The following is a 72089-nucleotide window of genomic DNA, read 5'->3' as shown; positions in this document are numbered from 1 at the left end:
ATGAAAATACAAAAACCCCAACAAAGAAATTTATGTGGAAAGATGGAAAGTCACCCGAGAGCCCCTGCCCAGATGAGAAGTCAGTTGTTGATTGAGTGTTCCCCCTGCTCTGGCATCTGGAGGAGGGAGCTGGGCATCTATATGTCCCTGGAGACAAGTGTCCAGTGTCCAGACCCCTCAGTTGTTGATTGAGTGTTCCCCCTGCTCTGGCATCTGGAGGAGGGAGCTGGGCATCTATATGTCCCTGGAGACAAGTGTCCAGTGTCCAGACCCCTCAGTTGTTGATTGAGTGTTCCCCCTGCTCTGGCATCTGGAGGAGGGATCTGGGCATCTATATGTCCCTGGAGACCAGTGTCCAGTGTCCAGACCCCATGTGGGCTGGTTTTGCAGGGACCCTGGGCTACCTGGCCTGTGGACGTGGCTGTGAACTGGAAGCTGCCCAGCATCATGCGCAGGAGTGACAGAAACTCTTTGTCCTCATAGTCAAATCGGTCCCCAAAGACAATGGAGCTGATGACATTGGAGACAGTGCGGCTCAGGTAGAAGGTGGGATCGATGAATGCACCTGTGGATGGATAAGGGAAGGGGTGTCGGGGGGGTCTCACCTGGGTGATGGGAGGCTGCTCAGAGTACTCAGAGGGGGCCCTGGGGGCGGGGAGCAGAGACCCAGGGCTGGAGATCCCCAGGGCTACCCCAACCTAGACCCTTTCTAGTACCAGCCCTCCCCCACCTTTCCCCTTACTCCCCTCCTTCCCTCTTTATCTTCCCCCTTCTCCACTCTCCTCCCTCTCTCACCTCTCCTCCCTCACTTCTTCCCCTCCTTGACCTCCCTCCATCTCTTCTTCCTTAGAGTTCCTACTTCTCCCTCTCCCCTGCTCTCCCCTTCCTCCCTTTAACTCTCTGCTCTCTCCTCCCCTTCCCCTCTGCTCCTTCTCTCTCCATGGCTTCCCTCTCTCCCCTCCTTTACCTCTCCTTTCTCTTCCTCCTCTCTCCTCTCTGTCCTCTTTCCCCTTTTTTCCTCCTCCCCTCCTTCTCTTCTCCTTCCCCTATTTTTAAATTCATTTTTTAAAATTTATTTTATTAAAAAGTTTTTTTAATAGTGAGACATCATGAGGTACAGTTGCGGACTTACACATTTTTGTGCTTGGGTTTCAATTATATAATGATCAAATACCATCCCTCCACCAGTGCCCACTTCCCACCACCACGCATCCCAGTATCCCTCACAACCTCATCCCCCCCATCCCACCCTGACTCTGTGGCAGGGCATTCCCCTCTGTTCTCTCTCTCCTTTTGGGTGTTGTGGTTTGCAAAAGAAACATTGAGTGGCAATCATGTTTGGTCTATAGTCTACTTTCAGCATGCTTCTGCCATCCTGGGAGGGTCCTCCCAACACCTTTATTTGGTGTTCCCTTCTCTATCTGAGCTCCCTTTTCCCTAATATGTGTGGTTGGCCTCCAAGTCATGGAGTAGTCCTTCCCCTATTTCCTCTCCCACCAGCTCCACTTCCTCCGTCTGCCTTCCCTCTTTGCTCTCTTCTTCCTTCATCTTCCTCCATCCTCCACTCCATCCTCCCCTCTTCTCTGCCATCTTTTCTTCCTTCCCTCCCTTCGCCTCCTCTCCTTCTCTCCCTCTTTTTCTGCCTTCCATCTCTCTACTCTCCTCTCCCTGCTGTTCTCAGCTCACCACGTGTACTGCGGAAGGCTTCGATGAGAAAGCCTGCCTCCTCCTGGATGCGTTCCTCAATGCCACGCTTGCCCACGCCGAAGTCCCGCAGTGTGGTGATGGAGAAGCGTCGCAGCTGTTTGGCACGCTCCCCATTGCTGAAGGCCACACCTGCGGGGAGGCAAGAGCCTGGGTGTGGGGGCACAGAGGGTGCGGTGGTGGGAGGCAGGGGGCAGGGTAGCAGGAAGATGGATCTGGGCTGGAGCCTGGCAGTGAGAGAGGCCTGCACACATCAGCGCACAGAGGCATACAGGGCAAAGTGGGCACTGGAGTGAGAGAAATGCTGGGGCGGGCAGGGGTGGGCAGCAGAGACTAAGCTGGACAAGTTCTAACACAGAGGGGGCCAAACACAGGCACAGAGATGGTGGGAAGGAGAAAAAAGACAGAGACAGGGAGTGAGGGATCCGGGTTCCAAAGCAGAAACTCTAGAGAGAGGGAGAGAGATGGAACAGTGGACATAGGCGAGGCCACTTGGAATAGAGGGGGATTCCAGGGGGAAACTGAGGCTCAGGGGTCTTCCTGGCTGCTGCCCCTTACCATAGCCTTTGAAGAGCCAGTCAAAGGTGGCCTGCTCTCCTCGGCCGCTGAACTCCTCCGCCTGGTCCACCAGCGCTTCCTTCACCGCGTCTTGACCACACAGCACCACCACGCGCCGGGCACCCAGGTACACGGTGAACACGGGCCCATAGCGGTCCCTGAGCTGGTGGACGGGAGCATGAGCGGGGTGGGGCTCAGAGGGAACAGGTCCACCCAGTACAGAGCTGACCTATCCTAAGACCCGAGCTGGCCTGCCCTCCCCACCCCACCCCACCCCCCCATTCCTCCGCGGTCTGCACCTTCATGAGAGAATTGTACATCTGCTCAGTGTTCAGCTGTAGGTAGTTCCCGATGAAGGGTAAAGGGGTAGGCCCTGGGGGCAGCTTGCCGGCCAGCTTCCTCTGGTGCCACACTGACATCAGCACCATGATCGTCAGGCAGGCCAGCAGGGCCACCAGGAGCAGCCCTGAGGCCAGCATGGTGGCGCTGAGAGTAACGGTCAGCAGGGGTTGGCCAGTGTGGGGTCCTGATGCCTTTATACTTTTTGGGCGTGCAGAGTGGACGCCTGTCCCGGTTATATAACTGTTCCACCTCCCAGCTCCATCTTTCACCAGCCTACCCACCTCTCTTGGCTCCCAGCCCAAAGGGGTGGAGGAGGGAGCCAGAGCCAGTGTGCAGGATTTAGGGTGCCTTCATGGCAGTGGACTTGCCGGATGGGGAGTCACGGGAGCTGTAGAGGAATCCCAGAATAGAAGATCTTGGAATGTTTGCATGCAGGTTCCACCCTCTACCCAACCCTGCCAGGATTTTGAATTTTGCGGGGTATGTCAGTGTGAGAGGGAACTCCAGAGTGATTGGGGTCTCAGGAGAGAAGAACCCAGAGATCTGGATTTGAAGGTGTTGGAACGAGACAGGTTGTGTTGGGGAGATGTGGGGTGTTTTGTGGGGTCTGAGAAGAGATGTAGGTTTGAAAGTTACCAGTGGCCGCAGAGATGCTCAGTGGACTGAGTGCAGGCCAGGCTCATTCATTTGTGGTGGTGATAGTGTCAGGGTTCCACCCTCGGGATCACCTCTGAACTCCAACTTCTCCCTATCCAAAAATGATTCTCAAGCGATGATATTCCAGGGAATGAGGGTTTTGAGGTGCCAGAGGCTCTCAGTGGGTAGATGTGAAGATCTTGGAAATAGTATGTATGGGCAGTCTAGCTGGATTAAAGAGCTGACCTCTGATCCCTTACCCTTGACCTCCTTTTGATTTGGACGCAGGTTCAGAATCCTCTTCACATCCTCAAAGTGAGCGGGTACCATAGAAATGCTCATCTAGGATTGGGAAAGGGCTAAAGTCCAGGACCAGAATTGGCTGGAATTTTCCATTCCTTTCCTTGAAAGGAGAAGACTCACGGGTGGTGTTGGTTAGTCGGGCTGGCCAGGCCTTGGGAAATGAGAAGTCCCCACTCCTACTCCCCTGACCCCCAAAATAGTCTGAACAGTACAAGTGTCTCTATGGGAAAGGTCCATCTTCTCACTGATGTTCTGGAAATGCCTGCTGGACTCTCCACAGCTGCGCTTAGTGTCACTCTCACATTCTCTGCTTTATCTCAGGTATACTAAGACCAGATGGCAGAGGGTGGGTGTGACATGAGATGCCTCTATTTTCCTTCCTCTGTTTCTCTTCTCTGGGCTTGGTTTCCTCCCCCACCCTCACCCCTATTGTGGGCAGAGAATTTTCTGGGGGAGAAAAGGTCCTGCTTGAGTGTGAAGGCTGTTTTGAGGTGCTCTTTTAAAATTTTTTAAAAAATTTATTTTATTTATAAAAAATTTTATTTTAATGAATCACCATGAGATACAGTTGCAGACTTACAAACTTTCATGATTACGTTTCAGTCATACAATGATCAAGTACCCATCCTTCCACCAGTGCCCATTCTCCACCAACAACGTTCCCAGTGTCCTTCCTACCACCCCCACCCTTTCTGAACCCCTTCCTCTGTGGCAGGCACATTCCCTCTTACTCTCTCCTTTTCGGTGTTATGGTTTGCAATATAGGTACTAAGCAGCTATCATGTTTGGTCCATAGTCTACTTTCAACACACATCTATCATCCCGAGCAAGCCCTTCAACCATCATTTACTTGGTGGTGCCTTCTGTTTTGAGGTACTCTTAACAGGCGGAGAAAGAGCAATGACTGGAGAACTCTGGGTAAATGTCAAAGTCTGGGAGATATGGTGCAAAGGGTTGGGGACCTAAGGGATGCTGGGGGTTGTGGTCTGGTCGTTCTTTCATTATTGCCTGATGGGCCCCTTAACTACCTCTGCCTTGTCTTCCTCATTTTGCAGCCTAGACTCTTAGTATATCCCCTTAGGATACCTCAAGGGGACCACAGGTGAAGAAATGGGTTCACAGCATGAGACTAGAAGGCTAACGGGCAGCACAGGGGACCCCAGGAAGGAAGTGAGTTCAGAGGAACCTGTTAGAAATAAGTGGAGGGGCCAGAGTGATAGTATAGTGGGGAGGGCACTTGCTTCCCATGCAACCAACAGGGTTCAGTCCCCAACAACTCATAGGGTTCCCCAAGCCAACTATGAGAGATCCCTGAGCATAGAGCCAGGAGTAAGCCGTGAGCACTGTTGGGTGTGTTCCCCAACCAATAAATAAATAAAATAAAAGAGAAAAAAGAAAAAGAAAAAAGGATCACGGAACATTGATTTCAAGGACAAGGACCAGAACCCAGAAAACCACACTCTGAGTCACACAGGCATTACCTGGGGGAAGCTGGGCCTGCGCCTTTTCCCCTCCTCTGTTGACTGGTCTCGGCCATGCTCAGGCTGGGGCTAAGCGGGGGTTCCTGCAGCAAGGGGGTGCTGTGTGGGCATCAGACTTGACCACACAGAGAATTCGGGCAGGCTCTGCCGCTGCCATTGGCAGGGCCCAGGGAACTTGGGCCATCACATGGGCATCGATCTGGGCCCCTGGTGGACATTAGTTGGCAAGGGACATGACACAAGAGAATTGTGGGTCCACGCATGTGCCAAGAGGCTCTAGAGGAGCACCAGGCAACCAGTGCTTGAGGCTGGCTGCAGGAGGGAACCAGAGCGGCACCAGAGACCCTCTGAGGCTGGTACCAATAGCACCTGGAGGAAGGTGGATTGGCTCTGGGTCGGTCCAGGAGAGCCCCCAGTGGGGCCCCCAGGCAGCATCTGACCTCTCTACCCTTGGGCAGGTGTCCAGAGGGGTTGACCTTCCCCAGGCCTGGCAGGTTGCAAATGTGGTATGTGCGTCCAGCTGCCCTATTTGCAGGGAACAAAGGACCTGAACAAAACAGCGCAGGAGAGGCAAGTTGAGTTGTTTGTTGGTTTTGGATGGGGAAGAGGAGGGAAGGAGGATTAGCTAGAGTTAGGTCTCAGTCGCCCTAATCCCCACTAGTGGCCTGCACCTGGGCTGGCCACTGGCCCACTCCCTTCCCTCCTCCCTCTTGGCCTAGGAGGGAGGTAGAAATGGGGGTGGGGTGGTGTGTGTGTGTGTGTGTGTGTGTGTGTGTGTGTGTGTGTGTGTCTGCCTCTTTCTCAATGAGCTTGGCACCAGGAAGGGGACTGTGTGTTCTTACCTGCCCTGTGGCTGGGCTGAGGGAGGGGGGCAGGGAGAGGGAGGGGAAGAGCCAGGAACAGGAGACCCGGTGCATGATTAGAGGGGAGCTTCCAAGTGTGACCTCATGCTCCTGGCTGGCTAAAGGACATGGGCCTGGGCTTGACGGCCCACGGGAGTTGATGGGGAACCTGGGAAAATCCTTTCCCCTTGCCGGACCTCAGTGTCCCTTTCTTGGATAACAGGAACGCAGTTCAGAGCAAGATTAAGACATGGATTGGAACCCTAATCTTTCCTTTCTTTGCCGTGTGATCTTGAGCAGGTAACCGCCCGGTGTGAGTCTCTGACGGGGACAGCCCTAAACTGGTAGCCTCTAAGGGTGGAATCAGTGGGTTTATGGTTGTGAAGTGAATGGGGTTAAGGGCTTAGTCCCTCTGCACTGTTCTTTCCTGTAGGGTGAAGGAGTGGGAATGATCTACTCTACACACACACCCCTGCTCCAGCTTCCTGTCTCTGGTTCAGGGTCAGAGAAGAACTTCCTGCCTGGTTCCTTCCTTCCTCCACAGCTGAGCCTGAGCCTCTGGATCCAGGGCTGCTTCCTCAGGTTCATCTTCCTCAAATCCCTCTCATGGATCTTTCTGGCAGCCTCCTGGAGGGCAGGGGGAAGTCGGGGACCAGGGTCAGACATATGGTTTTACTTTTTTTTCCTCCTGCCTTGGTTTTGAATGGGTTTACAGCCTCTTTCTGTCTCTCCCTCTTTGCCTCTGACCCTCTTGCTCCCCCACCACCTGCCTGCCCCTCTTGTGTGCTACTGGACCTCGCTATGAGTATGTCCTTCTGCCCAGTGGTGTTTCCTTCATGCCTCTGCCTTTCTTCTCCTTATCGAGACCTTTATGTTTGTGGCTTCTTCTGGGTGCATGCCCTTCTCGGGAATGGGTTGGGCTGGAGGGGTGGGGGTTGCCCCATGCACACACATGCCAACCCATCCACATTGATGGAGGGAATTTGAGCAATTGAGCATGTGTGTTTTGGGAGTGTGTTTTGGGGATGCTGGGCCTGTTGATATCCATAGCTGCTGCTCTGGTGGAACGTAAATTCAGGCTGCATGCTGTGCTTGTGTGACTTTGGAGTGGTTATGGGTGATAGGGGTACAGGTGTTCGGGATACACCCATCGGGGGTGTGCACTTGTGCATGTCTGTTTCTGACCAGCTGTCAGCTGTGTGCTCCTGTTGGTGCATGGTGCAGCTGATGAGCCGGGCTGGGCCCATGGGCCTCCTGCATGCTATCCCCAGGGTTTGTGACCCGCAAGCAGTCACATACATGCACGCATGCACGCACGCACACACTGGAGCAACTGAGAGAAGCGTGAGCCTGTCTTTGATGACACCCAGCCCTGGTTCTGCTTCCTTTCTTTTTGTCAAGCACAGGCAGGTCCCTGAGTCTTTCTCCCCCTCTGGCTGTTTCACTCCCTCTGTTCTCAAGGGTCACAGAAACAGGGAAAGCCTTCACGAGGCTGGTGTGTGGCGGTTTGCTGCTTACCGCACCCTGGAGAGTCTCTTTCCCACACTCCCTGTACCTCCTGAGCCCTTCTGCCAAGTCCAGGGTCATTCAGCCAGTGCTCAGCAAAGCCCAGGATGCAGGGCATACAGGTGAGCCCAGGCCCACCCTCCAGACCTCTCAGTTCACTGGGCCCAGCAGTGAGAGCTCAGGGGAATAGTGAAAGTGAGGGCTCAGGAGTGTGTAGGGCGGGGGTTCTGCTCTGGGACAGGGGGTCGGTGCCTCATCAGCTGGACTATCTCTCCACCCCTCATCTTCTCTTAGAAAAAAAGATTTTAACTATTGTTTAGGTAACATGGTTACAATAGTATTAACATGTTCCTTTTGGGAGCCAGAGAGGTAGTACCATGGGTAGGGCGCTTGCCTTGCACGTCCTGGGTTCGAACCCTGGCATTTCGTATGGTCCCTTGAGCCTGCCAGGAGTAGCCCCTGAGCACCTCTGGTGTGGTCCCCAAGCCAAACCAACCAACAAAAATGGACCCCCTCCCCCAAAAAAAGCCCTCACGATTTGTTTTTACCCCCTGAAATTTTATTTAGGCATTACAAAGGGTAAGCCTGTTAATAATAAAAATTTTCAGGCATATAAGGCTCTAGTTCCAGAACCACTGCTAGGGACTCAAGTCCCCCTGCCCAGGCAAACTTATTAAAAAATTTAAAATTATAATAATTTGAGTCTCATCTTTACAATAGTGTTAATGTTTATTCACCCCCTTCCTCCCCGCCCCCTTTTAGGAAACTTCCGAGAACTCCCTGAGATCTTGTGGCTCGTATAAAACTTCTCAGTAAGCCTGAAACCAGACATTCCAAATGCTAAAAATAAAAACTGGTGTTTTTGGAGGAAGGTTTATCGCAACTGTTCTGTGTTCTTTGAAATATTAACCAAAGACTGGGTCTGCCACCCTGAGACTACCCAGGCCTTTGGCAGTGAGATGGTGAGTATGAATATGAACAACAAGTGCTTTTGGCCAGAGATAGAAATGTTTACTTTTCAAATTTCAGAGTGATGATAAGGATTAGGGTGGAGTAGTGCAAGTGTTGGCTGAAATGGAGTGAAGGGGAAGGTCAAAGAATTGAATAACGTCAAGGTTCTTTGTGTCTGATAATTTGGAGAGTTTTGTCCACAGCCACTGAAGTATTTTCTTCTGGGGCAAACAGCAAGACTGCAGAACTTACAGATGAGGGCTGTGTGTGTGTGTATGTGTGTGTGTGTGTGTGTGTGTGTGTGTGTGTGTGTGTGTGTGTGCGGTTTGATAGATGACAAAAATAAAAGAGGAAAAATGATTGTACTCTTATATGATCAGGGATCACTCCTGGTGGGGATCAGAGAGCCATATGGGGTGCCAGAGATTGAACCTGGATCGACCATGTGCAAGGCCAGTGCCTTGACTGCTGTACTATCTCTTTGGCCCCAGAAAAAAAGAATCTTTTTGTTTTGGCTGTGCTCAGGGCTTACTCCTGGCTCTGCACTCAGGGATAACTCCTGGTGGACTCCGGGGAACATATGGGGTGCTGAGGATCAAATCTGGATCCCTCAAACTGAGATTTATCAAATCCAGAAAAATCTAAAGGTATCTAGTAAAAGCCTTGCTCATGGCTGACCTGGGTTCAATCTCTGGCATCTCATATGGTGCCCTGAACACCCTCAGGAGTAATTTCTGAGGGTAGAGCTAGGAGTAACCCCTGAACATCACTGAGTGTGACCCAAAAAGGGGAAAAAAAACAACAACAATGACAAATGTGGTGGGGCTTGAGAATCACTCTAGCACTTTGGGCCATCTGCCAGGGTCAATAATCTCCCTTCTAAATCTACAGTTCCTGAAAATACTTGTGCAAACATTGACATGACAAGGTTATGAAAATGACTTGAAATGATACCCCCTCACCCTGCGCCCATCAACCATAAAATGGATAAGTATACTGGGGTATTTTCACGAAGTGGGGACATGCCAGTGACATATTCGTTCAAGAATAAAAAGGAACTCTCCACCTGGATTCATATCATGGACAAAATGCAAAACATAATGTTGAATGGGGGTAAAAATCACTGAAGTACCTGGTCCCATTCATAGAAAGAGTCAAAACAGGCCATACCCATATGCTATGATGATGGAGCGTGAAGTTGAACTTCCATTTGGTAAAGTCAAAAGAAAGGCAAGTGCATGTCTCTTCAGATCATTCTTATCGATTTATTTTACATTTTCTCCCTGCTCATGCCACCTTGTTGTTGATGATGTTCTGATGATGGTCCTTGCATGTTTTAGCTGTGGTGCTTGCCAGGGGTCACTCATCAGCGTTCCATGCTTACTGATTTGCTGATTCCATGCTTACTGATTCTCTCAGGAGTGTTACATGCACATGTAATTGCTAAGGGTCTCAACTTTCTGGTCGTGGTGTTCACACATCATTTTAGCTGCATTGCTTGCCAAGGGATGCCCTGCCTATGGTGTTGCCAGAAATTGCTGATGGTGGCAAGAATCACAGACAACAGAGGCCCCAGGATCCCATGTGGCATGTGGCAACTCCAGAGAATCTGAAGTTGTGAAGGTACTTCCAAGGCAGGTGTTCTAAGCCCCTGTGTTATTCCTTCATGCCTCAGGTAAGTGAATGTTAAACAGAAAATTCAGAATGGAAATGGTTTCTTGGGCGGGGGGGACAAGGGTATATTGGGAAGAGGCACGCAGTGGGCTTCCAAAATATTAATGTTTCATTCCCTAGGATCAATGATGAGTCTTCCTTTCCCTTCTCCTTCCCTTCCCCTTCCATCCCTTCCCTTTCCCTCTCCTCCCCTTCCCTCCTTTCCCCTTCCCTTACCTCACTTTCCATTCCCCTCCCCTTCCATGCAGTGGGCTTCTAAAATATTAGTATTTCATTCCCTAGGATCAATGATGAGTCTTTCCTTCCCTTCCCCTTCCCTTCCCTTCTCTTCCCCTTCCCTACCTTCCCTTTCCCTCCCTTCCCCTTCCCTTCTTTCCCCTTCCCTTCCCTTCCCTTCCTTTCCTTTCCTTTCCTTTCCTTTCCTTTCCTTTCCTTTCCTTTCCTTTCCTTTCCTTTCCTTTCCTTTCCTTTCCTTTCCTTTCCTTTCCTTTCCTTTCCTTTCCCCTCCCTTTCCCTTTCCCTCTTCTTCCCTCCCTCCCTTCTTATCCTCTTCCCTTTCCTTCCTCTTCCTTCCTCTTCCTCTTCCCCTTCCCCTCCCCTCCCCTTCCCTCCCCTCCTCTTCCCTCCCCTCCCCTTCCCTTCCCTCCCCTCCCCTCCCCTCCCCTCCATTTCCCCCCTTCCCTTCCCTTCCCTTCCCTTCCCTTCCCTTCCCTTCCCTTCCCTTCCCTTCCCTTCCCTTCCCTTCCCTTCCCTTCCCTTCCCTCCTCTCCATTTCTCTTCTCCCCTCCCTCTTCTCCCCTCCATTCCCCTCTTATTCCTCTTTTACCCCTCCTCTTCCTTCCCTTCATTTCCTTCTTTTCTTATCTCCCCATTTTTCTTTTTTGGGGTGGGAATGGGCTACATCCAGTTGTATTTGGGACTTACTCCTGGCTCTGTACTCAGGGATCACTTCTGGAAGTGTTTGGGGGATCATATGTGGTGCTGAAGATCAAACTGGATAGACCATGTGCAAAGTAAGTGCTTACATGTTTTATCCAGCCCTCAGTTTCTTTATCAATTTTTTTTGCTTTTGCTTTTTGAGTCACTGCCATCAGTGTGGTAGGTGACTTTCTGGGGGTATAAAATCACTCCTAGTGGGGTTTAGGGAACCATGTGATGACAAGGATAAAACCTGGGGATCTTTGGTGCATGTTGAACTATCTCCCATACCTGTTTTCTTTTTATTACTTCTTTGTTTTGAGTTACACCTGGTGACACTCAGGAGTTACTCCTGACTCTGCACTCAGAGATCACTCCTGGTGGTGCTCTGGGGATCATATGGAATGCCAGATCGAACCCAGGTTGGCTGCTTGCAATGCAAATGCCCTGCCTACTGAATTATTGCTTTGGCCTCCCATACTTGTTTCTTTAAATAGTTCACATGTGTGTTTTACACTCATTTCTGTTGGAATGGTGGTTCCCAAGGGATATGCTGTGCTCTGATTTCCAGATCTTATCCCAGTTACCTTGTTTGGACAAAAAAGATCTTAGAGGTGAAACTAAAAGATGAGATGAGATCATTTTGGATATTCTTAGCGGCTGTCAATCCAACAGCAAGTTTCCTTATAAGAGCAATGGGGAGAGAGGAACAAACAGACACAAAGACAAACAGATAAAGAGATACACAGAGGAAGGGACAAAGAGAAGACTAGGAGACTAGAGAAGTACAGCCTATAGCCATGGAATGCCAGGGATTGCACACAACTAGCAGAAAATCAGAGTGAGCCTCCAAATAGCTACCCTCACCCCCTGGACCCTCCTGCTCAGCTTGGAAGAGGCAAGTCCTGCCATCACCCTATTTCAGACCCCTGGCCTTTGGAATTCTTGGATAATACTTTTCTATTCTCAGAAACCCAAGTATGTGATGATTTACTTTGGCAGCCCCAGGAAGCTGATGCTATAAGTTTCATTTCCTCTGCCAATTAACCATTGGAAAACTGGATAGCAATAAATATACACATGTAGCTGGGAAACTCTGTCCTCTTCAATTGTAAGTCAAAAATGTCTCCCCCACCCAATGGCATTATTAGTTTTTTTCTAATGCTGAAGGATGTATACTAGTTGTTCAAATAATTTAAGAGGAGTCAGGAGATAACCCTGACTTATTGTTGAATATTAACCCTAAGTACTTAAGACTTCATCAGGGGATTTCCCATTTTCGTCCTCCCAGGTTTTCATTTGGTGGCTTGGCAGAGAGCCACTTCCCCAGACCTTTCCAGAAGAGGAACAAAGAGACTGGGGAGAACAGACTGATGGTCAAAATGGCTCATTTAATGCTATCAGCATACTTATAGAACATCTAAGGGGGTTTGAGGCTTAGGGCTGCATCTTAGGTGTGATTGATCGTTTGTGAGGTAAAGCATATGATAGAGGCAATTCTCTTGAGGGCATTCACTCTAGGAGACACTCTGTCTTCCAGGGACATCTATATTGCTTTTCTCTTTCCCTATAGTTGTACATATTAAATAATTAAGTTTACTTCTTATTAATACTTGCAGTTATTTGGATAAACACAGTAAGTCAAATTCCAAACTTAGTTCTCTGGACTCCGAGGGCATGCAAGGCTTTTACCATAAATCCCAGACTAAGTCCTCAGACTGGTTCAGTTTTCCTTCCCCTTGGGGGTCCTATCTCTTAAGTTATAATGGCTTGCATCAAGACCGTGCTTTTATGCTTTCTAGACTGTACAATTTCGGTGCCAGTGTAGCTTTGCTGCTTGCCCCGGGTCGATCCAAGGCCCACAGTGGGATCCCCCAATTCCTTTTGTGGGTGTTAAGAACTATGGTAACTGAAGCCTGAGTCAAACAATTTTGATGGATGCCCAGGAGTAGATATAATTGAGTCAGTCAACCCCCAAATATTAGGAACATAGCATTAATGGTCTTTCTGTGTTTAAGCAAAGAACATTGCACTATAGTAAATATGAAAAGGTATACCGGAAACGGAAAGCAAACAACTGACTTCAAATACAAAGTAAAGAACCACCAGAAGTTTTGACTTATAAGTAACCAAGATTGACTTGGGGAATGTAACAGTGATAGGTAAAGCACAAAGGAAAGATAAATTTGGGGGATTAGGGTCACTCCTAAAAGCAACTGTAAGCTTCTGTGTGGGGGGAGGGGAGGAAAAGGGGTAATTTATCGATGAAGACTAAAGCACTTAGGGTTAATATCCAACACTTTATAATATTTAAGGCTCATCTAAAGTTGAGGTTTATTTTTTTCTCCCCCAGCTTTCTTGAGATACAATGGCCCTATACTGTTTAAGTTTAAGATGGACAACATGATGAATTGAAAAAGGAGTTTTGTTTTCTATTTTCTTTGGTGGTAAGATCACTCCAAGCCTATTCTTAGCACCTCTCAAGTATGTTAGAGGCTGGCCACATCAGATTACTGTGTTATACATTAGCTCTCCATAGCTTGTCTTGGAACTTGAATCTTGATCTCTCTGAGTGACATCTCTCCATTTGAAGTATAATCCTTCTATCGTATTTTGTTGATTTTTTAAAATTTTATTTTACTTTTTTTGGTTTTGGGAGTCATAGCCAGCGATGCTTTGGAGGTTACTTCTGGCTCTGTACTCAGGAATTATTTCTAGTGGTGCTTGTGAGACAATATGGGATTCTGAGGATCAAACCAGGCTCAACCACATGAAAGGCAAATGCCCTACCTGCTTTATTATCGCTTCAATCCTTGTTGAGGTTTTAAATCTATCACGAATGGATGTTGATCCTGTCAAGTCTCTGGATCACAGGGATCTATGATCAGATCTATTTACTCTTGTTAATATAGTGCATTATATTTATTGATTTGCATATATCAAACCATCCTTACATTCCTGAAATAAATTCTACTTGATAATGGTATATAATTCTTTTGGTATATTGTTGGATTCTGTTCCATAAGATCTTTTTCTTTTGGCTAGAAGGATAGTATAATGGGTAAAGGGCACTTGCCTTGCACATGGTAGACCTGGGTCCAATCTCCAGCACCGTATATGATCCCCCAAGCCCACCATGAGTGATCCTTGAGTGCAGAGCCAGGAGTAAGCAATGAGCATTACTAGGTGTGGTCCAAAACAAAAAACAATAGAAGAAAAATAAAAATATTTTGTTGAGGGGATTTTCATCAGGGATATTAACCTGAGAAAACAATTATTTTTGAGTAGTATCTTTTAGCTCTGTCTGCTTTTGGTATTGCGATAATGTCTTCATAAATGCTATTAGGAAGAATTCCCATTTCTTTAATATTTTGCAAGAGCTTGAAGAGTACTTTGAAGTTTTGTCAGAACTCACTAAGTGAGCCCGTTTGAATCTGAAATTTTGTTCTTGGGAAAATTTTTAATTGCTCTTTAACATGGTCGATCTGTTTCTACTTAGTCTAGGGAGCTTATATCATTATAAAACTGCATCCATTTTTTATTCTCAGCTCTTCAGTTTTGTGGCATAAAGTTGCTCAGAGAAACCTACAATGATTTTTTTGCATTTCTGTGGTGTTGATTGTGAATTTTCTGGTTTCATCCCAGATCTGATTCATATGACTTTCTTTCTCTTCTGAGTCTAGCTAAGGGTTTGTCAGTTTTGTTCATTCTTTTAAAAAAACAGCTCCCAGTTTCAGTTACTCATTGAATCATTTCTAAATTTCACTTGATCTCTTGATCACTTGACTTCCCGCTAATCGTCGATTTGCTTGAGTGGGCGCCAGTAATGTCTCCATTTGTTCCTGTTGCGTGCTAGTGTAGCCCAATGGCGTCTGTTCGTTCTAGGAACACGAAGAGCCTCAAACCGATCATTCATGATCTTGATGAAGAAGTATGACCATCTGGTAGGTGGGTGGCCACGCGGTCTTTTGACATCCTGTGGAATCCAGTCAGTAACAGCTCTAGTCCAGTGGTCGGTCATCTCTAAATCTCATTACGTGACCAGTCCATCTGATTTTTGATGCCTTGGCAAACGAGACAGCGTCCCTGATTCTTGATTGTCGATGGAGGTCGGAACTCTGGATTCTTTCTCTCATTTGAGTGAAACGTGATATTCCAAGCATAGCTCTTTCAATTCCTCTTTGGGAGACCTGAATAGCGCTCTCATCCTGTTTGCATAGGGCCCAGGTCTCTGAGGCGTATGTTAATGCAGGAAGAACAGTGGAATCAAAGAGATGTGCCCGGAGCCGGAGGTTCTTTGTCCTCTTAGCTATTTCTTCGACGTTCTTGAAGGCGTTCCAAGCCGCTCTCTTCCTCCTGCGCAGCTCGGGTGCCAGGTCATTTGTCATGTTGACTTCTCGACCTAGGTACACATAACTGTTGCATTTGAAGATGGTCGTTCCATTGAGAGTGAATGGAGGGTCAGGAACGAGGCTGTTTCTCATAAACATTGTCTTCATAAGATTCAGCTGTAGTCCGACCTTTCCATAATCACGGTTGAAGTTGGCCAGCATTTGTGCAGCTTGGCTAATGTTTGGTGTTATTAAAACAATGTCATCAGCAAAGCGGAGGTGGTGTAGTTGCCGACCATCTATCTTCACTCCCATTCCTTCCCATTCCAGTTGTCACATGATGTTCAAGGGTGGCACTGAAGAGTTTCGATGAAATGGTATCATATCACCCTGCCAAACCCCTCTCTTGACATCAATGATTACTTCTTTGTAGAATGGTGAGATCCTGGTAGTGAATCTGTAATACAGCTCATGGAGGATCCTGATGAGTTTGAATGTCCTGATTGGCTAGGGCTTCAATGACCGCTTCCATCTCAACAGAATCAAAGGCCTTCTTTAAATCAATGAACGTTAGACAGAGCGGCATCTTGAACTCCCGAGAAATCTCAATGAGCTTGGTTACAGTGTGGATATGGTCGATGGTGCTGAATCCTTTGCGGAATCCAGCTTGCTCGCATGGTTGTTCTTCATCTAGTGTTCTGCCAATCCTATTCAGGATGACTCGAGTGAACAACTTGTAGATAACAGACAATAGGCAGATCGGGCGATAGTTGCCAATGTCGTGGATGTTTCCCTTTTTGTACAGTAGTACAGTCCTGCTGGTTTTCCATTGGGACGGAACCTTGCATTCAGACAGGTAGCATGTGAAGAGCCGAGCCAGTGTATTGATGAGTACTGACGGCAGGTTCTTCAGGTGTTCAGGCCTGACCTTGTCTGGGCCAGGTGCTGTTCGTTTCTTTACTGACAAAATGGTGTGTCAGATTTCGGAAAGGAGAACATTGGGAACGACATATCCATCCTGTGGAATTTGGTATGTCAGCAGGTGGATATGGCTATCGAAGAGATTTGAGTAGAAGTCATGGATAATCTTCTCCATTGCCCTTCTGAAAGATGTGATAGATCCATCAGGACGTCGGAGGGCAGTCATCTTGGTCTTGTTGATGATGAAGGACAGGTGGGTGTTACGAATACTTTTCCCAGCTTCTGCTGCATCTACCACCACTTCTGCTCTTCTCTCTTTGAGGTCTTCCTTGATCGCATCTCTGCACTGCTTTGCGAGCTCAGACATTTGCTTGCAGTTGCCTGAGGCATACGCCAAACCATGTTGGCGAATAAGCTCAAGAGTTTTCGAAGACAGGCGTTTTTTTTGTGGCTATCTCTCTCTTGGCATTCCTTGCACAATCATGGAGGTGCTGAACCAGTCGATCGTATTCTTCGTCAATGTTGTCAACAATGGCATCTTCCCATGTTGCTGCAGTAGTGCCAAAGAGCTCCCAGTTGGTGGTCGTTCTGGGAGTTCTCTTCTTAAACTTTGCAGCCCTCTCTCCCTGCTCTGTGAAGTAGAATTTTGTTTGAAGGAGACAGTGGTTCGATCCTGTTTGGAATTTTGGAACAACAGTGACATCGGTCAGGCAAAACCGTTGATTGAATGTGATGTGGTCTATTTCGTTGTGGAACCATCCACCGGGAGACTCCCATGTCCAACGTTTAGATTCGGCCTTCTGGAACCTTGAGTTACCATGGATGGTCTTAGTTGACATGATGAACTCAAACAGTTTCTCACCCTGTTCGTTCCATTCTAGACCATGGGTCCCGATGTGAAGTTCTTCGGCTGATCTTCTCGGTCCTATCTTTGCATTAAAATCACCCACAATGATCTTGTAGAAGGTGTGGTCTTTATAGAACTTCTCCAGCTCCATGTAGAACTTCTTAATTTCTCCTTCATCATAATTGGATGTTGGTGCATAGACAACGAAGATAGAAACTACTGACAGTGAGCCACATCTATTCAAATGTAAACGTCCGTCCGATTTGGGTTGTTAGGCATTCGAATGAATCAATGCTCAAGTCCAAGTCTGTATTGAGAAGGGCATGACTGAAGCCCCACAGAACAAGATAAGCGGAACTCTGAGACCTTGGACTCCAGGCTCAATGGACCCGGGGACATAGATTCTCTGCTTGCTCCCACCAGCCACAGGTGACGAAGGGATTAAAATCAGGAGCCCCACCCTACCCTGCCTTGTCTGCTTCCACCAACCACCAGAGACCCAGGGATTGGATTGCGCACAGAAGACCCACCCTACCCCTACTGGTACCAGATAAATACCTCACTGGCAGACCTCCACTACCTCCACTACCTCCACTACCAAGCCGCCGCCACACTCCAGGACGCTTTCTGGACCGACACATTATAAGACACTAAATACCGATCTTCCAGAATTGCCGTACCATATTTGATAGGGTTCAAATGTGGTTTGAACCATGGAAACACCTACAAGGGTGATTAGAGGCCGCCCCAAAAGCCTCTCTTCCTCTCGGAGAGCCTGGCAAGCTACCGAGAGTATTTTGCCTGCACGGCAGAGTCTCGCAAGCTATCCGTTGTGTATTCGATATGCCAAAACTGGTAATTACAATAGGTCTCATTCCCCTGACCCTGAAGGTGTCACCAATATGGCAGCATTGAGAAGAATGAGAAAGGAGAGGCCAATAAAATCTCAAGGCCGAACTAGGCTGCCACAATGAAGGAAGACAAAAATGATCATCTGTACTTTCAATGCACGTACGCTAGCATCAGATGCATCCATCGAAGACCTGATGGTACAAGCGCGAAAGATCAAGTACGACATCATTGGTCTGACCGAGACAAAAAGGCACCAATCTCATCACGTCGTTTTCGACACTGGAGAAGAATTGTTCCTGGGAACATGGGATAAAAGAGGTGTCGGAGGTGTCGGTGTCCTTGTCTAAATTTCACTATCATTAATTTCTGCTCCCAATTTTTTAAAAAAAATTTTTATTAGTGAATATTCGTGGGGTACAGTTACAGACTTACAAACTTTTGTGCTTGAGTTTTAGTCATACAATGGTCGAGTACCCATCTCTCCACCAGTGCCCATTTTCTACCACCATTGGTCCCAGCATCCCTCCCACCACCCCTGCCCCATCTCCTCCACCCCAGCCTGCCTCTGTTGCAGGGCATTCCCTTTTGCGCTCTCTCTCTCTCTCTCTCTCTCTCTCTCTCTCTCTCTCTCCTTTTGGGTGTTGTGGTTTGCAGTAGAGGTATTAAGTGGCCATCATGTTTGGTCTAAAATCTACTTTCAATCTGTATCTCCCATTCTGAGTGGGCCCTTCTAGCACCCTTTACTTAATGGTTCCTTCTCTATCTGAGCTGCCTTTTCCCCCAGCATGCAAAGCCGGCTTCTAAGCTGTGGAGTAGTAATCCTCCTGTACTTATCTCCACTGTTTTGGGTGTTAGTCTCCCATCTGTTACTTTATATTCCACAAATGTGCTCTCTATATTGCTCTATATATTATCCTTTTCTTTCTACTTTGGCGTTAATTTGTTATTCTTTTACTAGTTTCTCAACTTCTAAGGCTAGTTCACTTGAGATTTTTTTCTTTCCTAATATAAACTTGTATTGCTTTAAACTTCCTTTTTAATACTACTTTTGCTGTGTTCTATATTGATTTTAATAGTTTTTGTCTTTGTTCTTGACCATATAGTGGAATATTTGATTTTTTTCTTTGGTTTCCTCTTTGACCCACTGGTTATTGAACAGAATGTTGTTCAATTTCCAATTGTTGTAATTTTCTTAGATTTCTTTCTATAGTTAATTTCTTTTTAGCTTTGTAGTCTGAAGACATCTGAAATGATTTCAATTTTTCTGATCTATGGACACTGGAATTTGTCTCAGTAAGTGACCTCCCCTGAAGAATGTTTCATGTGCACGAGAGAAGAATATATACGTAATTGGCTTTTTTGGATGTGGAAGATTTGCGTATCATATATGTCTATTATTCTTTTTTCTTTGTTGTTTTCTGCCTGGATAATCTCAAATGACCTTCTTCATTTGTTTGGTTTTAGGCCACATCTGTCAGTGCTCAGAGCTTACTGGATCTGTACTCAAGGATCACTTCTGGCAGTGTTCAAGGCACCACATAAGGTGCAGGGAATTAAGCTTGGGTTGGGTGAGAGAAAGGCAAATATTCTACCTGCTGTACTATTAAGGACCTGGTTTTTTGGTTGTTGTTGTTCACTAATTCTTCTGCTTGCATAGTGAAGTTCTACATTAAATTCTTTGGTTCAGTTACTGTATTTTCAACGTGCGTGCGTGCGTGTGTATGTGTGTTTAATGGAGTATTTCTTGAAATTCTTGTTTTGGTCACATATTGTTTTTCTAGTTTTGTTTGGTAGTTAATCTGTGTTTTCTCATACTTCACTGAATTTCTTTAAGAGGATTATTTAAATGTATAGTTATATAGCTCATATATCTTGATCTCTTTGGGGACAGTCATTGGAGCTTTATTAGTTCCCTTTGGTGGTTTCATATTTCCCTTATTATTTATGATCCTTGTGGATTTGCATTGGTAGGCTGCACATTTGTTTGCTTGGTTTTTGGCTTTTAGTCCACTTCCGGTGATACTCAGGGGTCACTTCTGACTGTGCAGTCAGGAATTACTCTTGTGGTGCGTGGGGGACCATATGGGTTGCCAGGGATTGAATCAGGTATTCTGTGCATGCAAGAAAAGAGCCCAACCCACTGTACTTTTGCTCCAGCCCCAGTGATCCACACATTTGAAGGTAGAGGTACATCTTCTAATCTTTACAGATGTTTTTGGGAAATCCCTTTACCTGAGTTGAGATTCTGTGTGGTGTTTGTGTACGGATTGTCTTCTATGTATGGACCTTGAGCAGGAAGTACATAGTTTGGTTTCACCAGATTCTTAAATTCAGCAGGGTGAATCTAGATCCTAGGTTCACTGGGCTCAAACTTAGTGCTCACTTTTTGTGGTGGTCCAACCAGATCTGTGTCCATGAAGGTGCCCTCAATAGCCTCCTTGGATATCTTGAAGCCTAGACTCATGTTCTTGTGAGTTTTTCCTTGCTGGTTTCTCCTTGCAAACAGAATCTTCTTCTTTTTATCCCCGGCACTTTATTTAAACACAGTGGCTTACAAAGTTGTTCATGTGATGGGTTTCAGGCATTCAATATTCCAATCCCAATCCCAGTACAACTGTGACCTTTCCTCCACTATTGTCTCCATTTCCCCAAGAATCTCTCAAGCCTTCCCCCATAGCAGGCCCCAAATAATTTATTTTATATTACTTGTTGACAATAAATGGCTAATAGGACCTTCTGGTTTTGAATAATGGTTGGGAGTTCTCAATTTGTACACCTTGTATCTTTCTAACCACCTGGGAAAGGCTACATGATCTTTTCGTTTGTTTTGGTTTGGTTGTTTAGGGGTCATACGTGATGGTGCTCAGTGTTGGGAGAAAAACTCCTTTTGGTCTGCTTTGAAGTATAACACTAATCCTTGGACTCAGTGGGCAGATGTGTTGGGAGAGAAACACCTTTTGGTCTGCTTTGAATGGAAGCCTGTTGCAATGCATATCACAGTTCAGTGTTACCTGGGGACAGGATGTTTTGGCAAATATGCAGTGAAGGTGTGACCCTATCTATAGGAAACACATTTGCTCTGATCACTCTGTGTATGTGACCAGTTGCACTCTCCCACCACCATCCTCTACCTATATAAAGGCTTGATGTCTCTCAATAAAGTGGAACTGCTTTACAGGAACCCCACTGTGCTCGTGTTCTTATTTCTTATTTCTTGGAGGAGGTGATGGCAAGGTTTGCTCTTTTCCCCAGACCCTCCCCTTAGCTGGAGGGAAGCTCAGCCCTGTCCTCGGACCCCGAGTGGCAACCCATTGCTGGACGAGGGAGCATGCTGAACAGAGGCCCGGAGAAGACCTCAACATTCAGGGGTTCCTGGTAGTGCTTCGGGGACCAAGTGGTGTTGAGGGGTTCTCCTGCATGTAAAACATGTGCCATCTTTGAGCTATCTCCTCAGTCCTACTAAAGGTTTAATGGTGTGTGTGGGCTAGAGTTACACACACACACACACACACACACACACAATACCAGGTGGTGTGACAGTGACAGTTCAGGGATTACTTCTGGCTCTGTGCTAATGGATGACTCCTGGTAGTGCTTGGGGAAACATGTGTGATTCTAGAGGTGGAACTAGAATTGGGGTCATCTGTGTGTAAGGCTAGCAGCCTTATCTATAATCCCTGAAGATTTATTTATTTTTTTGGCCACACCCAGCTGTACTCAGGATTTATTTCTGGCTGTGTATTCAGGTATCACTCTTGGAGGGCTCAGGGTATCATATGGGATTCCAGAGAACAAACGTGGTTTGGCTGCATGCAAGACAAGAGCCTTACCCACTGTACTATCTCTCTGGTCCCTGAAGGTTTAAATCCATTCATTAACAAAAACAAAACAAATGAAAAAGAGGGCCAGGGATATAATACAGTGGGTGGGGTGCTTGCCTTGCAAGCATCCGACCTGGGTTTGGTCTCTGGCACCCCATATGGTTCTCTGAGCCCTGCCTGGAATGATCTTTGAGCATCATCTGGTGTGCCCCAAAACAAAACAAAACAAATAAAAATCCTACCCCACATTTACTACCCATGTCTCACTTGGATTTTTAAACATATTCTATTATTTACTTACTGTGTTTATTCTTCATTGTCTACCCTCCCATGAGTATTCCCTCCTCTATAATTACAGGAGTTATATCCTGTTTTTATTTTATTTAGTTTTATTTTTTTCTTCTTATATTTATTTATTGAATCACTGTGGGAAAAGTTACAAAGCTTTCAGGTTTAAGTCTCAGTCATACAATGATCAAACACCTTTCCCTTCCCCAATACTCATTTTTCACCACCAAGAACCCCAATATACCCCCCTCCCACTCCTCCCAATGCCTATGAGGCAGATGATTTCTACTTAACTCTTCTCTACATTGATTACATTCATTATTTCGACAAAAGATGCACCATTATTGTTTAGAATTTCCCTCCCAACAATCAGAATTGCTGAAAAGGCATTGTGAAATACTTTGTTTTCTATAGCTGGTTATGAGTATCATATTATGTCATGTGGCCGCAATAGTGGCCTTGTGATTTTGGATTTCTGCAAAGAGCCAGATAATTACGAGATTGGTTTCTGTGTGTCTGGTGTTATGGCTGTGCCAGAGAGCCGCTCATGGGGGGCAACTCGTGACCTTGGTAGGGCATGAAGGATGAGCTGGTACCGGCCCCCTTCCCATGAGACTGCAATTGCCCCATCACCGCCGGCTCATACCTGGCTTTCCTATAAGCTCTGAGACAGCGGCCACCTTGTATGCAGTCCAGATGCATTTCTGCCAAAAGCTGAGATTTTTTTCCGAGTCTCTGGGATCATGGCCATTAATCAGCTTGATCAGGAGCCAGAGAGGCTGTTTGTAGGCGGCGACTTGGGGTCTTGTTGGGATGGGGAGGAAAGGGACGGTTCCACCCCCATTTGGTGAGGCCCCGCATGTCTTTCATCACTGCAGGCCCATACCTGACTGTCCAGTGGCCTCTGGAGGATGGTGGTCACCAGGCCGCCAGGGGGAACAGGCCAAGGCATGAAATCTATTCCCACCTGGAGTGGACCAGCGCCAGTAACCTGCTGCAGGAAAAGGACGCATTTCTACCAAAAGCCTTTGGGTTCCGAGATTCGTTTCTGAGTCTCTGGGATCATGGCCGTTAAGCAGTTTGATCAGGAACCAGAGAGGCCATGCCTCCAATTATAGGTGGTTTTTGGGTGTGTCTCCCACATACCTAACTTTTGGCCGTTTACTTTCTTGGTAAACTGCCCCAAGTTTCTGGGGTCTGGCCAAAGGCACAGCAGCAATTTTGGGGTATCTGAAAGTCTGATGGTGCCATCAGGCTGCTGATGCACTCGCCTCACAGGTACAGATTGACCTGCTGGCGGTACCATAACCCCATATACCCCATATCCTTTTTAAAAATCATTATAGAAGGATGTTTAAATCACTGAACTGTGATGAACTTCTGGGTAGATAATAGTTGGATAAGTTAAAATATAACAGAGATATTTCATCGGTTAGGCAAGTTGATGGAGGTTGTAAATAAAAAAATTGAGCTGTACGTGATTGAACCTTTCTACAGCATGCATTTAGGAACATTTGGAATGGGAAATGTGATAGAGTATCCAAGAGTGTAGAAATAGAAACATTTCCAGGGAGCTGGAGAAAAAGTGGCAGAGGCGATTTCCTTGCATGTGGCTACAGGGAGTCAGTTCTCGACACCTGATATCATCCCTTGAGCACTGTCAGGACTGAGTGATCCCTGAGCAGAATCAGGAGTAATCTCTGAATATTGTTGGGACTGGCCCAATATTCTCCAGGCCCCCGGCTGGTCCAACCCTTTTGGAAAACAGTATGGACGACTCTCAAAAAATTAGAATTTGATCTGCCATTTGACCCAGCTATAGCACTCCTGGGAATATATCCCAGAGAGGCAAAAAGGTATAGTCGAAGTGACATCTGCACTTCTTTGTTCATTGCAGCATTCTTTACAATAGCCAGAATCTGGAAAAAACCTGAGTGCCCAAGAACAGATGACTGGTTAAAGAAACTTTGGTACATTTACACAATGGAGTACTATGTAGCTGTTAGAAAAGATGAAGTTATGAAATTTACATACAAGTGGTACTACATGGAAAGTATCATGTTAAGCGAAATGAGTCAGAAAGAGCGGGATAGACACAGAAAGATTGCATTCATCTGGGGAACATAAAGCAACAAAAAGGGAGATTAACACCCAGGAATGGCTGAGATTAGTACCAGGAATTTTGCTCCATGAATGGAAGGCCAGCCACAGGCTCTAGGTGAAAAGGAAGCTCAGATAGAGAAGAGAGTACCAAATGAAGGGTGTTGTGAGGGCCCTCCCAGGGTGGGAGAAGCATGCTAAAAGTAGTCGATAGACCAAACATGATTGCCACTCAAAGCCTCTCTTGCAAAACACAGTACCCAAAAGAAGAGAGAGAGAACAAGGGGGAATACCCTGCCACAGAGGCAGGATGGGACGGGGGGGGGGGGATGAGGGTTGGGGGGAGGATGCTGGGACCCGTGGGGATGGATGACGGGCACTGGTGGAGGGATGGGCACTTGATCATTGTATAACTGAAACCCAAGCACAAAATTTGTAAGCCTATAACTGTACCTCATGGTTTTTCACTAATAAAAAAAGAAAAAAAATTAAAAAAAATAAAATAAAATTAGAAATCATAAAAAAAATATTCTCCAGGCCCCACTCCCCCAAAAAGAAAATAACAGGTAAAAAGAAGCAATATGAGTGGGGCTGGCTATTGACATGGGTTGTCTCTGATAGGAGTAGGCATAAAGGGATAATTGAACAGAGAAGTCAATAAGGTCATTAAATTTGATTGCTGTTTCATTTATCAACATTACATAATATGATCAATATATTAAAAAGTTTAAACTTAGTCTCTTGTTGCCATTTATGGATATGAAAAATCAAGAATATGAAATCAGGGGTTGGAAAGATAGTATAGTGGGTAGGGCATTTGTCTTGCACGTGGCTCACCCAGATTTGATCCCTGGTACTCCATATGGCCCCTGAGCACCTCCAGGAATAATTCCTGAGTGCAGATGCAGGAATAATCACAGGATGTGACCCAAAAACAAAACAAACAAAAAGAATATGAAATCAAGGAAAAGAATATCACCTATATGTTCTCATTGTCAGGGTGACATCAATGGAAGAATATACATAGAATCTACAAGAAGAAAAGCTAGAGGTGATCACAATCAAGTGAACACAATATATAAGTTGTTGCAGAAATCTAGGACAGATATAGCTTTACACCAAACATAGATAATCCACAGGTCCACTCTTTTCAATGACCACCAGCCACTTGTTCAAGGCCACCATCCACTGAGAGCAGCAATAGTGCCTTCTTATGGCTACTATGAGAATTAAGACAAAGTTAGGTGGCCACACTTATATATGTGCCAATCACGCTGTACTATAGCTCCAACCCCAGGGATTGAAGTTTTATGGGTATGAATGTAATCTAAAGAAATTCACATAGGTCATTCCCTTTTCTTAGTTTTCCCAGTACCCCCACATTTCCCCAGTTCCTCCCCCTCAACTGCAGCCCTCATCTGCCATATCTTAAGGCACTTGAACATTCCTTTTAGGCAATTGCATTTAGGAATAAGATGTCCTGGGTTCAAATTTTAGTTCCATCTTTTCTTGACTAGGCAACTCACTTAGTCCCTTGACCAGTTTTCTCATTCTTCATATAGGTTAGATACACTCTTTTAGAGAGTCTTGATAGAGAACAGTAATTACATCTCTTTGGATTCTAGTAATAATAAATTTTTAAAATTAGGAGAGTCAGGTGAAGATTAAGAAAATATAGAGAAACAGGGCTAGAGAGATAGTACAGTGGGCTGGGCGCTTGCATGCAACTGATCTGAGTTCGAGTCCCAGCATTCCATATGCCACCCCCCGCCCCCCCTTGCACTATCAGGAGTAACTCCTAGGTGCAGAGTCAGGAGTAACCCCTGAGCACAGCTGTGTGAATCAAAGACCTGGAGATCAGACCAGAATCCATAAAGTACACTGAGGAAAACATTTGCAGAATGGGCCAGGATCTGAACTTCAAAACTGTCTTCAGTGATGCAACACCATTGGCAAAGGCAACAGAATAACAGAATTAAAAATAAACAAACGGAATGACATCAGATCAAAGAGTTTCTTTGCATGGCAAAAGAAACACGGGGCAAAATTAAAAGTCAACTAACTGAATGAGAGAAAATATTTGTATTCAACACATCAGAGAAAGGGTTGATAGTCAAGACATACAAAGTATTCACAAAGATCAACAAAAAATATATAAAAACCTGATCAAAAATGGGAAAAGGATATAAATAGGGGCATCTCTGAGAAAGACCAGTGGATAGCTAACAGGCATATACAAAACTGCTCAGCATCACTTATTATTAGAGAAATCCAAATCAAGACAACAATTAGATACCATCTCACACCAGTAAGAATGACACATATCAAAAATACAGGGAACAATTTGTGTGGGCGGGGATGTGGTGAAAAAGGAACTCTCATCCACTACTGGTGGGAATGTTGTCTGGCTCAAACTTTATGGAAAACAGTATCTCAGCAAACTAAGAATTGAGCTGCCATATGACCCAGCAATTACTTTCCTGGGTATCTACCCTCAAGACACAAAATCATTCATTCAAAAAACCATGCACACCATTATTAATTGCAGCACTTAGTATAATAGCCAAGATATGGAATCAACCTAGGTGTCCAACAACAGACTAGTGTTTTATGAAGATGTGGTATATATACACAATGGAATACGACACAGATGTAAGAAATGATGAAATCATGCAATTCTCTGCAACATGGATGATGAAACTGGAAAACAGTATGTTAAATAAAGTAAGCCAGAAAAACAAAAACAGATTGATCTCACTTATATGTAGTATCTAGAACAAGTGGATGAGGTAGTGCAATGTTTGAAAGGGGAAATCACTGACAGTATTTTAAAATTTTAAATCACAGTGACAAAATAAAAAAAATAATTTAAGTAGAAAAGGCAGAAACTCGCTAGTTTTTATAGGCTATAGAACAAAGGAGGAGGAAGTGCACCAGAGTGCTTGTTAGTTTTCTGAGGATGCTGGATCCAGGAGGGAAACAGAAGGGAGGCATATTCAGGGCAGAAAGGAAGGTAAGAAATCTCCTGGCAGCCAGCCTTATGAGCAGGGGTAGAAGGCAGCTAGGATAGGGAAGGGATCACTAAGTCGATGGCAGTTGAAGGGATAGTTCAGGGTGGGAGATGTGTGTTGAAACTAGATAAAGGACCAAGTGTGATGGTCTCTTAGTATCTGTATTACAAACCATAATGCCCCAAAGTAGAGAATGAGTGAGAAGAAAATTGTCTGCCACAGAGGCAGGGGTAGGGTGGGATGGCGGGGGTGGGGGGAATACTGGGGACATTGGTGGTGGAAAATATACACCGGTGTAGGGATGGATGTCCGATCATTGTATGACTGAAACTCAAACATGAAAATTTTGTAGGTGTAGCTCACAGTGATTCTATTTTAAAAATACATAAATTAAAATAAAACCCTCCCAGGCGCTGAAGCGATAGCACAGTGGGTAGGGCGTTTGCTTTGCACGCAGCCGACACAGGTTTGATTCCTCCGCCCCTCTTGGGAGCCCAGCAAGCTACCAAGATTATCCCGCCCAGATGGCAGAGCCTGACAAGCTCCCCATGGCATATTTGATATGCCAAAAACAGTAACAACAAGTCTCATAATGGAGACATTACCGGTGCCCACTCGAGCAAATCGATGAACAATGGGAGGACAATGCTGCAGTGCTACATAAGCACATAAGGCTCAAACCTTTAATAGCATGCTATTAATGTTTTATACAAGGGCGAATAGCCCCTGGGTAAAATACAACAATCTTTACACACTTTTCTCTTAAGAAACTGTTTTGAATCATTTTCAGCGGTTTATTCATAACAAACAATACAAAATAAATTATTTCGGTTCTGCTTTAGGGCAGGGGTTGGAGTTTGGGATGGAAACATCCGAAATATGGTGGTGGGAAGGTGTAATGGTGGTGGGATTGGTGTTTGAGTATTAAATGTAATTAAATATTGTGATCTACTTTCTAAAAAAAAAAAAAGAAAGAAAGAAAAGAAATGTCCTGGCTTCTTCGTGCTTCCAGCTTTCCAATTGACTCCACTGGCTAACCCACTGGCCAATGGTGTCTAAGAATCCTTGTAGGATAAGGCATCAAGTCCCAAGGAAGAGAGAATGTGGTGATGAGAGGGGAAAGGGGAGTAATCCCAGGCAAACAGACCAGAGGAAGCTCTCTCTGTCCTTCTCCCTGGAAACTGATCTCATCACAAATCTTTGTTAATCAAATTTATCTCAAAGTAAAGCAAATTGACCTTGCTCCATCCTGTCCTTCAGAAGTACTTAATTACTCAACCCAGAAAAGCTTACAGAGTTCCAAAGATTGAGAGCTGAGGTCATTCATGATCATGATCCACAATGACCAAGATTCATGATGAAAGAATTAGCATGGAATCATGTGGTTTTTTTTTTTTTCTGGCTAAAGTATTTTATTTAATTGTGTAATTTGCAAATGGTTTCATAAGAAATTTTAAAAGCAAAGTTATAATATATTTTCAATAAAAAGTGCAGAGTTAACAGCAAAATTACATTTCTTTATAGTACAAATACAAGCATTTTGTTTCTATATACTGTCTGAAAATGTTATAATATATTCACCAACAACTTTCCTTGAAGTTGAGCATTTGACTTTTATAGTCCAAATGATGAACCTGTTATTAACAAATGATTGAATTACTGTAATATTTCTCATTCAAGTACAAACATTTCATCTGTTGTTGGTGGAATCATGTTTTTATTGGAACATTTAATCAGTGTTATTTTTCCTTGTTTATAAAGGTAGGGAAATATTTGTAGCTCAGGGGTTACTCCTGGCTCAGCACTCAGGGATCATACCTGGTGGTGCTCAGTAAACCATCTGGGATGCCAGGCATTTGATCAGCTGTGTGCAAGGCAAATGCCCTATCTGCTATACTATTACTCTGACCCCCTTTCTTCAATTCTTAAAACTGATGTACTAAGAACTAGGTAGATAGACAGGGAAAGGCCCTCGACAATGAAACTTAGGTCAACAAAACTTCTGGGAGGAAAAATTTAAGACTGATCCACCCTGTGGGTACGGAAAACAAAGACCTGGTAAGACCTTCAGCAGAGCCGGAGGAGACTGGACTCCTCCCCATGAAGTTCCTCTCCTCAAACTTTCAGACCTCTCCCTTAATCCGATTAATTTTAGCCATTCAGCCCCAAGAAGACTCCAGAATGTTCCGGATCAAGGATCAAGACAACCCGAGAAAAGCCTGTAAAAGCCACCTTGAACAAAGGAAGGGTGTGCATATGCTTGTCTGAGCCCACGTGCTGCTTGCGTCCATGTGGGCAAGCACATGTGGTGCCTTTGCACATGTGTCACCTGCATCTCCCCTCTTGAGATATGTGCTTTCATGCTTTTGTGTCTAATGCTGGGATGTGTCTAGGGGCTCTCTCCACCCTTGGAGAAGCCTGCATTCTCTCTTGAGTGTGTTTCTCTCTCTCTCTCTCTCTCTCTCTCTCTCTCTCTCTCTCTCTCTCTCCCGCCACACCTTAAAAAACCCTCCAAATAAAATATATTTATTTCACTGCTTGTCTACTCCTGAAATTCCTTTTTGCAAGGCGAGACAAGGACCAGTAACCGTGGGTCCTGGATGGCAGAGGTGGATGGGGAGAAAGTGACAGTTTTTCTCCTCCCCTGCTTTAAATAAATCACCTGTGCAGCCCACCGACATCAAAACCATTCTACTACAGTTAAATAATCAAATACTTGTGTTTGGTAGCTGTTATATAAGCACATCACGCAACAACAGACTTTTTCAGTTCATTAGAATCCCATTCCTATTTTCAGTTCAGAAATGGTCTCTAAACACAACCAACTGCTTCTTTGATGAGGATGCTGGAAAATATACAGGGACCTCACAGGAATTAAAGAAAATTTTTCTGTAAAGTCAGATGCTAAACATTTTCTCCTTTATTAAGTAAATATTAGTGTAAGACCTAGAATTGGCTATTTCTAACTATGTTAAACACTCGCTAATTGTAAAAAAGAGTAGTTTACACCTTAGTGGTCATCCTAGAGATTTATTCATTGCTCACTTTAGCATTCTTTCTGCAAAATATATTTCCACAATATATTTGCCCAGTTAACCCACTTCAGGCATCAACAGGCCTATTTCCCCAGCTGCATCATTATCTCCTGTAGAACTTTTGATTGTTTCCTGTAAAACTGATAATGTGTTCTAGAGAGAAATACTCAATTTCCTTTTCCTAATCAATAAATCTCTTGACTATTCAATAGCTAGGGTACTCCTAACTTACCTCCCTTAGACTTGACTGTTATCCTAAAGACAATCCTACATCATAGTTCATGATAATGGCGATATATGAAATGATCAAGATACACTTCATACATATAAGTTATTCTTTTACAAATACTGTGTTACCTATAGGTCATCCTCCATAGAGATTAAAATTCCAGAGTTTTCCCTTATAGGAATAGTAGAATAAACAGTAAGGTTGTTCAGGATTTGTATCTATTATGAATTAAAGATTTTCTTTCCTTCCTTTTTTGGGGGGGTGGGGAGTAATATCTGGCGATGTTCAGGGGTTACTCCTGGCTCTGCACTCAGAAATTACTCCTGGTGGTACCGAGTATATGGGATGCCGGGGATCAAATCCCAGTTGGCTGCATGCAAGGCACATTCCCTACATACTGTACAATCACTATGGCCTGGAAATTAAAGACTTTTCCTTTCAAAATCCTAAAATAAATTAGTGACAAATTATTTGAAAGAAACTGGAAGGAATCATGTTTAGTGATATAAGGAGAAGCAAAAATATTAGGTGATCTGTAGGAAGATGAAATTGATGTAGGCAGGCAGGCAGATAGGGAAGGCCCCCTCCCCAGGTGATGGCAGTAAATTTCCTGGAAAGTAATAGCTCTGAAGTTGCAAAGGCCAACCTTGCAGTAAACAGGAACTAAGGCCTGATAAGACCCTCATCTGGCTCCAGCAAAGGACTCTGAGGAGGCTGGACCCCTCTCTGACAGAAGCTCCAGCAGAAACAAAAAGGCCAGGAAAGGAATTTCAAAGAAGACCATCACCACTCCCAACCCCCTTGGTAACCTCCTTAACAAAGGACTTTGACCTAAATAGAAGGCTCACGTGAAGTGGAGGCAGGTTGAAGAAACCCTATAAAGGCCACCTTGAACAAAGGAAGGGCACGTATATGCTGCCAGAGCCCATGTGCTGTTTGTGCCCACGTGGTGCCTGAGCACATGTGTTGTTTGAGCACATGTGTCGCCCGCCTCTCCCCTCTTGAGATGTGTACTTTTATGCTTTCATGTCTAATGATGGGATGTGTGTAGGGGCTCTCTCTGCCCTTGGAGAAGCCCAGGTTTTCTCTTGAGTATGTTACTCTCTATTCTCTCCCACTTTTTCTTCCTCCTTCCCTTCAAAACCTCCAAATAAAATCTGTTTTACTTCACTCCTTGTCTACTCCTGGACTTCTTTTCTGCGAGGCGAGACAAGAACCTAGTACCCTGGGTCCCGGGTGGCAGAGGCTGATGGGGAGAAAGTAACCATATTTCTCCTCCCCATTTCATATAAGTCACCAGTGGGGCCCATCAACATCAAAATAAGGGAATAGACAGTATAAAAGATGACAAAGCCTTTGATTACAAAACAATATTGAGAGTAGGAGAAGGGAGTAGGGTAGAAGGAAGAAGAGAACTAGAAGCGACAAAAGAAGAGCAGCGAGGGCTGGAAAAATAGCACAGTGGGTAAGGTGCTTGCCTTGCATGCAGCAGACCGGAGTTGGATTCCCAGCATTCCATAGGGTCCCCTGAGCACCGCCAGGGGTAATTCCTGAGTGCAGAGCCAGGAGTAACCTCTGTGCAATGCCAGTGTGACCCCCACCCCCCCAAAAAGGGTAGTGAACAGTCTTGGACACTTTGGTGGTGGTGATGAGAAAAATAGACCCCTGTTCACATTTCAAACAGGCTAGCACCAGAGAATGGGAGCTGCGGGTGAGTCTGGGTGACCCAACATAATCATAATCATGGAATGCATTTGGGATCTCCTTAAGACTGTCATGGTCTCACTTTGTAACCTTGGTAACCTGATATTGCCAGTGGAAGTTCTGGGGTGACTTATGTGAAATGGGGAGGAGAGAGGCACCATTCTCATGCAGAAAATTCTCCTCTTTCTCTCTATCCACCTCTGTCAACCCAGGAAGTGCTGGAAAAAATCTAGGACTGATAAAGTCTGCGATTTTATTGGTCTCAGAGTTCCTCCTGAGCATGGACTTCTCAGCAGCGACTTCTTGTCCTGCCAGCCCCACGAAGCAGCTGTCAATCTCCAGTTTTTCTGTGCGGTTTGGGACTTGATAACTATCACTCGACTTCTGGGACACCCTGGACTCAGGCAGGAGCAAAAAATTGCTCTTTGCAGGAAAGGAGTGTCAGTGTAAGAACTTACTCAGGTCTTTTGGGTTAGTCACCTTTCTGCAGAAAAGAATTTTAGGAAGAGATGAACAGTGAAATAAAAACATCTTTTTAAAAATTTTTTTAAATTAAATTTTTAAAAACATTTAATAAGGTAGTTCACAATCTGGAGACCAAACTCAGGTTGGCCAAGTACAAGTCAAGTGCTCTATCTACTGTACTATTGATTCAGCCTCAAAGTTCCTATTGTTTGTTAAACCATAAATGTCTCCCTTTATTAGTTTTTTTGTGCACATCTGGCAGTATTCAGGGGGTACTCCCAACTAAGTGCTAGGGGCCAGAGCACAGAGTACAGTGGGTAGGGTGTTTTTCTTGTAGATGGCCAACCTAGGTTTGATCCTGGCACCCCCTGTGATCCCCCAAGTACTGCCAGGAGTGAGTGCAGAGCAGAAGTAACTTTGAGCACCATGAAGTGATAGCGCACCAGGTAGGGCATTTGTCTTGCATGTGGCCAACCTGGCAGACCCAGGTTTGATTTTGTTAGGGCACGGCTCAGGATCTCTGATGCAGACAAGGACCACGCAGGAATGCAATCAGCAAGCAGGTAGTTTATTGAGCTGACTAGCCAGGGTCAAGTCATCCCACCGACACGCAGGTCCAGTAGGTTAGTTAGGCAAGACCCTGAGCTTCTTCAAAGGAGATCTTATATAGGTCTTCACTGGCCGTTACAGCAGAGCCCGCACATTTCATGGCCAATAGATTCGTAACAACATATACTTTTTTAACCAACCTATTTGGTTAAAAAAGTATATCACTCCTTAGCCTATAGATTCAAAGATCAGCATTTACATACATGAGCATTGTGGTTAGCGGGTATCTCATAACTCAGACATCTGGTTATCTTCTATGACTACCTGGCTCCCCATGATTTACAGCTCAGGGCACCTGCATTTCGGGTAGAGGGGGATGAGGGAAGAGTTTCTAGCCGAGGGGCAGATAAGGAAGAGTCAACAGTGGAGGCAGGATTTACATCTCAATTAAGAAGAGTCAATAATGGAGGCAGGATTTACAGTTCAGTGCCCTACTGGGGTGGGGTGGGGGCAGGTAAGGAAGAGTTACAAATTAGCAGAGTTTAGCTCTGGAATTTCCCTCAGGGTCCCACGGGACCTTACAGATTCCTCCACCCCTCTCAGAGAACCATGCAAGCTACCGAAAGTATCTCACCTGCACGGCAGAGCTTGGCAAGCTACCTGTGGCATATTCGATATGCCAAACACAATAACAAGTGTCACAATGGAGACATTACTGGGCCCGCTCGAGCAAATCAATGAACAATGGGAGGACAGTGGCTGGGACAGTTCACAATATTTGATTACATTTAATATTCAAACACCAATCCTACTACTGTTACACCTTCCCAACATCATATTACGGATGTTTCCATCCTGAACCCCAATTCCTGCCTCAAAGCAGAACCAAAATAATTTATTTTGTATTGTTTGTTATGAAAAACTGCTAAAAATGCTACAAAAAAAGTTTTCTTAGAGAAAAGAGTGTGAAGATTGTTGTATTTTACCCAGGGGCTATTCAGCCCTTCTATAAGAGATCAACATTAACATGTTGTTAAAGTTTAAAAACAGCTTTTATTTGGAAATTTTGATGAAGGGAAAGGAGAGAGGACAGGAGGGAGGGAAGGAAAGAGGCAGTGTGTGTGTGTGTGTGTGTGTGTGTGTGTGTGTGTGTGTGTTGTTAGAACCGAAGACTACCCCTCAATATCCAGAGAGACAAAGAGTCCAGCGGGAATGCAAACCGCACATCGGGATTTTATTTTGCCAGCTAGCTGGGGCTGAGGTGTCCTGACTTCGCAGTCAGGTCAGAGCTTGAAGAAAGACAATTCCAAAGGCAAGAGTAACTTACAGAGTCCAAAGTGAACAAAGGCAAACAAAAGCAAATTATCAAGAAAACAAACATTACCAATTAAGAAGACTTTCCAGTTGCTATACATCAAGAAAGCTTCTTATCAGCTAGACACGAAAGCATGAAAGTACACATCTCAAGAGGGGAGATGCGGGCAACACATGTACTCAGGCACAGGTGCTCAGCCATGTGGGCACAAGCAGAACATGGGCTCAGACAGCATATGCGCACCTTTCCTTTGTTCAAGGTGGCCTTTATAGGGTTCTCTAACCTGCTCCCACATGGGCTTTTACCAGATAAAAGTCTGTTGCTAAGGCAGTTACCAGGGGGGTTGAGAATGGTGATGGTCTTCTTTGGAATTTCTTTCCTGACCTTATGTTCCTGCAGGAGCTTCTCTGGGTTGTCTGTTGCTGTAAACTAGTTAACTCCGTTAAATCATTTATCCCTCTTGGCCAGAGCTGCCCCCTACAACTTTCACAATGAGGGTGAGAAGAAGTGAGCTAGCTGCTTCTCATATTCCCCTTTTCCTAGCATCTCACTGAGTAATCTTCTGCTTCCCACATTCCCCCCTTTTCTATGAGAATATTGAGGAATCTTCTGCTTCTCACAGTGTGTGTGTGTGTGTGTGTGTGTGTGTGTGTGAGAGAGAGAGAGAGAGAGAGAGAGAGATTCTCAAGAGAGAATTCAGGCTTCTCCAAAGTTGGAGAGAGCCCAGAGTACACATCTCAAGAGGGAAGTTGTACTTGAACACCATGTACCGCAACAACATGTGCTCTTGGGCAACATGTGTTTGTTTCATGGCACATATATGCCATTCCTTTGTTTGAGTTGACCTTTTATACACTTCTCCAAGAATACTGCTGCACCCCCACCTACCACCCCAGCCCCTTGCTAGGGTGGTTGTTGAGGGGGAGTCTGGGGTGGTTGATGGTCTTTTGCTATTCTTTTGTTTTGCTTTTTGGGTCACACCCAGCGATGCACAGGAGTTACTCCTGGCTCATGCACTCAGTAATTACTCCTGGCAGTGCTTGGGGGACCATATGGGATGCTACAAATCGAACCGAACCCGGGTCGGCCGTGTGCAAGGTAAAAGCCCTACCTTCTGTGCTATCACACCAGTCCCTGTCTTTTGCTATTCTTTTTGCTATTCTCCACTTGGCCTTTGCTGCACTGCTGCAGCCTCTCCTCCCAGGGGGTTCCTGTGTTCTCAGGAAGCCTTGTGCACTGGACCTGGAGTTCTGCATCTCATTGGCTTTCTGGGCTCCTGAGATGAGTCCTTTGTGTCAAAGGCTTCCATGCCTTTGGGCTGATTGCATTTCAAACTGTTTTTCCTCAATATGCAATACTAGGCCTGCTCTTTATCCCCATCTGCCCTCAGCACTGGGAATGGTACTCCAAATGTCCTCATGTCCTTCAAGGTAGCCCAAACACTGCTTTACAAAATAACTGTAAACACTGCTTTACAAAATAACTGTAACTTTGCTTAGGATCAGAACCAAATCGGGACAAGATAGTGACATTTTTGAAATCAGAGATCACTCTGCCTTCTTGACACTGAAGACAGGGCTTATGGCCCATTCCAAGCCTGGCAACCCCTAGGCTGCATTCCATGGTTCCATACCAGTCGTACCACTCCCAGTGGTCTCTGTTCCGTTTCCCACCCAAGACAACTTAAAATCCCACTTAGTCTCTTCCAGGGCACACTTCTACCCCAACCTCACTGGAATGTAGTAGGGTCCAGTCCTCCTGGGAGCAAACCCCAACAAACTTCTATTTCTTTACATTACTTCTCTCTGTTCCTCTGTCAGCACTGAGTGAGGTCTCAGACTATCAATAATATGCTTGGAAATTTCACAAGGTTGAAAAGTAAAAGGAAAGTTGCTCATCTTCTTTTTTCTCTTTGACCACCCATGTGAAAATTCAGTCCCAAAATCACTATTCGTTTTCCCACACTCTTTTTTGAACCATATTACATGGATTATATGGATTGAATTTTCCTATCACATTTTGATGTCGGTGGGCCCCAAAGGTGACTTATATGAAGCAGGGAGGAGAAAGACGGTCACTTTCTCCCCATCTGCCTCTGCCACCCGGAACCCAAGATTACTGGGTTCTTGTCTCGCCTCGCAGAAAGGAATTTCAGGAGTAGAAGAGTAGTGAAATTACACAGTTTTCATTTGGAAGTTTTGAAGGGAAGGAGGAAGATAAAGTGGGAGAGAGTGGAGAATAACCTACTCAAAAGGGAGCCCGAGCTTCTCCAAGGGCGGAGAGAGAGCCCCTACACACATCCCAGCATTAGACATGAAAACATGAAAGTACACATCTCAAGAGGGGAGATGCGGGTGACACATGTGCTCAGGCAGCATATGCATATGCATATCTAAAGCATATGCATATGCATATCTCAAGAGGGAAGATGCGGGCGACAGGACACATGTGCTCAGGCAGCATATTTGTTCAAGGTGGCCTTCATAGGGTTTCTTCCAACCTGCCCCCATGTGGGACTTCTACCTAGGTAAAAGTTCGTTGCTGGGGAGGTTACCTAGGGGGTTGATAGTGGTGATGGTCTTCTTTGAAATTCCTTTCCTGACTTCTGTTTCTGCAGGAGCTTCTGTTGGAGGGGGTTGGTCAGGTGTCAAAGGAACAGCTTTGGAGTTTCTGGTTAATCTCTCTCTGGTCCTTAACTGTTCACTGTTTCTTACACTGTCATCCCTGTAGATGTCCAGCCTCCACAGGGTCTGTCACAGACTGGTGGACTAATGCCGGTTAGTTCTCCATTAGTTCAGGGCTATTGCTATCCAGGAGATTTGCTGCCATTGCCTTGGGAAGGGGCCTACCTTATCTGCCTACCTACATCAGTTTCATATTCATTTATTCTTCATTGCTTGCCTTCCCCATGACAACATAAGCTCCATGAGAGCAAGTCATGGCTTCCTGCTCACCAATGGGCCCCAATTACCTGAAGAGTCTAATGGGGGTTCAGTGGAAACTATATAAATATAAGTGGAACAAAATGTAATATGAGGGAGAATTTTCACCAGTTGAGCAAGTTGACAGAGTTTAGAACTAAAAAAAGAGTTCAGGTGAATTTAACACTCTTTAGAAAATATCTGGGGAGTATGAGGCAGACAGGTAGAGAAGAAAGGGCCCCCATGGCAATGGAATTCCTGGGACATAACCAATTAGTCTTAAAGTTGTCAGGAACCACTTTGTGGACATAGGAACTAAGGTCTGATAAGACCTTTATCTGGCACCAGCAGCTGACCCCCAGGAGGCTGGACTCCTCCTTCCTACAGAAAGGATAAAACTTCAGCAGAGACTTGGACTGTGATTAGGACATTTTCCCCAAATTTCCGCCAAAGCTAGAAATTTCTTCTTTTATGATAGCATCTGACCAGCCTCATGTGCCTGCACGTTCAGAAAACTCCAGGCTAAGTCAACCTAAAGAAAATCCGTTATTCATATTGTAGGATAACATTGGTTTATCCTTTCTCTTCAACCTTAAGGAACTTAGGTTTACTGAGTAACACCCATCACAATGCTCCTGAACACTCCCATTTCTTCAGTATTCATCTTTAACTTCTCCTTTGTGCTCTGCTTCCCATACCTGTTAATCACTTATTTTCTCTAACCAGAACATGTAACTTTTAAAGTCAAATTCTTCAGAGATCCCTGGATTTGTATTTGTAAGTGAAATATGGGTTTCCTCCTTCCTTTATGTGCTTTGCAATTTACTTTAAAGAAATGTCCATTTTGTATATATAGGAAGACAACTTGGGAGTTGCTTTTATAACTTGGAAGTTAATTGACACTGGATAATAATTGGGTGTCTGTCATATTTATTTGACTTAAGCCTCAGTTGCCCTTAGTTCCTAGCAAGGTCCCTAAGAAGGGTCCCTAAGAAGATGCTAGATGGATCCAGGGCAAGCTGTAAGCCACCCTTACATCAATACGGGACAGGCCAAGTGCCATAAAAATTATAATTAAGTTTAAGAGCATGGTCGTGTTCATGGACAAATTCTGTCATGAAATGAAGTGACTGTACAAGGACCCTACTAGGGTTAGGAAGGAATAATCTGGCCTGAGGACTGTGGTTTGGGATCTATAGCGAGATATTCCCAGGAGAGTCACCCTTTAAACTTTAAACTTAATATATCTCTTACTGTGTCCATTGGGCTAGAGCGATAGCACAGCAGTAGGGCGTTTGCCTTGCACGCAGCCAACATGGCCGACCAGAGTTCGATTCCTCCGCCCCTCTCGGAGAGCCCGGCAAGCTACTGAGAGTATCTCGCCCGCATGGCAGAGCCTGGCAAGCTCCCCGTGACATATTCGATATGCCAAACACAGTAACAACAAAGCCTCCAATGGAGACGTTACTGGGCCCGCTCGAGCAAATCGATGATCAACAGGAGGGCCTTTACCTTTTTACCTTTACTGTGTCCATACAGAATGACTAGAAACATTATTAAGAAGTAAATCTAAGATGACTATGGGCTCCTAGCAGGATGAGATCTTTACCTTAGTAGAGCTTCCCTAGAAGAGGGCTTTCATATGTTGATTGTGCTATCTCACCTAGGTGTAGTGGCTATCCCCAACCTTGGTTGTTGGGCTCTTGACTAAGGCAGAAAGATGGGATGTGGGGAGACCAGCATAGGGAAAGGAGGAGGAAGAATATAGGCAGTGAGTGAGACTGGAAGGAGGCAGAGGAAGACTAGATTGAAATAAATGGCTATTGATCACCAACCAGCCTGGACCCTGTTTCCTCCTTCTTTCTTCCATTCTGTCACCCATCCGGGGTGGAAATGCAGCATGGACACTGAATGGCAAGAGAGCCCACACACACTTTTTTTGAACGCACACATATAAAAGTCAGTCTTAAAGGCTATGCAGAGCTGGCTCCACCTCTGGAGAAGTTCATGTTCTCTCCTGAGCACACTATTCTCTTTGTCTCCCTCCTCCTTCCTCAAACACCTCCAAATAAAAAAATCTGTTTTTACTTCTCTGCTCATCTATTCCTAAAATTCTTTTCTGTGAGAATGCAAAGAAACCCAGGGTAAGGCCTAGGACTGGCTTTCCTTTCCTGCAAAGAGCAATTCTTCGCTTCAGCCTGAGTCCAGGGCCTCCCTGAGAAATCAGGTGGTGGGGATTAACTCCTGTGCTGTGCAGAACAAGTGGATGTCAGGTGTGGCTTGATGGCTTCTTAGTGGGGCTTGGTCTTGAGGTCCATTCTATGCAGGGGCTCATTGCAGACTTTATTAGTCCTAGCCTTCCCAGCCAGTCCCAGGATAGCAGAAATGGATCAGGAGAAAGTGGCCATCATAAATCACTTGAAGTCCACTGACATCATTTGGGATGGAAGGTTATAATAAGAACAACCAGAAAGGTGGTTAAAAGAAATGGGGCCAGGGGCTGGAGTACAGTGGGGAGGGCGTTTGCCTTGCCAGTTGACCCGGGTTTGATTCCCAGCATCCCATTTGGTTCCCGAGCACCACCAGGAGTGATTCCTGAGTACAGAGCCAGGAGTAACCCCTGTGCATCTGTGGTATGACCCAAAAAGGATAAAAAAAGGAGAGAGAGGAGAGAGAGAGATGGGGCTAGAAAGATAGTGCAGGGCTTAATGTGCTTGACTTGCACACTAAGTCTTTGCATGCTTTCATGAACCCTGGTACAATCCCCTGCAGCATTATCAGTCACTGAATACTCCTAGGAGTGATTCCTGAGCACAGAGCCAGGAGTAAGCTCTTAGTATCTTTGGATCATGATCATGACCATCCTGTTATTCGTCGATTGCCTCGAGCAGGCCCCAGTAACGTCTCCTTCATTCTAGCCCTGAGATTTTTAAAAAAAGTGCCATATTCAAGACTCTTTCAGAGTTAGGAGAATGAGACCCATCATTGTTACTGGTATTTGGCATATTGGGTACACCACGGGGAGTTTGCCAGACTCTGCCGTGTGGGCAGGTTACATTCAGTAGCCTGCCAGTTTGTCCAAAGTAGCAATGAGATAATAAGATGTCGCACGGCTGTGAATGTGGCTGCGCGCTTCCAGGAGCTGGATTTTATAGTCTCTATCTTTGGATATGATATAAAAATAAGAAAGAAAGAAAGAAAGATAGAAAGAAAGAGGGGTGAGGTAGAGAGGGAGGAAGGAAGGAAGGAAGGAAGGAAAGAAAAGAGGAAGGAACGGAGGGAGAGAAAGAAGGAGGGCTCGATGGGGGAAGGAAAGAAGGAAAAAAGAGAGGGAGGGAGAGAGAAAGAAAAAAAAAGAGAATGGGAAGGGAGAGGAAACAAACAAGATGTCTGAGGCTGGTCTATTACAAGGATGACCCCAAAACATTTTGGAAGTCTAGAGGAAACTAGCAGAAAGCAAAATTAAAACAGGGAAGTTATAAGGCTCTTTTAATTGAGTGCCATGTTGGATTCACATACACTAAGAAATTTATTACACTCAATAATCTTTAGTTTGAGTTTGGTCCTGTTGGCATTTGGTGGTGTTGGCTATGAAAATCAGAAGAATGGCTAGTGACCCTCATTTTGGTCATGATTAAGACAAAGATAAAGGAACAAGATATGAACATGAACTCTACAAGAATAAGCGGAGGTGATCATGATTAAGGGAACATAGAATCTGCGGGCTGTTGTAGGTATCTAGGATAGACATTGCTTTCCTCCTGCATAGAGACAACACAGAGCTTCCTATTTTCAGTGACCCTCTCAGATTGGTGGTTCCACGAAAGTAGAAATAGTGCCTTCTCTTGGGGCTGTGAGACGATGCAGGGAGAGATGGGTGGGTGCTCTGCTACAGGGAAACTGAAATTTGTTCTCCACTGCTTCCCACAGCTCCCAGGAGAGGGTGCTTAGCGGGCCAGGAGGCAGAGCTCATAGGTGGGAGGTATGTTGCCAAAGCCTGAGAGCTTTGGTGTGATATTAATTTCAGCAGGTGGCACCAGAGAGCGCAGGGAGAAGTTCTGAAGGATGGAGGTGAAGTAGATAAAGAGTTCCATTCTGGCCATGGCCTCCCCAAGGCAGACACGCTTTCCTGTGACACAAGGGGAGAACAGGTCACATTTGCATTGGAATATGGATGCACAGGGGTGGTCTCAACCACCCACCGAGCTTCCTCTATCCCATCAGCATCTCTGAGGTCAGGATTTCTCTACTTATAGAGTTATTGTAAAATCTCAAAGGGTTGCTATATACAGTGCTCAGCTAAGACATGCCATTTAGTCACCAGGCAGGTTCCTGCTCAATGTCTTGGGCATCAGATTCCAAGATGAAACGGTCCTAAAGATTCTCAGATTTGAGGTTTTTCCCCTCCACTTCAGTTTCCGAAAGACTGATCTGACAGAGATGCTTACAGTTAGATGCATCAGTTCCTGTTCCAATGGTTTTGAGAGATTACTCTGCATTTTATAGGCAGGGAGCCGAAGTAACTCATCCCTCAGCACTCCACTTGGAAATGGTAGGATTGTGCCTATTTTCCTAGCCACTGCACTGACCAAAGGTTCAAATGGTTTGTGCCTAAAATGTTATTGTTACAGAGGCCTGGGATGTGGCTCGGCAGTAGAGCACTTGCCTGGCACATGTGAGACTCTATATTTGGTTATCAGCACCACTAAACAAATAAACAAATAAATCATTGCTCGAGGACATTATGTCATTGATCAAGCTTCTCTGATAGGACAAATCCATGGTGTTTTTTATTTTTCTACCTGAAAACTAAGAATTCTTTATTTTACTTTTTTTTTCCGGGGGGGGGGTGGAGCACTGCTGGTGGTGCTCAGGGATTACTATTATTCCTGGTTATGCAGAGATCACTCCTCTTGTGGTTTGGAGGGCCACATGAGAGTGCTGGGGATTAAACCTTGGTCAGCCGCATGGAGGCAAGCACCTACCTGCTGTATTGTTTGTTCCAGTCCTTGTTTTCTATATCTTTAGTTTAAAAGCTTAAAAAAAATATTGTGGTAGTGGATAGCACAGCAGGTAGGGCGTTTGCCTTGCACACGGCCAACCTGGGTTCTATTCCTCTGTCCCTCTCCGAGAGCCCGGCAAGCTACCGAGAGTATCCCCCCACATGGAAGAGCCTAGCAAGCTCCCCATGGCGTATTTGATATGCCAAAAATGGTAACAACAAATCTCATAATGGAGAGGTTACTGGTGTCCACTCGAACAAATCAGTGAACAATGGGAGGGCAGTGCTACAGTGCTACAGCTACATAAAAATTAAGTGAGGGGGTTGGGAATTGTGGGGTGATAGGAGGGAACCTGGGGACACTGGTGCTGGGAAATATACACTCTTGGAGGGATGGGTGTTGAAATACTGTATGACTGAAATCCAATCATGAATGGCTTTGTAATGCTCTAAAAAATGAATTAAAAAATGAGAAAAAAAATTAAATGAGGGGGTTGGGAGATAGAACAACAGATGAGATGCTTGCCTTGCACAGAGTCAACCCAGATTCAACCCCTGACACCACACATTGTTTCCTAAGCCCCGTCAGGAGTTATCACTGAGCATAGCTGGGAATGGCCCCCAGACAAAACTACACACAATTCACAATGACAATCATTCTGTTGTTTGTTTATTGCTTCGAGCAGGCACCAGTAACGTCTCCTTTGCCCTAGCCCCCCTGAGATTTTAAAAAGTGCCATATTGAAGTCTCTTTCAGGGTTAGGAGTATAAGACCCATCATTGTTACTGGTATTTGGCATATTGGGTACACCACGGGGAGTTTGCCAGACTCTGCTGTCTGGGCAGGTTACATGTGGTAGCCTGCAGGGTTGTCCAAAGTAAGAATGAGATAATGAGATGTTGTGTGGCCTCATTTGTGGCTGCGCTCTTCTGAGAGCTGGGTTTTATAGTCTCTGGGTCTTGGCCGTTGATGGGATTAATTGTGTACACACAATTAATGATTATAATTTCAGTGTCCTTAAATAAGCACCAGAATAGGAATCATTTATTTATGTATAACCTATAGTTCCTTTTGTACATGAGTGGTGGTAAGAGTTCTGATTGCAATGTCCACACAGAGGCACCATGGACAGCAAAATCTAAAGTGGTTTCTATCTGGTTCTCACTAGACATCTTCTCTGACCCTTGCTGAATGATATTACCTTCTTATTATGGCTGTCATGGCTCTATGACTCCCAGATTTTGGGATTCTAGGGTTTCATGATCAAATGAAATTAGGATTTTTCTTCCCCTTCAGACCCCAACAATGGTTGGGGACACATCTAGAATGTTCCAAGAGAGAATCTTACCACAGTAACCTACCAGAGGCAAAGGGTACAAAGGCTTCATTCTTCTTGAAATGGCCCTTCTCATCCAGGAAATGCTCAGGATAGAAGGCATCTGGGTAACGGAAATACTTGGGATCTTTGAGGGCTGAGCCAAGCAGGGGGAACACGTCTGTACCCTGGGAGAAAATGGGATTAATTAGGAGAATCTGTGTTGTGATGTGGGTGCAGCAAACCAGGACGAGGGAAAGGTACAGTGATTGGAGAAGGGATGGCAATGAAGATGTAGACGCACCTTGGGCAGAAGGTAGCCTCGAAATTCGGTATCTCGAATGACGTTGTGAGGGACACCCATGGGCACAATATCTGTTAGCCTCTGTATCTCGTGAATCACAGCATCCGTGTAGGGCATCTTGACCCGGTCCTCCACACTTGGGATCCGGTGTGGCCCAATCACTTGGTCAATCTCTTCATGGATCTTGGCTGGAAAATGTTAGAAAGCATCATAGGCAGGGACACAGAGACACGGGAGATTTAACAAGAGGCTAGAGTTTGGACATGGATTTGTATTTATCAACCATGGGACACTGAAGGAACCAACCATGTGTTTGTGGGCTGTCTCTTTATTTCTGACATATTGCTGGTCAGGAAACATCCATTCAACTGTTGGGAGACACACAGAATGGAACTTTGTCTGCTACGGCATTTGTTCTTTACTTGAAAGCCATGAAGTTGGGCTTTCATATACAGATTTTTGATGGGATAAAACCAGTTCCAGGGTTAACTAGGACAGAACTCAAACCAAATGATGTTCATCATGTGACAGTCACTATGAACATTTTTGGTATAGCTTTCACTTAGAACACTATTGGTGTATATTGGTAAGTCATTCTTACTAGGAGAGTGTTCTTGAAATGAAGAGCCTGTCCTCTGACTCTTCATCTTGAAATGAATGCGATGGTCTAACAAGCTCATGTACTGATAACGTTTACCAAAAATACAGTATGCAAGTAACCAGGACAATGCATAATAGAGAACGTGCACCCCCATGTTTGATTATTCATATTAATTCCAATAATGAAGGAGAGGTTAGACGAACTTGAGTGGAAACACAGATGAGTCTTGTCCATTTTCTGTAGTGGGAAAAGCCATTGACTTGTGGGAAACTACATAAGATGGAAGAGGAACCAAAATGGGAGACTTTACTGAATCGAGTAACAAACACTATTTATTCCTATAGCTTTATTATTAGAGCTGACCCACCAGACTAGACTGGCTTATTAAAGATGGGTGCTACTGGATTCAGCCACTAGAATTGGTGAGGTAATTGTCCGCAAAGATATCACTTCCTTAGTTTTGCTAAGTGACATAAACATGAAAGTGCAAGAAATGCTGACTGGATTCACTCATATGTGGAACATGAATAACTAAAGCAAAAAAATAAAACCAAATTTACTCTCAAAAATGGTAGTAGTTTCCCAAGAGGAAGAGAATGGGTTGGGAAGAATGAGGAATCTCTGGATGGTGAGATGAAAGTGGAAATTTTGTGATGGGAATGATAAGAATGAACACATACAAAAGCATGAAACTAAACCCCTGAAATTCCATAATATTATAATCAATGATAATTTAATACTAATAAAAACAAATCCTCTAAAGATATACCCAGCTCCTAGTCTCTGGAATTGTGAATGATTTCTTACATGACAAATATTGTAGATATAATTAAGAATCGTGAGATGGGAAACATCCAGTTGGCCCTAAATATAATCGCAGGCCTATGTTGAGAAATAGCAGAGTCAAAGTCAGAGGAGATGTAACAATGTGAACAAAAAGCTCTGTTGAAGGTGTTATGTGGCAGTGTTTGAAAAGTAATGAAAGGAAATACTAGTATAAGCTGGAAAAGGCCAGGAATCAGATTCTGCCCTATATCTGCATGATGAAGTGCAATTTTGGGAGCTGTTTAAGGGAATTGATGTAACCCACCTTCCACCTCTGGATGCTTCATCAGCAGTAGCATTCCATAGCGCAGTGTAGAACTCACAGTCTCCGTGCCAGCAAAGAAGAGGTTGAGAGTGGTGAGAACCAAGTTCTTGAGATTGAATTCTGTCTGGGGATTATTTTTGTCCTGAAAATGAAAAGCATAGAAACAGAATCACCCTCTTCTGTCCCCACCTTCTTAAACTCTCCTGTGTAAAGTTAAAATGAATGCAGAAACCAAGTGGATAGATGTCTGGGAGAGGGGTCATCTAGCAGAGTTTCTGAGACAAGTGTGTTAGAGAAACAGTAGGCGGAAGACCTGTGTATAGGACTGTAATGAACAGAGGGGAGAATAGGAAGCGAGGACACAGATTACTTTACAGGATATAAAAGTTCTAGATCATTAGGGTATATTATATTGCACTTTCAAGTAGACAGCTTCTATACTATAATTAATTCTAAAATTTAAAGAGCCTCTTCAAAAAAAGTATAAGCTTCTAAAGGTATACACCTCTAAGTCTGCACTTATAAACTCTAACTGTAAAGTTCCAGCTCTGAATTTGAAAGTCTTTAAATGTTCAAGCTCAAATGTAAAACTTTAATGACTACATTTCTGCAGTTATAAATCACTGGTATTTTTGATTCAAAGTCATAACACTTGTATTTCTATCATCCTCAAATGTTTAGAGCAGACTTAAAAAATAAACAACTTTATGATTTTACACATTCTAAATATTTTGTATAAATGAAGATGTAAATGAGCGAACCACATTTTGCTCTTCGTCTCTCAAATATTTATGGGTGAGTTAAAGTTTCAGGCACTTGAGGTTGAGGAGTTGGAGGAAAGGAGGGAGGAAGAGGAAGAAGTACCTGATGCATTTTGACGAGAAAGCAGTCAATGAAGTCTCGAGGGTTTTGCGGATCAAGGGATGCTTCATTGGTTTTGACTTTTTGGGCAATGAAATCCTTGAGATCCTCAATTAAGTAGTAAACACGATTATGTCTTCCTGGCAAATATTGCATGACTCCAGAATACATGTCATATAGCTGCAGGGAATAGGCAAAGGTGGAGAAGTGTTTGTTCACAATGGCCTTAGGGTCCACCATGGACCAAATGTGGAACTTAAGTCTTTACACTTAATTTCAGCATCTAAACCAGGCTAAGCAAATACTTTTGCTTTTGAGACTCAGGGCACCTACTTCCTGGGTTTGTGGGAAGAAATGAGAGAGATGGGTAGGCACACTCAATGCTAGTTAACTGAAGTTGGTGGGAGGGAAGGCTGGAAGGCACCTGTGCCCAGGACGTGCTCATCTCCATAAAACTCTCATTGATCATCTTCAGCAGCTTCAGGAACTGCTTGTCCTCATAGTCAAAGCGACTCCCAAAGACAACAGAACTGATGACATTGGAGACGGTGCGGCTTAGGAAGAAAGTGGGTTCGATGGGGTTACCTGGTGAAAAAAAATAGTCTATGTATAGAGGCAATTATCAGGATCCTGTCATGGAGGTGAGCCCTGGATCCACTGTCGAAGTCACATGTGAAGAATCTTATTCCTAATTATCAGCTGTTTTAGTAACTACCTCATTGGTTCATGAGGATTCCATATCACTATTCATGCTGAATGCTTAGCACACTTGACATGTAGAAAGAGCTCAAGAAGTGTGGTAGAGCTTAATCACTGTGATTACTATTTAATTGTGTGCTGGAAATTTATAGCTTTGGAAAAAAGGTGGTGATATAGGGCATTTTCTTTTTCTTTTAATTTTTCATTTTAAAGAATGACTGGATTCTGGGGTCTGAACTATAGTACAGTTGGTAGGATGTTTGCCTTGCACTCAGCTGGCCCGAAATTCGATCCCTGGTATCCTATATGGTCCTTTAAGCACCACCAGGAGTGATTCCTAAATTCAGAGCCAGGAATAATCCCTGAACATAGCCCGGTATGGCCCCCAACTCTCCCATGATAAAATATTAAAAATTGAGTGGAATAAAAAAATGAGTTGATTCTATGTCTCTCTTCTAATGATTCCATTTGAGCTATTAAAGAAATCTTTTCTTGACCTCAGTTACAACCGACATAAATAAGATGATGGCAGAGTCAGTGAATCTGGGGCAGTTTCCCTGTAATAATTTATGTGCTCACAAATATATACTTTTGCAAGGAATATAGTGACTCATGAACAGTGAAAGCTCCTCATGTACTGTTTGACATCCATGGACCCCTTGACAAAAATATCTAATATACAGAAATGTATCTCTCAGTCTCTTGTCCATTCATCTCTCTTTTTCTCTGCCTCTCAGCTGGATTCTTTTAAAAATTAGTAAAATAGATGTTTACATTTATAAGATGAAATAGTTCCACATATCCTTTCCCCAATAATCTGAACAAGGTCATTTTTACTGAATTGCATACTTAGAATTGGTTTAGGTTTTTATTTAACCACAATATGTGTGCAAGTATATAACAAAACTTTCTTTTGGCACCAGAAAAAGGTATGAATTTACGTACTGCTGAAGTTCGCATATGACATCAGGAGCTTATAAAACTGCCTTGTATCTTTTTAGGGGGGCGGGGAACACACCCAGTGGAGCTCAGGTGTTAGTCTTGGCTCTGCACTCAGGGATTCTCCCTGGTGTTTCTTAGGGGACCATATGGGATGCTGGGATCAAACCCAAGCTGGCTGCACACAAGACAAATAAATGTCTTACCCATTATAAGACCCTTCCCTGATATCTTTTGATTAAGGTTTCTATACAATTGGTCTCTGAGATTCTTTCACGTTAATTTGGAGCATGAAGTCTGATTAGACATCTTTATAAATATTTAAACTGTTCTGTCTTCTTCTATGGCAGAGTTTTTCTCCCAGCAAGGTTTCAGATTTTCAGGACTATTCTTGCAACACTGGAGCGACAGCACAGCGGTAGGACGTTTGCCTTACAAGCGGCCATCATGGCCCACCCGAGTTTGATTCCTCCGCCCCTCTCGGAGAGCCCAGCAAGCTATCGAGAGTATCTCCCCCGCAGGGCAGAGCCTGGCAAGCTACCTGTGGTGTATTCGCTATGCCAAACACAGTAACAACAAGTCTCATGATGGAGACATTACTGGGCCCGCAAATCGATGAACAACGGGAGGACCGTGATGACCGATGATGACCGTGATGATTCTTGCAACAGCTTCACATCACCTTGGAACCCTACCCCAACTGTTCCCGCATACCTTTAGTCTTTCGGAATTCCTCTAATAAGAAGCCAGCCTCTTCTTGGATCCTCTCCTCAATGCTTCTCTTTCCCATTCCGAAGTCCCGAAGAATTGTCAGTGAGAAACGTCGGAGAATCCTCCATCGTTCTCCGTTAGCCAAAGCAACACCTGCAAGAATCTCTTGGTCAAGCTCCTACCTCTCCACCCCTTCTTGTGTCCGACTCAGTGCTTGACAGGATGGTGCCTGATTATGATACTGTGCATGCAAAATTCAGAAAAATTCCCAACCTTAATGCCCACTAGTCCAGCCTTTATGGAAAACAATATGGACAGTCCTTCAAAAAGTAGAAATCGAGCTTTCATATGACCCTGCAATACCACTTCTGGGAATATATCCTGAGGATGTAAAAAAGCACAGTAGAAATGACATCTGTACCTATATGTTCATTGCAGCACTGTTCACAATGGCTAAAATCTGGAAACAACCCAAGTGCCCTAGAACAGATGACTGGTTAAAGAAACTTTGGTACATCTACACAATGGAATACTATGCAGCTGTCAGGAGAGATGAAGTCATGAACTTTGCTTATAAATGGATAGACATGGAGAGTATCATGCTAAGTGAAATGAGTCAGAAAGAGAGGGACAGGCATAGAAGGACTGCATTCATTTGTGGAGTATAAAACAACATAACATGAGGCTGACACCTAAGGACACTAGATACATGGGATAGATAGATTTCTCCATAGCTGGAAGCCTGCTTCATAAGCAAAGGGGAGAAGGCAGCTGGAATAGAGAAGGGATCACTAAGAAAAAGATGGCTGGAGGAATCGGTTGGGATGGGAGATGTGTGCAGAAAGTAGATAAAGGACCAAACATGATAACCTCTCAGTGTATTTATTTCAAACCATAATGCCCAAAAGTAGAGAGAGAGATTATGGGGAATCATATCTGCCATGGAGGCAGAGGGAGGGTTGGAAAGGGGGGGTATACCGGGGATATTAGTGGTGGGGAATGTGCACTGGTGGAGGGATGGGTGTTTAATCATTGTGAGATTGTAATCCAAACGTGGAAGCTTGTAACTATCTCACGGTGATTTAATAAAATTAATTAAAAAAAAGAAAAAAGAAAAATTCCCAACCCTTAGTTTAGATGGAGAGACTAAGGTTCTTGCCCTACAGAATCCTCACACTACAGTACAGGACTCAACTGAAAGAAAGAAAATCAGGTTAGAAATGGTTGGTAGAGGTTAAAATTTTTTTCTCTTCCTTCCTTCCTTCCTTCCTTCCTTCCTTCCTTCCTTCCTTCCTTCCTTCCCATTTATTTTTTCATTGAATCACTGTGAGGTATACAGTTACAAGTTTGTTTGTTATTGAGTTTCAGTCATACAATGTTCCAACACCATTCCCTGCTCCAGTGCACATTTCCTGCCATTAATGTCTCCAGTTTCCCTTCCTCTTACCTCCCTATGCACCCCAGCCTGTCTCTATGGCAGACTTCCCCCACTTCTCTCTCTCTCTCTCTCTCTCTCTCTCTCTCTCTCTCTCTCTCTCTCTCTCTCTCTCTTTCATTGTGATTTTCCTTTTAGGCACTGTGCCTTACAATACTGTTACTGAAAGTTTATCAAATGTATCACTTTACCTCCTTTCAATACTCAGTTATTTTCCCAGAGTGATCATTTCCAACTATCATTGTATAGTTGTTCCTTCTATGTTCTAACTGTAATCCTCCTCCCCCTTGGTGACAATCTTCCTACCATGGGCCAATACTCCTGGCCCTTGAAGAAAAATTTCTTGCTGGATTGATCCCTGAAAATGGGTAAATAGATGAAAGTATAGAAATGTTGAGGTAGGTAAACATACAAAACATATAGACTTCCCCCAAACAGGGAGGTTACTTTTATTTTCTGTATAAAAGTTGGTTCTCCAAATATACCCAAATTTATACACAGTCACTCAGACCTGTATACCAATGTATCTCTACAAAGAGAGTTACCATGTAGTAGAAACACATTGAAATAATCATATGTGCATTACTGTTATTACTAATTTAAAAATTAGTGATAGAACATGTAATTCTTTTGGTGGTTTGGTGAATGGAAGGAAGAGTTTACTACTAGGATAAGTGATAATTTTAATGTATGAAAGAAATCATGTCTGGGTGAAGGATGGTTTGAGGTAAATGGTTTGAGGATGGTTTGAGGATTGTTTGAGGTAGATGGATAGATGGTTGAAAAGATGGATGGATGAGAGATTAGAAATATATGAATGGGGAAAGGAGAGGGTGTATAAGGGGTAAGGCACTTGCCTTGTATTCAGCAGACCCCAGATTCTCCCTTGGCTCAACATATTATTCCCCAAGCACCACCAGGAATGATCCCTGAGCACAGAGCCAGGAGTAAGCTCTGAGTTCAGTTGGATGTGGGCTGAACCACTCTTCCAATAATAATAATGGATGAACAATGGAAGACTTATGAATTGATGAGTAAAATAATAGGTAGATAAGAAAATGAGAAATTAATTGATAGATACACAGATAAGTTAGATGGGGAAATAGACCGATGGAAATGTGACTAAATAAGAGGAAAGGTAGAAGGATAGATGGATAGGCAGAAATAGGGAATGGGTGGTGTTAAGTTGCTTGGAATTGAGTTTGTGAGCTATTTAGATGGTTATATAAGTAATGCTAGGAATGTATCTGCCTAAAATGAGGAGACCGTCAGCTATGAGTAGAATATATAAGTATAAGACAATAAGAAGTCTAATTATTTTAGTGGGCACACAAAATATGAAACTAATTCATCCAAATATACAAAATAATACTACAAAAGTACAACCGAGTTATATGGTTTAGATTAAAAGTAAACTTGTGGTATCACCAAGTTTTTCTCATGCCCAGCTTCCACATTAGAAAAATTAATAAGATATTAAAAGTTTCCTCAGAGGAGTCAATGTGGGTCATGCAGGGAGAGTACTTATCAGAGAACCTGGGGCACACTTGATAATCGTTTTGTTTTCAATGTTGCTGCTGTTACCTACCATAACCTTGGAAGTTTCGCTCTATTGAAGCCAGTTCTCCACGGCCACTGAAGTCATCTGCCTTGTCTACAAGGGCCTCTTTCACTGCTTCATGACCACATAAAACAACTACTGGTCGGGGTCCCATGTATACGGTGAAGACTGAGCCATATTTCTCCCTGAGCTAAGAAAGAAGGAAGATACAAGAATAGGGGCTTACAATTTAATCAGCTTAATCAATGGCTGAATGAATAGCAATGAATACGCAGGGGTTACTCCTGGCTCATGCACTCAGGAATTACTCCTGGCAGTGCTCGGGGAAACATATGGGATACTGGTAATCGAACCCGGGTTGGCCACGTGCAAGGTGAATGCCCTACCCACTGTGCTATTGCTCCATCCCAAGGGGTTGATTTCAATGTGATACAAATGTGAAAATAACAGATAAAGCTGATTCCTGTGCTGGTAATGGCTATTCAGGAAAAGGCACAGCACCCTGACTCCTGTGATCCTGGGAAAGAATCTCTAGCACTGATTTCAAGTCCTCATTTAACTATATGGAGAATGATGGACCTGGATGAGATGAATCCAGAACGCATGTTTCTCTCAGAAATACTACATTTCTTATTTAATAAAATGGAGTCTCACACTTCTACAATAACCAGATGTGTTTGAAGATAACAAGATCTGCTGGAGGAGAGATGGTAGATGGGTTTTGGAATTTGCCTTGTATGAGGCTGACTCTGAATAAATCCCTGGCACCACATCTGGTTCCCTGAGAATTATCTCCATGAGCACAGAGCCAGAAGTAAGTCTGAACACTTTCAGTCCATGTCTCCCTCTCCCCTTTCCCAACCCCCTCCAAAAAAACCCCTAAATGTATTGTGATTTCAAAGTACTTAGATGATGGGAATCTGAAGTTCCAATGTATAATTCCATCAAGTTTCCAAGAGGTCAAGATTCTGGAATCTCAGAATTCTTAGCATACAAAGCCTTTGTTTCACATGCATTTGCCTATAGTATGATTTCTTCTAACTATGAAAGAAGCAGGAGGACTCACCTTCATGAAAGATTGATAGGTGGCTTCAGTACTGACTTGCAGAATGTTTCCCAGAAAGGGTATTGGTGTAGGGCCAGGGGGCAGCTTCCCACCCTTGCTGGTCCTCTTCCAGGCAATGAGGATAAACAGGCAAGACAAGCAGAGTGCCAGAAAGATGGTGAAGGCCCCTCCCAACTCCATGGTTGCAGGTAGCAGGGTTGTGTCCAAGGTTCCAGATTCTGCCTAAATACACTCTGGGAAATCAGGTGTGTGGAAATTGAACACCCTGGGATTTTAATTTTCCAGGTGTGGATGTCATCGGGAATTAACTGCTTAATGGGGGTGGGGGGCGGGAGATGGGTTTGATTATATAACATATAATCTCTTACATGAATAAAGGTAGATTTAACTTACCTAATGAAATCCATGAGGCCATTTCCCCTTCTTCATATTTCCAGCCTCATGGTTCTTCTCCCTAAGTTCCATCCCTTACCCAACATATCTTAGTAGGGTGTGTAAGGAATGTGAGTTCACAAAGTGTAGGGGTTCATGACACTATGTCTCCCTGTTCTCCCCAGATCTCCCCAGCAGAGGAACAAAGAGATGGGGAACTCACCAATAAATGGTCAAAATTTCTCATTTAATGCAGAGCTGCTAGCATATTTATAGAGCATCTGAAGGAGTTTGAGGTATAGGACTGCACGTAGGTTGTGATTAGTCATTTACAGAGGTGAAAAAAGGGCAAGACTGCTGGGCTTCTACAGTAAATCCCAAACTAGATCTTCAGGCTGGTTCAGCTTGTACTTCCTCATGGGGGTCTTGTCTCTTAAGACATAACAGCTTTCATGAAGACCAGTCTTTTATGCTTTTTATACTGTTCATGATCGGGTTTCAGTCATACAATGATCCAACACTCCTCCCTCCACCGGTGTCCATTTCCCACCACCAGTGACCCCAGTTTCCTTCCTGCAACCTCCCCACCTCCTGTCTGCCTCTATGTCTCCATAGTGAGTACCTCTCTCTCTCTCTCTCTCTCTCTCTCTCTCTCTCTCTCTCTCTCTCTCTCTCTCTCCCTCCCTCCCTCCCTGCCCCAGTGAAAGGCTTTTTATTCAAGTTCGGGTGGTTATGACCTGGCCCTAAAAATCCCTAAGCACAACTCTTGGACAGGATCTGTGCCTGTTTCTCTTTTGAAAATATTCATCTTCATCTTTGGTGGCCTGGGAGACTTCTGTGCTTTAGGCATGCAGCAATCATCGAATAGGTACTGTTAAAATGAAAAGTGATACTGCTTGGAGTAGAAAAAGATGGAAAAAGAAAGTATATTTACCTTTTTCACCATGCATACCTGGAGCAATATGTTGGATTGTGTTTTTGCTGTAATACAAGAGAGGATACTTTTTTTGTTTTTTCTAATGTAGGAGTACTGCTATGTATTCAGCCATTGATTAAGCTGATTGAATTGGGCATGAACTCCACATTAATTTTTTTTATTCAGAATGCTAATTTTATTTTATTATTATTATTTTTAATCACTGTGAGATATAGTTACAAAACTTTTCTGTTTGAATTTCAGCCATACAATGAGCGATGACCCAACCCTCCACCAGTGCACATCTTTCTCCACCAAGGTCCCTAGTATTCCCCCCCCCCCAACTCAGCCATCCCCCTGCCTCTAAGGCAGACAATCTCCCCCATACTCTCTTTTATATTGCTTGTTAGGAATAGCGTAAGATGTCATGTGCTCCTGAAATTCTAAAATTTTAGATAATTAGAATCTGGAGAAATCTCTGCAGTGAGCTGCTAGGTTCAGAGAGTCTTTTGTGTGTCTCTGGATCATGGCCATTAAGGAGCTCAAGTAGCATTCAGAAGCAGTTTGTGGGCATGACTTCCAGGGTCCTATGGGGAAGGGGCGGGGGAGAATGAGAGGTACCAGTCCATAACCTATCCCTTGAGGTCTGGAGTTTGCCGTCACTGGACCAGCATATCTGCAATTCTCACTGGGTTCTGGAAGCTGGAGGTGCTGGGGTTTTTAGGGGACAGAAGGGGAGAATACTTTTCTGAGCAGAAAAAACAAGTGGGGGCGGGAGATAGCCATGAAGTGTCTAAAAGAGATCTATTTGTGAATGATGTTGGATGGGATGGCTTTAGGATAGTTAAATAGTTTTCCAAAGCTAACATTTTTATATGATTCGATGGTTCCTGTCTTCATATTTGAGAACCCCAGAATTCTGCGATTCTTAAATTTTTCTGTTATCTGCAGATTGCACCATTCCAGAGAAGGATATCTGTTTTGGCAAAGTGCAGAGCTGTGGCAAGAGGGAAGGGTGCTCTTTGGATTTCCTTGGATGTTTACACTGGGCGTTGGAAAGTGCAGCCGGAGCATAGCTATTGCTCACTGTCCCTGTCTCTGGATAAGACAAATTTGTAGACAATGCCAAAGTCTAGAGGAATGAACTCAGAAGTTATTCTTTAAAAATTTGTTTTTTATATAAATCACTGTATCACTATCATCCCATTGATCTTCGATTTACTCAAGCAGACACCAGTAATGTCTCTATTCCTCAACCCTGAGATTTTAGCAGCCTCTTCTTACTCGTCTTTTCCCAATGATTGGAGGTTTTTTCAGGCTCTTGCTGGGCTCTCCAAGAGGCAGTTTTTTATAAATGGAATAATGAATTTATAAATTAATTCATGATTGAGCTTTAGGCATATGATATTCCAACCTCAATCCCTTCACCAGTGACCACCTCTCTCCACCAATATCCCCACTTTCCCTCCTGCCTCCCAACTTGCCTCTATAGCAGGCACTCCACTCCCTTCCTCCTCTTTAGGCACTGTGGACTATCCTGTTACTGATAGGGTATCATGCATGCCACTTTACCTCCTTTCAGCATCCAATCCTGGTACAGAGTGATTACTTCCCTCTGTCATTGTCCCATTGGTCTCTCTCCAGACCTATCCCACCCCTTTCATGCCCCAGCGGCAATATTCCTTCTCAAGGACCACTTCTCCTGCTCTTTTCTTTTCAAATGGGGGCCACACCCAGTGATGTTCATGGGTGATTCCTGGATCTGCATTTGGAAATAACTCCTAGTGATGATCAGGACCATATGGGATACTAGGGATCAAATCCCGGTTGAATGCATACAAGCAAGCTCCCTTCCTGCTGTACAGTTCTGCTCCGGCCCACAGTTCTTCTATTGTTGAGGTTATTCTTCATTGGGGAGTGGGAATAATGATGAACAGGGCTTCTGAATTTCTTATCTCCTGCTAAGAAAAATAATCCAAAGCATGAAGATTAAGAAAAAATAATCCAAGAACATTTGAAATCTGGCATGGCATATTTCCACATGGCATATTAGGGAACCTGATAACTTTGATTTTTGAATCAAATTCTTGAATCTGATGATGTTGTTCCTGAAAAAAATGAAAAGAACATTTGTATCTGAAGTGGAAACTACCAATTGCCTCCTAAAATTTCCCTGTTCCTTTCCCCTAATAACAGAAATCCAGTTTGTAGACAGGCACACAGCTGTCAGAGTTAGCCTGACATTTCCCTGCCACACCTACGGTCAGGTTTGGCAGCACAGATGGATTCTGGTCAATGAGCAAAATTGTCAAGTAGGTATTTGGAAATGCCAGATACCTACTTGGTATTTTCATTAGTAAGGGTGATTCTCTTTTTTTTTTATATCTCCTCCCTTTATAGTATCTGGAATGTGGTCTCAATTCGTGGAGCTCCAGCAACTATTTTGCACCATGTGATCTTAGGAATGGAAAGCATATTCATACTAGAACAAGATAGAAGAGTCAGATGTTTTGGAGTACCACATTAACCCTACACAGATAATCTTTAAATGTCTTCAATTTATAAAAAAGCTGAATACTATTATTTAAGCCTCATTTTTTCCTTTTCTGGTTATTTGGAGATGAACACGCTTTCCACCACACTCAAATATACATGTGTAATGAGTACAAAAGAATAGATTTTCCTATGAGAAACCACAGATAATCTACCTGAAAAGTTAAAAAAGGGGATGACCAAAACCTCCACCAAGAAGTTCCTAGAGATAATAGACTTGTACAGTAAAGTCGCAGGCTATAAAATTAATACCCAAAAATCTATGGCAAATAATGAGACAGAGGAAAGTGACATGAAAAAAATAATAATCATGAAAAATCATGATTAAAATAATAATCATGAAAGTGACATGAAAAAAATAATAACCCGTTCATAATCATGCCCCAGAAAATCAAGTACCTCAAAATCAACTTAACTAAGGAGGTAAAGGACCTATACAAAGAAAACTACAAAACCTGCTTCACGAAATAAAAGAGGACACAGGAAATGGAAACATATCCCCTGCTCATGGATTGGGAGAATTAACATTGTCAAAATGGCCATACCACTCCAAAACATTATATAGATTCAATGTGATCCTATAAGAATACCCATGAGATTCTTAAAGAAATGGATCAAACACTCCTGAAGTTCATATGGAACAACAAACTCCCACAAATAGCTAAAGCAATTCTTGGGAAAAAGAAGACGGGAGGCATCACCTTCCCCAACCTCAAACTCTACTACAAAGCGGTTATAATTAAAACAGAATGGTACTGGAACAAAGGCAGAGCCACAGACAAATGGAACAGGGTTGAATATCCTTACACACATCCTCAAATACATTATCATCTAATCTTTGATAAGGGAGCAAGAAATGTGAAGTGAAGCAAGGAAAGCCTCTTTAACAAATGGTGCTGGCAAAACTGGACAGCTACATACAAAAAAAATGGGCTTTAGACCTCTACCTATCACCATGAACAAAAGTCAAACCAAAATGGATTAAAGACCTGAACATCAGACTGGAATCCATAAGATTCACTGAAGACAAGGTCGGCAAAACCCTCTATGACATTGAAGTTAAAGGAATCTTCAAGGATGACATGCCTCTGACCAGCCAAGTGGAAACAGAGATAAACAAATGGGACTATCTTAAACTAAGAAGTTTCTGCACCTCAAAAGATACAGCGACCAGAATACAAAGATAACCTACAGAATGGGAAAGGATATTCGCCCAATACCCATCTGATAAGGGATTGATATCAAGGATATACAAGGCACTCGTTGAACTCTACAATAAGAAAACATCCAACCCCGTCAGGAAATGGGGTGATGAAATGAACAGAAACTTTCTCAAAGAAGAAATTCGAATGGCCAAAAGGCACATGAAAAAATGCTCTTAATTACTAATCATCAGGGAGATGCATATCAAAACAACAATGAGGTATCACCTCACACCACAGAGACTGGCCCACATCCAATAGAACAAAAACAACCGGTGTTGGCGTGGAGGTGGGGAGAAAGGGACTCTCCTTCACTGCTGGTGGGAAAGCCAACTGGTTCAGCCCTTTTGGAAAACAGTATAGACGCTTCTCAAAAAATTAGAAATTGAGCTCCCATTTGACCCAGCAATACCACTTCTGGGAATATATCCCGGAGAAGCAAAAAAATATATTGTCAAAATGATATCTGCACTTGTATATTCATTGCAGCACTGTTTACAATAGCCAGAATCTGGAAAAAACCCGAGTGCCTGAGAACAGATTACTGGTTAAAGAAACTTTGATACATCTACACAATGAAATACTATGCAGCTGTTGGAAAAGTTGAAGTCATGAAATTTGCCTAAAAGTGGATCAACAAGGAAAGTGAAATGAGTCAAAAAGAGAGGGACAAACATAGAAAGATCACACTCATTTGTGGAATATAAAGTAACAAAAAGGGAGACTAACACCCAAGAATAGTTGAGATAAACACCAGGAGAATTGCGCCAAGACTTGGAAGTATGCCGCACACACTGGGGGAAAAGGCGGTTCAGATAGATAAGAGACCACCAAATAAAGGGCTTGGAGGGCCCGCCTGGAATAGGAGATGCGTTACGAAAATAGACTGCAGACCGAACACGATGATCACTCAATGCCTCTATTGCAAAACACAACACCCAAAATGAGAGAGAGAGCAAAAGGGTATTCCCTGCCACAGAAGCGGGACGAGGTGCGGGGGATGGGGTGAGGATTGGGGGTTGCACACTGGGATCATTGGTGGTAGAAAATGGGCACTGGTACATGGATGGGTACTGAGCATTGTATGACCGAAATGAAACCATGAAAGTTTGTAAGTCTGTAACTGCACCTCACAGGGATCCATTACGAAAATAAAGAAATAAAAACAAGAAAAATAAAGAAATAAATAAAATAGGATGATTGTAAATGAGACTGAAGATGGGGCGGATTTGGGGGTGCTTAGATGTGGAAAAGAGCCAGAGAGAAGTCTTCCAAGGGAACTACTTGGCTGAAGTACTAGATAGATTTTAATGCCAAATGAAAATGAGTGAAAGACAGAGTTTGACAGAGGAGATGAGGTGAGGGAATGACAAGGACCTGAAGCAGTGCCTTCAGAAAATTGTAGAGAGGGCTGGAGCGATAGCACAGTGGGTAGGGTGTTTGCCTTGCACATGGCCGACCCAGGTTCGATTCCCAGCATCCCATATGGTCCCCCGAGCACTGTCAGGAGTAATTCCTGAGTAGCATGAGCCAGGAGTAACCCCTGTGCATCGCCGGGTGTGACCCAAAAAGCAAAAAAAAAAAAAACCCAGAAAATTGTAGAGAGCTGGGTCAGTACAATGGTAGGGCTTTTGCCTTGCACATGGCAGACCTGCATTCCATCCCTGGCATCCTATATGGTCCCAAGAGCACCGACAGGAGTTTCTGAGGGCAGAGCCAGGAGTAAGCTCTGAACGTTGCTGGGTGTGGCCCCAAAGCAAAAACAAAAGAACAGGGGGTTTCAGAGAGCAGAAAGAGAAGAGAGCATTTCAATAAGATCCCAAGGAACAGATTCTTGAACCCTCAATCTAGTCAGCTAGCATCTGTAACAAGAAGTAGACAAAGCTCTACCACTTGACTGGAAAAGTATTTATTTCTTACTCAGATAAAACATATATTGGTGTTGCTAGATCTAATCTGGCTACAAGGATATTGAGAAACATAATCCTCTTATATATGCAAGAAAGAGCTAGAACTGGGTGAACCAATCTCAGTCCTTCTCACGTGTCCCCCGCCACCTTTTCATAACCGCTTGATAGAAAAGCAAAAGACAGTTTCAAATTATTCTGAATTCATGTTGAAGGCAGGACGATACTTCACTGGATGGGATACTGTACCCAAACTTGGATTGCCTGAATATTTATGCTCAGTACATCTACTTTTAGGGATCTTGCAGAACTTGAGTCCCTGGCTTAAGATTTCCTCTGGAAGGAGGTCAGGGATGTGACTTAGCAATGGAGAATCTACATTGTATTGGTCAAGACCCTGGTTATGATTCCTAACTACACACACACACACACACACACACACACACACACACACACACACACACACCCCACTTTCCAGGATGATTTTGTAAATTAATATGCTAAAATAAACAAAATCTTGGGCAAGAGGAATTGTAATGACCTTTATTATGAAGTCAGTCCTGCTGGATACATTTCCGAAAACCCAGCCCAGCCTTGTTAAGGAACCGTATTTGATTAGACCCCTGCCATGTGGTAGTAAACTATTTAACTCTGTCCCCATAATCCCCTCAGAGTTTCTTAGAGCTGCCTTAACAAAATACCACAAACTAAAGAGAACTGCACCTGTGAGGTGCAGTTAAATTTTAGGTGCCTAAAGAGAACAGAAATATGTTTTCTGGGTTTTTTGGCAGCTGGATGTTTAAAATCAAGCTTTTAGCCAAGGTAGGGGAGTATTGTTGCCTAACGTGCCCTAGTTTCTGATGAGTGACTGTGATCCTTGGTGTTCCTTGGCCACTCCACACTCACATGGCCTCCCCATTGTGTGTGTGAAGAATTTCACTTGACCTTCTCCTTCCTGTTTTCACCTTTGGAGTGGGTGGGGAACATGGCCCTCCCCTTGATACGTTGCCAACTGGACCAGAAGAGTTGATGCGAGGACCTGGTGATGTCGTGCCATGGTGCCACTTACACCCAGCAGTGCTTGAGGAATCACACCTGGTGATGCCTAGGGGCCTTTGGTCCTCTGCTCAGTGGCCATGAGTATAATTACGTGTTGGCAGTTCAGGGGGAAAATATACTGTGCCTTGGAAGGACTCAGGACCTTGAACAAGCAATGTCCCTGGCCCTGGACTATGATCACTGGATCTGAGCCCACCTTCACTCATTGTTACCTCATCTTTGTGAAATAATAGGATCTGCAAAGACTCTATTTCCTAAAAATGTCAATGTTCTGGATGTGGGTAGACAAAATATTGGGGCGAGGCACTATTAATCTTTTGGTAGGACGATACCTTTGCCTCCCAAGACACCTCTCGTAGGAAGTAAACCTCCTGCTTCTACTCTTTTCTCCCAACCTCGAATCTTGCAGAAAATTCTAGAAGCAGCAAAGTATCATCCAATCTTCCCTGTCACCATAGTCATGCCAATACCATAAGGTTCGATTTTTTTCTCCCTAGGTAACTCCCTAGGTAACTCCATAGGCCAGTGCTGGTGGGGTGATCACAACAGGACCATTTCTGGGTTCACCTTTCATGGAGGTCCCCAGGAGGAAACTTATGAGAGATCAGGCTGAAGAAATAGAGACGTAAGGACTGCACTAGTCCCCAGGTGAACTCTGAGGCCACAGTCTTCCTAACATTTTGCTCTGTACCTCCTTCTACTGAGAGAAAATCAAGAGGCTGGACTCTTGGGAGAAGGCTGAACTTGGAGTATAGAAGTGGGTGTGCTGATTTGTTGGGTGATGGGCAATGAGCATAAGTATTGGAATAAGATGGCATGTGAGTGATGATAATGATGATGATCACTTGAAACTTCACAAAGGCCCATTTCTGAGTTTTCTGTTTGGGCCAAGCTGGGTCAAGCTCAGCGTTTCCTCCCTTCTTACCTCTTTTCTTCTAAAGCTGTGCAAGACCAGATCCCCTCTTAAACGTAAAAAAAAAAAAAGTTAAAGTAGAACTCAGAACCCAATGACAGGGTCAGAATAATGGCACGGGAGTAGAAGGCATGATCTGGAAGTGGCTCATATCACCTCTGCTCCAATCACTTTCACTTGCAATCTCAAGATCATCCCCTGGCTGCAAGGGGTACTGGGAAATGTAGTCTCTGTTCTGGAGGGCCTTGAGTTCAGCTTTGATTTAAGAATTCTATTGCCAAAGAAAGAGGAATTTGTGGTCTATTAAGAGACCAAAACGAGGGAATAGACAATATCAAATGGTGACAAAGGCTTGGATTTCAATTATAAAACTCAGATTACCGAGCAGTGTGGGGAGTGGTGGAGGGAAGGAAAAAGATTGACTAGAGCTGACATGGGAACAAAGCTGGAGGGACCTGGGCACTTCGATGGTGGTGGTGGGGTGCAGTGACTTTGTCCATTATAAACATTAACACTGTTGTGACCATGTTACCTGAGCTGTAATAAGAAACACAAATTAAAAATAAAGAAGGTTCCCAATAGTCAAAATCTGAAAACAACCCAAGTGCCCAGGAACAGATGACTGAATCAAGAAACTGTGATATCTATGTACAACGAAACACTATTCAGTCATAAGGAAAAACAGTCCTACAATTTGCTTCTACATGAATGATCTGGAGACTATCATGCTGTGTCAAGGGTGAGAACAGACTCAAAATGTTCTCTCTCATATGCAGGATATAAAGAAACATAGTAGGGGAATAACAAATGTCGAAATAGAAACAAAGAGAATGAAAACTCATTCCCAGTAGGAAGGGAGCCACTGTGGTGGGGCCTGGTGCAAATAGGTCAGGAAAGGTTGCAAAATGACATTGGTGGAGGGAAATGGTCATTCTTGAGAACAGAATGCTTAAAGGAGGTATAAAGTGCCTATGTAGAGGCAGACTGAAGGGCGGGAAGGAAACCGGGAACATTGGTGGAGGGAAGTGAGCCCTGGAGAACTTTACATGATGTTGGAACATTGTATGCCAAAACTCAATTGTGAATAACTGTAACTTTGTAGTTGACCACGATTAAATAAAAAATAAATAAAAATGCAAAAAAAAGAGAAAGGTAATAAATGTCAGAGAGCAATGAACAATATCTGCTACCAGGGGAGGGCCAGTACAGAAAACATAAAGAAAGTTCAAGAAAAGCAGTTGATTCTAGCTGATGACCTCACTATTCTGAGGACAGAGAAGGGTGTCCCAGACAGAGCAGAGAGAAATATTTTGGGGCATCTTACTACTTTGTTTTTTTCTACATCCAGATGGTCAAGATATCTCCAGGACAACATGTAGCAAACAGGAAGGAATGAAGCATTCTGATACTCAGTCTAACCAGGAAGAAGGAACTGCCCTTGGCCAGATGCAGAGAACACAAAGATCCTGGGATTTAGTAACTCTTCAGTAATCTGAATACCTTTGGATTGAATTTCTTGACATTTGATCCCATGTGGGTTCTTATCCTGGCTGTGGAATTTACGTAATTTCTGAGTTCAGGAGGCCATTCAGTATGGCCTCTCTCCTCATCACTCCTCAGGACCCCATGAGGGGCACTGGGTGCTGGACTGTCAGGAAACTCCAGGTCCTGGCTCTGCAATTTTTTTGGCATATGTCATCTTGAACAAGGCATCAAGTCTTCCTCCCTCCCTCCCTCCCTCCCTCCCTCCCTCCCTCCCTTCTTTCCTTGTTTCCTTTTTTTCCTTCTTTCCTTCCTTCTGATGTCGTGGGCCCCACGGGTGGCTTATGTTAAATGACGAGAAAGATGGTCACTTTCTCTGAATCTACCTCTGCCACCTGGGACCCAGGGTTACTGGGTTCTTGTCTCATCGTGCAGAAAAGAATTTCAGGTGTAGACAAGCAGTGAAGTAAAACAGATTTTATTTGGACGTTTTGAAGGGAAGAAGGAAAAGAAAGTGGGAGGAGTGGAGAGTAACGTGCTCAAGAGAGAACGCGAGCTTCTCCAAGGGCGGAGAGAGTCCCTATACACATCCCAGCATTAGACATGAAAGCATGAAAGTACGTATCTCAAGAGATGTGGGTGACACATGTGCTTTGGCGCTGGATGTGCTTGGCCCTGTGGGCACAAGCAGCACATGGACTCCTCGGGCAGCATATGCAAGCCCTTCCTTTGTTCAAGGTGGTTTTTTTTTTTGCTTTTTGGGGTTACTCCTGGCTCTGCACTCAGGAATTACCTCTGGTGGTGCTCAGGGGACCATATGGGATGCTGGGAATCGAACCTGAGTCGGCTGTGTGCAAGGCAAACGCCCTACCTGCTGTGCTATCACTCCAGCCCCTCAAGGTGGTTTTTACAGGGATTTTCCAACCTGCCCCCACGTGGGGCTTCTATCTAGGTTAAAGTCCATTGCTGAGGAGGTTTCTGAAAGGCTGCAAGAACTAACATTAGGGACTCCATATTAGCCATAGTCCCACACTGTAATGATTTAAATGCTAAGCAGGCATACTGGACAGGGTATCTGGGTTTATCTTTAACCTAGCTAACACAATCACTGGCATAAGTTTTGGGAAAGCAGAAGAATAATTAAAGTTGCAGGACCATAAAAGGAAAAGCGGCAGGCTATATTCTAAAAGGGGGAAAGGAAGTCAAATTGGATAAGACGAGCTAGCAGGTGAGGGCAGTAAGGAAGAGATAAGACAATCAAGAAAAAACAGGACCCTAGGGTCCTGGGAGGGAGCCAATCCAAGGCAAGAAGGTCTGAACCCAAGTAAAGGATAAAGGGGATGCTTGCAGGGAAACGGGATCGCCCTCTATGCAGAGGACGCTGGTCGACCAGCACGTGTGCTTGAAGCGAATAAAGAACTTCTTTGCTTTCATTTTTGACTCTGCCCCGTTTCCTCCGATCACGGGACCCTAACAGGTAGGGGATTTGCCTTGCATGTGGCCAACCTCAGTCTGCTTCCCAGCACCACACATGGTCCCCTGAGTTGCACCATTATAAAATGGACTACCGTAATGTTATATGCAGGTACTACATTACTAGTAAGTAGATAATAGTAGAATGTATTAATATAACTTATTACATTAATATATCATATGTCAATATACTAATAATTTAAATTTCATCTGGATTTCTGGTGCAGTGCTTCATAAAACCCTTGGAATTTCAGGGATGATTGTACTTCAGGATGTTAATGGAAACATTTCAGAACACTTTGACTTTAGAAATTAATGTAACTTTTGTTAGGTTAATGAGGCACCACAGAGGCAGGGTGGGATGGGGGGTTGGGGGGTGGGAGGGATGCTGGGACCTGTGGTGGTGGAGGGTGGGCGCTGGTGGAGGGATGGGTACTTGATCGTTGTATAACTGAAACCCAAGCACAAAAATTTGTAAGTCTATAACTGTATCTCATGGTGTTTCACTAATAAAAAAAAAATTAATGAGGCATCATAGAACACTTGAGTGTGGAGGCTGGGAGAACCAATTCAGGGAAGAAAGGGTTGGAACATTGGGTCCCTATGTCTTACTTCTGGGAGGAGGGAGGGCCTGAAGGTTAAATCTATTACCAACACTATTCAGTTCCAAAACGCTTCCATTATTCCAAGTAGTACTCAGTACCACTGAGTAATTAGAAAAGATTGGGAGGGATTGGCGGCGAGGGTCCTCCTGACAGAACTCAGCAGATGTGCATTCCATCCTGGCAGCACCCCATGTCATTCCCTGTTGCACCATCATTTGGGGTCCCTGGTGACTCTGACGAAGTGTCCAGTCTCTAGCATCCCTCAGCTATGTGTGTGTCAGCTCCACAGTTTAGGCATGTGACCTGGTGAGTAAACACTAAGTATAGGGGCCCCCTGACCATGGCAATGATGATAACAATGGTTCTGGAAGGAGAAAATTTTATAAGAAAGGTTAGAGGGCTTGGAGTGATACTACAGGGATAAGGTGTTTGCCTTGCATGCAGCCGGCCTCAGGTTTGATCTTTGACATCCTTCTGAGCACTGCCATGACTAATTCCTGAGTGCAGAACCAGGAGAAACCCCAGAGTATCACTGGGTATGACCCAAAAAGACACCATAAATAAATAAATAAACCAAAATTGTTAGAAAAATAATTTCCCCCGCTACCCCTTCCCCCCATTTGGGCCAGCACCTAGTGATACTCAGGAATCATTCCTAGCAGATTCAGGGGAACATAAGGGGTACTGGGGACCAAACCCAGGTCTACTGCATGCAAGGTAAGCACCCTACCTACTGTGCTGTATCTTTCTGGAACATGGGTAAACATTTTTTTCTTTTGTTTCCCCTTTGGACTGTACTCACAGTGCTCAGAGGGATCATCTGGGGTGCCAGGGATCAAACTTGGGTGAATCTTGTGCAAGGCAAGTGCCTTCCCCACTGTCCTATCTCTCTGCCCCCTTCCTTTTGCGCCTTCCCCTTCCTTTGATGTTGTCATTGTGAAGATCTGAGCTTTGCCCGGGGATTCGCACACTTCGTGGCTGATTACAGAAGACCTCACACTCCTTAGGCCCTTTTCCCAGCTAAAGGGCCACCCGGATTCCTCTGGGAATCTGGGTGCGGTTCTGGGGATCCAACTCAAGGCCCCTGGGTTCTGGGTTTTCACTTGGACCATGCAATAAAACACACACAAGAAATGGAGCCAGTGATCTGGTCTGAAGTTTGCTCACTGGCACAGGACATCAGCAGGAAGCACCTGGCAACTGTTCCTCCTGCATCCAAAAAAATTTTGATGTTTTGGCTACACGGAGAACCCCAAGATGGGGGAGTTTTTTACCCGACATGAAAGTGGCCACTTGCATAACCCTACTTGACGCTGAGAGGTCAAGGGACAGGCCAGTAGGGGAAGGAGGCAGCCATCCGGTGTGACCAGGGAGACAGCAATGCCACCAGAGGGAGCTGTCTGCAATTAAAAACAAAACAAAAAAAAAAACAAAAAAAACCCACAACGACGCTTGGTGTCTCAATCCCAATCTGATAGGCTGATTTTACAGCAGCCACCCTCTCTCTGGGGAGGTGAGGGAATATTTGATTGGCCACCAGGATCTTTCTTTCTTTTTTTTAAAAAAAATATTATCCTCTAACTCCTTATATAAATACTGTGGTTTATAAAGCTGTTCATGATGATTTGTTACAGACATTCAATATACTGACACCAATCCCACCACTGTTGTACTTTCCTACCACTATTACCCCAATTTTCCCAACCACCCCTTTAAGCCGGCCTCCATAAAAGACCTCAATAATTTATTTTATATTGCTTGTTATAAGTTGCTAAAAAATGATCAAGAAATGTTTTCTCAAAAGAAAGTTAGTAAAGATTGTGTTAAGCTAGTAAACTCTTGTATAAGAATTACTAAGATGTTAAGCCTTTTGTGTTGATATTTTATTTTATTTTATTTTATTGCTTTTTGGGTAACACCCAGTGATGCTCAGGGGTTACTCCTTGCTCTGTATTTAGGAATTACTCCACATGGCAGTGCTAGGGGGACCATGAGGGATGCCAGGGATCAAACCCAGGTTGGCTGCATGCAAGGCAAATGCCCTCCCCTCTGTACTGTTGCTCCAGTCTATTGTTTTGATATCTGCTTGTTTGTTGGTTTTTTGCTTTTTGGGTCCCACCTGGCAAAGCACAGGGCTTACTCCTGGCTCTGCACTCAGGAATTACTCCTGTTAGTGCTCGGGGGACCATATGGGATGCTGGGAATCTAACCTGGGTCAGCTGCGTGCAAGGCAAACGCCCTACCTAGTGTGCTATCGCTCCAGCCCCTGTATCGATATTTTTTTTCAATTGAGATTGGATGCCTTTTACATTACACCCCAGCCAGTTTGGTGGACTACTCCTAGTTTATCAGTATTGTCCAAAATTTTTAATAGGGGTGATACAACTGGAGATAAATTTTTAACTGGGTGGCATTTTGGGGCTTGTGTGTGACTGCCACGGCTCCCAGAAGCACAGGGAGATGGGGGATTTTGTGAAAGTCTGGTGGTAGGTAGCCTACCCCTTATTCTGTGAAAGCCTGGAGATATCAGTCACAAAACCTGCATTCCTGAGTTTTTCAACAGATTAATTTCTAGATGAGGCTTGTCCTGAGCAATGAATTCCTCCAGGAACATAAGGTGATTGTGGAGCATGGAGGTTTTCTGTGTTCTGTTTGGGCGGATACTGGTTCACCCACCTTCTTTGGCGTGCTCCAGATGCCTCAGCCTTGCACGAAGTCTGGAAGAAACTCTGCAACTTGTTGCTCTCTTTCGAGATGTATTTATGAGTTTCAAGATCATAGCCAGTGAAAGGGCTTAATTGTTGTTGGAGGTGATTCATGGGTGTGGCTGCCTTGACTTTTGGAGGTACAGGAAGATGGGGGGAGGTAGCCCATCCCCGACTTCATGAGAGCCTGGAGATTTAAGTAACAAAATCCATATATCTGTGTGTTTCAATAGATTAATTTCTGCCACCAGGATCATTCTTCCCAGACAAATGACTCAGGTCTAAATGCTGCCTGGGAGTTAAACTGTTTTTTTTTCTTTTTTGGTCACACCCAGTGATGCTCAGGAATTAATTCCTGGCTCTGCACTCAGGAATTACTCCTGGCGGTGCTCGAAAAATCCTATGGGATGCCGGGGATGGAATCCAGGTCAGCTGCATGTAAGGCAAATGCCCAACCTGCTATACTATTCACTTTGGCCCCAGGGAGTTAAACTTTGGACTGGATCCAGATTTCAAACAGATTCCATAGTATCCGAAGCTGTATGTAGCCTTGAAACTTCCCAGCAGTGGCTGTCCCGGGCAGGAATGTACTGACTGTTAGTGTTTTCCCTTTGGTTTGAATGCTAGGTGACATAAGGAAGTCCTTATTTCACTGTTTTTGTTTTATGGGCCATATCCAGCAGTGCTCCAGGCTTATTCTTGGTCCTGTGCTCAGGGATCACTCCTGCTGGTGTTCGAGGGATTATATCTGATGTTGGGGATTAGAAGTGGACTTTGTTGCATATAATGCCAAGGCCTGGACGGTCTCACTGGCACCAAATTTCAGTTTTATCTGTGAATAATGTAGATTTCTTGGTGTGTGTGTGTGTGTGTGTGTGTGTGTGTGTGTGTGTGTGTCCATATTCTTGGTTCTGTGCTCTGGGGGTCACTCCTGCTGGTGCTCAGGGGACCATATGTGGTGTTGGGAATCAAACTGGGTTTAGCCAGCTGCAAGACAAGTGTCTGAATCTATACTGTTTATCTGGCCCTAAAACCCCTTACGTAAAGTAGAGAAAAGGACTTTTTTTTAAGAAGCTAAAAAAGAGGGAGTATGGTGCCACCAGCAGGTCAATCTGTACCTGTGAGTTGAGTGCATCAGAGGCCTGATGGCACCTTCAGACTTCCAGATACCCCCAAATTGCTGCTGTGCCTTTGGCCAGACCCCAAAAACTTAGGGCAAAGTTTACCAAGAAAGTAAATGGTCAAAAGTTAGATATGTGGGAGACACACCCACAAACTGCCTCTGGGTTGGCTATATAATTGGAGGCAAGGCCTCTCGGGTCCTGATCAAAATGCTTAATGGCCATGATCCCATAGACTCAGAAATAAATCGCGAAACACAGCATCTTTTGGCAGAAATGCGTCCAGTCCCTGCAGTAGGTTACATGCGCCGGGCCACCCCAGATGGGAATAGGTTTCGTGCTTTGGCCTGTTCCCCCTGGTGGCCTGATGGCCACCATCCTCCAGAGGCCACTGGACAGCCAGGTTTGGGCCTACAGTGACGAGACACACGGGGCCTCATGGGATGGGGGTGGAGCTGGCCCTTTCCTCCCCATCCCAACGAGACCCCAAGTCACCACCCATGAATGGCCTCTCTGCCTCCTCATCAAGCTGCTTAATGGCCATGATCCCAGAGACTCAGAAAAAATCTTGGAACCCAGCAGATTTTGGCAGAAATCTCTCCAGATTTAATTGTTAAAATTTAGGAATTTTAAAATCACGCAGGCATTACTGCAACCACGTGACAGCATATGTTATTTATAACCAGGAATAGAAAACAAATAGTCTACTGTTGCCTTTTCAGCAGATATGAATGTTGGGGTAAAATCCCAAATAATAATGGTGGGTCTGGTGTCAAAATATTGAACGTAATCAAAGTAGAGAGAGAGAGTAATGTGGAAATCATCTGCCCCACAGGTAGGGGGAGGGTGTGGGATGGGAGTATACTGGAATTTTTGGGTGTGGAGAATGGGCACTGGTGAAAGTACGGGTGTTTCATTGTATGACCGAGACTTAATCCCGAACGCTTTGTAACTGCTCTCATGGTGATTTAATAAATAAAATTATAAAAAATGATAAAAAAGCAAGGTGGAGTTCATGCCCAATTCAATCAACTAATCAGTGGCTGAATAAATAGCAGTACTCCTACATTAAAAAAAATAGAAAAAGAAAAAAAAGAGGCTAAGAAAGAACTATCCTGCTCTCAGGAAAAAAAAAATAACAGCATAATTAAAGTCATACTGACGACAAACTTTCTTTTTGTTGTTTTGTTTTGTCCATGCCTGGTAGTGCTCAGGGCTTACTCCTGGCCCGCTCTCTAGGATCGCCCCTGGAGGGGCTCAGGGGACATTATTGGGGTGTTGAAAACTGAATCTGGGTGTCTGCGAGAAAGGCAAACCCTACCCGCTGTGCTATCTCTCTGGCCTCTGAAATACTCACTATCAGGAAAAAACATAAGTATCAAGACAGAAAACAATCTGAAATGGGAAAAATCCTTGAGGAAACAGGAACATTGCCCTCAGAAATTCCCGTGCCATTACGATTTCATACTTGCCTTGGGACAGAGGAATGCTGTCCGTTTCGAAGGTGGGAACTGTAGAATGGTGCCACATCATGACTTACAGTATGAGTCTGTGTCCTCCGTCAGAGAGCAAGAAAACCAGACACTCAGAAGCATCAGTCTGGAAGCGAAACATGACTCCTATTTCTCAACCTACAGAATAAAATTATCACAGAGAACGTGACTATAGAGCTCAAATTTTCTACATGGTGCTAAGAAGGCACACTACTTCTTTTTTTTTTTAATTTTTATTAGTGAGACATCATGAGGTACAGTTGTAGACTTACACAATTTTGTGCTTGGGTTTCAATTATACAATGATCAAATACCCATCCCTCCACCAGTGCCCATTTCCCACCACCACGGATTCCAGTATCCCTCCCACCTCCCATCCCCCCATCCCACCCTGCCTCTGTGGCAGGGCATTCCCTTTTGTTCTTTCTCTCTCTTATTGGGTGTTGTGGTTTGCAAAAGAGGCAATGGGTGACAATCATGTTTGGTCTATAGTCTACTTTCAGCATGTTTCTCCCATCCTGGGAGGATCCTTCCAACACCCTTTATTTGGTGCTCCCTTCTCTATCTGAGCTCCCTTTTCCCCTAGCATGTGTGGCTGGCCTCCAAGCCATGGAGTAAAATTCCTGGTACTAATCTCGCCATTCTTGGGTGTTAGTCTCCTATTTTGTTACTTTATCTTTCCCAGATGAATGCAATCTTTCTATGTCTATCCCTTTCTTTCTGAGTCATTTCACTTAACATGATACTTTCCATGTAGTACCACTTGTATGTAAATTTCATGATTTCGTCTTTTCTAACAGCTACGTAGTACTCCATTGGCACACTACTTTAAAATTTTTTTTTAAATTTTATTTTCATAAAGTTGTTCACAATAATTGATTACATTCACTATTTCAACACCAATCCCTCCACTATTACACTTTCCCACCACCATTAGTTCGAAGTTTCTCACCACCACTCAAGCCTACCCCACAGGCAGATACTAGATAATTTATTCTGGATTGCTTATTATGAATAGTATAAGATGTCTGTAAGGGTCCACCTCACAGTGTTTCAACAAAAAAAATGAGACACCATGTTGCATGCTCCTGGGATTGTGAAAATTTAAATATTTGGGGTCTGGAGCCACCCGTACATCAAGCTGATCAGTTCTGAGATTCATTTGTGAGTCTCTGGATTGTGGCTGTTAATGAGATTCAGTGGAACCCAGAAGCAGTTTGTGGCATGGTATCAGGACCCGGGAAGGGTGGGGAGATGGGAAGTGACTGTCCAGTAACAACCTCATAAGGCCTGACATTTTCAGTCACTGGTCCTGCATGCCTGGGTTTTTCAGCAGATTTAGTCTCTTGAGTTGGGGGGTCAAGGACAAGCCTGTGAAGTTCTGCCAAGCCACGATACT

General features: G+C 44.2%; 2 protein-coding genes across 2 annotated transcripts in view; both read right to left on the bottom strand.

The window, feature by feature from the left end:
- LOC130043779 (cytochrome P450 2A13) overlaps positions 1 to 2781 on the bottom strand; it is an 8391-nt gene extending 5610 nt beyond the window's left edge. The window contains exons 1-4 of the mRNA XM_056136207.1: positions 2562 to 2781; positions 2263 to 2425; positions 1687 to 1836; positions 405 to 565 (exon numbers count right to left, since the gene is read on the bottom strand). Of these exons, the coding sequence (XP_055992182.1) occupies positions 405 to 565; positions 1687 to 1836; positions 2263 to 2425; positions 2562 to 2741 (654 nt within the window). The 5' untranslated portion in view covers positions 2742 to 2781. The remainder of the gene's footprint in view (positions 1 to 404; positions 566 to 1686; positions 1837 to 2262; positions 2426 to 2561) is intronic.
- Positions 2782 to 40818: 38037 nt separating this feature from the next.
- On the bottom strand, positions 40819 to 53069 carry LOC130043932 (cytochrome P450 2G1). Its single transcript, XM_056136446.1, has 9 exons — positions 52890 to 53069; positions 51851 to 52013; positions 48831 to 48980; positions 46903 to 47063; positions 46482 to 46658; positions 45618 to 45759; positions 43927 to 44114; positions 43669 to 43810; positions 40819 to 41433 (listed from the first exon to the last, which is right to left on the bottom strand). Exons 1-9 carry the CDS (start codon positions 53067 to 53069, stop codon positions 41252 to 41254), a joined length of 1485 nt encoding a protein of 494 aa, XP_055992421.1. The 3' UTR covers positions 40819 to 41251.
- Positions 53070 to 72089: the final 19020 nt, after the last annotated feature.

Source organism: Sorex fumeus, unplaced genomic scaffold (assembly GCF_029834395.1).
Source record: "Sorex fumeus unplaced genomic scaffold, SorFum_2.1 ptg000122l, whole genome shotgun sequence".
Classification (NCBI taxonomy): Eukaryota; Metazoa; Chordata; class Mammalia; order Eulipotyphla; family Soricidae; genus Sorex; species Sorex fumeus.
The sequence above is the reverse complement of the archived record's forward strand: the minus strand, read 5'-3'. Positions and strand labels throughout refer to the sequence as shown.

Bases quoted from the DNA above. Each gene is read 5' to 3' on its own strand.
- LOC130043932 (XM_056136446.1), bottom strand. From the start codon at position 53,069: ATGGAGTTGGGAGGGGCCTTCACCATCTTTCTGGCACTCTGCTTGTCT. The intron at 43,811-43,926 runs GTGCGTCTACAT...ATTTTCTCCCAG, and splicing joins GAGGCTACCTTCTGCCCAAG to GGTACAGACGTGTTCCCCCT. The intron at 41,434-43,668 runs GTAGGTTACTGT...CTTGTGTCACAG, and splicing joins CTTTGTACCCTTTGCCTCTG to GAAAGCGTGTCTGCCTTGGG.